Here is a 71,257-nt window from a genome sequence, read left to right as displayed (position 1 = left end):
CCAGTTCGAAAAATTCGCAACATCCCAAAGACACCCCCCCCCCTGTATGCACTGCCAGCGTCTGTCGTTGCACGAATGGCCCACAGCACCGTAAATCATCTCTGGCGATAGCTTAGCTTTTCGTGATAAGGGAATGTGTCAGACTGGCTTTGCTAGAAATTGTGGAGGTGGTGTAGTAGGTGGGGGGTAGGGCTTAGATATGTGGATAATAGAGTAAGGTAGTTGATATAGAAGTAAGTGACACTTCCCCTCGAGACGATGCTCATGTCCAGACTACCCTCTTTCCTCCCCACTTCATTCTGGCCTCACGACTACCTTTTGAAACAACTATGGCGTTGGCCAGTTGTCGCTAGAGAAAGCTGTTTTGCCTGCCTTGTGATATGAACAGTAGTCAACCTCCAAGCAGGCGAAACAGGAACCTGAGTTTGAGCTTGCGTATGCTCATGACAACAACAGCAATCATAACGTGGCCATTTAAAATGAAAAATACCATCTCCCTCACCCTTACTGGACAGGACAATGAAAAACGTCAATATCATGCCATAATCTGACAACACTCAAACCCCCTTCAATACCTCCTGGAAAGCTTCGCAGGGTTCACTTGCGCTTTGAAAAAAGTACATGATCAGATGACGCAATGATAGGCAGCTCGAAAAACTTCAATAAATTAACTGTCCAGTACAAACGCCCAGTGATTAAAGAAAGACGGTGAAGACCGCGCGAACACCTTGAGGTAACATCGTTCCACCGCATACATAAACCCCAACATGTCCTGATCAGAATTACCCTTTTCAATCACCCACTGACTTTTCTCTTTTCCGGATTGAATACGATAGGTAGCACTCGGTTGTAGCATTGTCCCGCATGCATGCATATGGAAAACTTTGGAAATGTTGAAATACTAGGTATGTACCAAGCATGTAGGTATGACATATGTACTCGGTGTGCGTGCCATGCAAGCAAGATTCTGATCACTAACACCATCTACTGTAGAAAGATGTGTACTACATTATCGGACCAATCTTTAGCAGATTTCAACATGATAAATCGACCATAGGGTTACATTTAAATTTCTTTGCGATAATATAACGGCATAAATCTGTAATAAAGATAGACATAAAACGACGTATCATTACTGTACTGACAGCGAACGATGGGGTGCCGAGGGTGCTTAGGTATGTTAGACAAGTTAATCGAACAGACCTTTCGATATCTGTTTGTGGATTTAACTTTACGGTTTGACCCATTGGTTTGAGGGGTAATGGGAATAGTGGATGGATATCCCACTTTTACACAGACAAGCTTCAAAAGTGGGAGTGGACACTTAACGTGACATTGTCCACTTTGAGAGACATATACGATCGCAAAACAACTAGAGTGGTCTATTCAGGCTATGCATTCAGCTCACGCCTAGAGATGCGGGATTGTTGGTCGAAAATCTAACGAGTGGTCGCACAGTCCAAGGACCCTTGAGCCAAGAAATCATAGGACGCGGGGATACCTCCGTAAAAAAGAGCGCGAATCTAAGACACCCATCTTTCGGTCTCCAGAATATGATTAAGTGCGAAATCGAAAAGTTGAGAAAGACATGGCTGACGAATTATTCCTGTGGAAATTACAGCAGGGTTACATCTCACTAGGTAGACGGGATGACGCTTATCCTGATTCTAAACCCATGTCTATGCAGCTACCAGGTATAAAGCTACCAGGTATAAATCTATAGCTAGAAGCAAGGAAGATCATTTCGGTTTCTCGTTGCCAAATTTCATAAAATTAGATGATAAAAACTAAACAATATTTTCTTTAAATCTATGCTTGGATGCTTGGATGCTTGAGTGCTTCGATGCTTCCGGCTCTACGCCATCTAGTCATGCGAAAGTGCAGATGCCCAAGATCTGCCTTGTTGTTTCCCATTTCTGAACTGTGTGCGTGCGTGTTCTGTTTCCCCATGCTTGCGCCTATGCTAGGCAAATGCAATGCCAGTATATCGTACATATGCGTAATTCGACAATTGAAGAGATTATCGACAACAAATTCCATTCGAACTCTCCAACTGCATAGCTTTCTCATCTATACCAACATCTGTTTCAAGGTGTTTTGGCTCTATTCTGGGCATTAGCATCCTGAACATATTTCTCTCCGCTTAGCCTGAACTGTTCTGCCGGTTGCTCTCGTGTCATCACAATACCGTCCTGGCTTCCCACCTCCGCAAACCTCGAAGAATCCCCATTCTCCCTGATGGTACTTGCTGAATGCGGCCATGCTAGGACCCCAGCTGGAGGCCCTGTGTAAGAAGGTGCTGAATTGGGCCTTCCATCATCTGCAGCATTTCCTCCTCCGCCCCTGGTATTCGCATGATGATGATGAAAAAGATTTGCAAAATTTTGTTTTCTTCGCCTTTCTTCCTTCTTTCGAGCTTTCTTTTCATCTCTCAACTGTAGCTCTTCAGCGGAAAGATCTTGTTCACCGTTTACCTGTTCATAGTTCAGATGTTTGATAACCTTGTAGAAGCCCGCTGCGAGAACTGCCCCCATGAAAGGTCCTAACCCTGTACGAAAAAGTTAGTTCGGTAAAGAGAGGAGATCATCTGTGAGTAGTGTAATAGTGCGCCAAATAGATTCACGCAGCTAGGGTAAGGACCCAGCAGTGTACATGAAACCGGCGCAGAACTAAGCCGTGAATGAGAAAACCCACAGTAAATCCAATGATAACCCCTAAATCCTCCGATAACTTCTGCGCCAAATGCTCTAGCTGGATTCAAAGCACCACCTGTCCAAGCAACGCCCATCAACTCCGCAACAAAGAGCGAGAGTCCTATCCCCACAGGTGCCACGAAGGTGACTTTAGTTTTCTCGGCTGCTAACATGAGAATGGTAAACACTAGCTCGATAGTGAAGAACATCTCAAGGAAGAGTCCTTGGGCAATGGAAGTACCGGACGCCAGTGCACAACTAAAGAGTACAGCGTCTCCTGGAAGAAGGCCTCGAACCGCGGCGGCAGCAGTGATAGAGGCAAGAACCTGGGCTATGAATATGAAAATAGATCTAGATGTTTGACATAAGTGAGTGTGTGATCGTCTAAAGCTTGCTAATGAACATATGGTACAAGATAGGTGGATCAATCAACACTGCCACCAGGATTCTAGACGAGAGGACCCCTAAATCGTTGATGTTTAGTCAGGAACTTACCTGACAGGACCCACCACACCTACAAGGCAAAGAGCTAATGTGACCTGCATATATCAGTTAGTAAGATTCCTCCACCAAAGTAGTAAAATCGGCTCCATCAAGGACCCGAATTCCAGAAAACTCTATGCTCGGGCCTATTGCTGATACTCGGTGGCAATGTTGCATAGAACTGTGGAACTGGATGTCCAGACCAAAGTGGATATACATACAGCCGGGTTAAAAAGCCCTCCACTAACACGAAAGAAGATCCAGACGTTGACGGTGAGACTGAAGCCGAAAATCAAAGCAATGTAAAGCAATTGATTTATATCAGGACTTGCAACTATCGATGCGTTTCCTTGAGATGTCTGATTGGCGGTTTGTGTTCCGCCATAAGCGAAAAAGAGGAAGAGAAATGTTCCGACGAATTCGCCCAGGAAAGCGACGAAATGATTTTTTAGACCACCATTAACTTCGTTATTGGCAGCCATCTTGAGGCCCGTAAATCTTGCTTGTGGGTAATTGAGATGAAATGTAATACTGGAGCAAATGGGAGCGAAACAATTTCTGGGGTTTTAGGACTGAAGATTTAAGAATTTGGAAAGCAGAAAGGGAAATGATTGAAGATGTCACCAGAAATTCAAAAAGTACTAGCAAGAAACCTGATTTATTATTCACTTGTAGAGAACAATGACATGTATACTTTCACTTTGACTTAATGTACGCTGGTTACAAAGTTAAAAATGTGCTTTGAACTTGATGCAACAGAGGCTGGAAATCGAGATATCTGCTCAGAAGGAAAAATGTTTGCGAGAGAGGAGAAGAAAGGACGTGAGCAACAAAACTTTGTTGCTTTTCTGTCTATTTCCCACGAACTCCATATTAACTCCCATATCACTATAATACAGTCCTACGGCGATCTCATCCGTCAGTGGATTGATAACGGAAGCGGACGATGTGAGAAATGGTATCGACTTCAAAGCGATTAAAAAGATAATCGCGATCCCTTCGAAAAACACGATTTTAAGTCGATTTGTTTTTGGTATTTCCTAGGCCCATACCTTGTGCTGGGTCCGGCGATTGCAATGTGTGGAATTTGCTCATGATACTAACCAGCAATTTGAAATGATGCGTAGCCCAAGACCCTTTCGAAAGCTAAATACAGTAGCGTTCAAGAACCAAGAGAAAAGGAACGTAGATTTCCAAATCTTCAGCGTGATTGGGAATTACCCGATTAGGTTATGAAACCCCGAAGTTGAATTGAACAAGCACGATGAGGAATAGTCTTCATGCGAGCATGGAACTCATACGCAACCAGTATTTTGGTAAAGCGTTTTTATTGATTGGAAGAAAGTAGACATTATAAGTTCAATAAAGGCTAAATGAAAATTAGAGAGCCTGTCTCGCCTAATTTTATTAAACTTGTCCAATAACAGCTAAATGATCAGAATTACTAGTTATAGCTTCGAGGATAATTAATCAATACCTATCTAAATACTAAACACTTTGCAATTTACAGCTATAATTATTGGGAAGAAAGAAAAAACAAGTAGAAACTAACAATCAGTGAAAATTAATGGCCTGAGCTTTGCTTTTTCAGATGATAGGCCGAGCTCCTTGTAGGCTTGGAATTCCTAACCGATATTATGAATTCCAAAATTAACTCTGGAATTGGAGCATTAATTGTAGTCATAGGGCTCAATGGCCATTCTCTTCAGCTGATTGGGGGTTAAGTATGAAGAATTGCCCGTTCGAGAACGAAAGTGAGGTTGGGGTATGAGCATCTAATTGAATAGTCCAGCCAATTGTACACTGTGCATGCTTTCGTCAAGCTCGGGAAGAACGACCCTCAGTAACGGGGAGAAAAATACCTTGACAACGGAAAGAGTTCGTCGATGTGGCATACCTTTTACGGCCCTGTTGTACTACATCTGTTACCCAACTTTCAATTTGACACCCGTGAGTATACCAATGTCATTGTATCAGTTCCGATAGAGCCACAAAAGTTAGATATTTTATGAAACGTCTTCACTTCACGCCTTGCCACATGGCTAGTGGGCATTAAAACATGCGAGTTTCTGGAGGAAGTTCTGAGCACGTTTCTTGGACTTTCACAATTCACCTAGTATTAGATACACATCAATTAAAAAAAGGGGATATGAAGTTATCATATAAAGCCCCATTCGTATCCCGTAGTGACTTGGAAAACGAGATTACGTAAATGATGACTTGGAAGAGATATTGACTAATTGTAGATCTTGATATCTTCAGATTTCTGCACTAAATACCAAGCACGCTCGAGGCACATTAAGTCCCCCTCCCCGCAGCATTATAGAGAGAGTCGATCCTACTATGTTTCGTAACAAGAAAAGATAAGCTGGTGAAGATCATGAGATTCATGAGAGTCCTTTTGGAACAAAAGCAGAAAATATCTATTCTTTTGCACAAGGTGGTCATTATAATTGGCGAGGAAAGAGCGGAAGTGTCTCCGTCGTAAAAAGCTTTGGAAAATAATCTTCACCCTGTCTTGACCCTGTTAACCAATGTAAGGCACAACCGCATATGTTGTGCGACAGTAGTTGCTTAGCCGGGTATCACTGAGTATTCGGGATTCGGACCCTATTGAACTCGTAAACATTGATACGCATCGGTATTTTGTGGCTTGAACTTGCATCGGCCTCATACATCTTCGGAGGTTCATACGTACTGTGTACCAATCTAATCCAAGATAGATGGCCCCCAGAAGAAAGATAAACCTTATTTTGAAGAGGAGGGACCCTTCCAGCCCTCCTCAACCAATCATTCTCTTGGTGAGGCAAAACGTCGGCAAAAGAAAAGATACATGTACAATGATGACAAAATGGCATGGATTCTTCAACCCGCCACTTACAACTCTAGAATCTCTTGTAGGGTTGATGAAAACATTGCGAGAATTTTGTGCAAGAGAATTCTAGACTAATCCATAGTCAGAAAGAAGGTAATCGGTGATAAAGAATCATTTTTTATTTGTTTGGAGTGTTCACCGCAACAGAACTAGACGCTAGGTACATAACACCCCTCTTCGAAAGATCTACAAAATCGAAAACTTACCCACTTACCTACTTTGTCAATCAATCCACCAACACTTTACCTATACGAGCAATCAAGAAAACACCCCCCCTGATCCTTGGGATATCCGATGTATAATGCGGATTTTAGAGAAACCAAACTAGTACCGTTCTTTTGAGAGACCATGAATTGACATGGAACTAATTTTCATCTAGCTTCAATTATCAAGACTATTTCTGTACCAAAGCAACTGCAGACTGAATGTAAATGTGTATATATTCGAAAAGCTCTCTCGCACTTACCGAAAATCTTCCCCCTTCCGATCTTTCCTACTACATCCGTTCTCCCAATTTTGCTTTTCTACTGCTAGACAAACTTATAAAACTATTCTTGGGCCCCCTCATTTACAACTATACATATGTGATCCATCCGCCCCGCAACTCTACCAGGGAAATTATCCAGACTCTCAGAGCTCGAGTGTCAATATATTGGCTCCATCTTCGTCGGGGATTTTAAGCACGAACCATTTCGCGATACCCTTCTTCGAAATCCAAAACTCAGAAGCACCTTCCTTATATATACACTTGTACATCTCATCATTTTGGTTCGAGACCGAGATACATAAGTGCACGACTGGGGAAAGTACTTGGGGTACATTTATATTTGTGGACCATTATCTTCTACATCCTACCACATCTTTCAGTCTTCCAATATATCTACCATCTCTTATACAACAAAAGTAGCCTTATCCAATACCAAAGCCAATATGAAGGAAGATAGATCTTCACCCTCCGTTGTCACCAAATCGGAATTCAAGACAATGAATGGAGTAACTAAAGCTCAATGTATGTAAACATTTTCATGAATCAGTTCAATCCGTCCTCAATCACCTCATATCTAACATAAATCATTAGCTACTAAGAGCCGAAGAAGCGTAGCAAACATGAACGAGACTGCTCTAGCGAAGAAGAGAGAAAATGACCGCAACGCTCAAAGAAACATCAGAGAGAAGGCAAGGAAGGAAAAGACTGAAATGGAACAGAAAATCCAAAAGCTAGAGAGCCAGCAAAGAGGTTTCGATGAGTTGGTAAAACGGAACGAGAAGCTGAGAGCGTTATTATTAAAGCATGATATCGATCCTGATACGGAAGAAGTACTCTCACCTCGCCAAACACAACCCCTAGAGAACATTGCACCAGAAAAGCGAAGTCTAGGGTCATCACAAGGCTTCCCTGCTGAAGGTATGTTGGAAGGAATGGAAATGGATCGCTCTACAACCGGATACCAATTTCCCATCGTTTCTCAGCCAAGTTTACAACAAGCACCTGGACTTCTACCTATATACAACCCAATGGAATCAAATCAACTTCTAGATTCCCCTGAGCTCACAGGGTCTCCCGCATCATTATATTCGCATCATTCGGCATCTCGAACCGGTTCACCACAAAACACAGGAGCCGTCTCACCACCATATCCAAGTCATCAATCCATGACTCCTCTGCAACATATGTCTCAACCCATGTATCCTCTCTCGATGCCTATTCAATCCATGGGATCTATTCCACAAATGTCGCCACCTCATGATATATCACTCCAGCAAAATCCTGGGTTCCAAAACACATATACACAAGACTGGACGTTTCCTGGGTCAGCTGGTCCAATCTGGGACCAAACCGTCGCATTCAGACCTATGTCGACTTACGCTGTACCTATGACTATGGGTATGTCATAGCTTTCGAATCGCAAGAAACAATCCGTTGACGAGCACTATCCTTAGAAAGAAAAGATTCATCGACGGTACAGAATGCACACTCTCAGGAAACACACAGTGAAGGAAGGCGTTAGGAATGGGATCTGGGATTTTTTTAAAATACATGTGGACGTACAGCGGCATTGACGGAGTTACATGTGTTAAATTGGCTGCTTTATACCCAGTTCTAGGATACACAACAGGACTAGATTTGTTTTGATTGTGTGCTTTTTTTCTTTCCCTTTTTTTTCTATTTGGACATTGCAGTTTGCAGGTACCAGGGTCACAACATGGAGTGGAAGGGTAGGGCAGACTTAGATTCCTCATTGAATTTGGATCGTCTTCATTTGTACATTTATTTAGTTTTCTAGAGATAAATACATATCTTCTCTATTTTTGAAATTTTATCATTTACTTGACGGGAATGGTGATATCTTGACAATGAAACTCCCCCTGGTACCAATACATGACAAACCGTTCCGTTTTAACATTAAATTACCCCGCCAATCTTCACAAGACATCCAAAGGGCCTTGGTCATTTTCCAAACAACATCAACTCAGTCACTACACACAAATGAGATATTCAATACAGCAAACACCTTACTCATTCAATATAGCGGCCTCTGAAAATTTCAATTGTCTATCAAACCCCGATCACACCATATCACATCAGACTCCGGTGGAAACATTCGGAAGAGCCAAATTTACCCCTCCAACGAAAAGATCTGCAATCCGAAGTATAACCACCCTATCTAAACAGAATTCTTGAGACTTAGTAGGTGTTAGACTACCAAGGGATCGGTACAATGTGCTAAATCACACTACTATTGGATTGCAGAGGGTTAGGGCTGGCGTAGGCTTGATGCGATATCTGTGCGGAATGTTCCCAATCGCGTGGGTAAACTAACATTGAAACCGGGTTCTCGAAATTCAACTGTGTTTACATTTTTGGAGGCGACAAATGCCCAGGTATGAATCGCCATCTCTCTCCTTCTGCATACCAGTACACCGTGTTTCCATTTTCAATTTCTGGTATCTAAATGTTACAAACCTGACGGTGTCTACCCATGCATTCAAACACCATCGTCGATGGAGTGCAGAGGGAAAAAGTATAATATAGTACTAACGTCAATTCCATATCTTATTTCCGACATTCATCCATTTGGTTCTCGTCAAATACTTCTAGAAAATTAAACTTCTTTCATCTAGTCGACGCAGGGATCAAAAGGGGCTTGATCGGTTAGTATAAATGGTATCTTGAGGGTACTACCGCGTCGCCCATACACTACCGGTTGATAACAGTGGTTAATTATTATTTTGAGTTTTGCAGAGTCGAAGGAAAACGTGGCTTTGCGGTGTAGGATCTAAGAGATAAGTTCTGAGAGGGGAAGAACATTTCCGGGATCCGGGTGATTTGCGGGCTTGGGATGGAGGAGAAGGGTGGGCAGAGAAAGGGTGGGCAGAGAAAGGGTGGGCAGAGAAAGGGGAGGGGTTCTCAAAACTGGCCCAGTGCGTAGGGTTTTTCCATATTGCGCGATGAAGACTTGAAACTTAGTGGTGGTTGGCAGACTAAGAGACTAATTCCCTATTAGAAGGTAGATCGGCTATTCATGTGACGAATCGAAGCTTACGATCTTACGAGTAATGAGCAACGAGTGCGGAAATGGTACCACAGCGATGGGTTTGTAGCCACGATTAATGGGTGAGGCGGTGCTTGAGAGAGGATTGTTGGGTTTTACATTTTGACTACGGAGATTTTAAAACACATTGGATTACAGTGTAATAAGTATCTTCAATATCGACAGTGAGAACGAAATCAAACTTTACAACATTATCACCACGCACCGTAGAAATCTAACACTCACCCTAGCTGAGAAATCAACACAGTATCAATAATCAATGCAAATAAACTCATAATTATTAGTAAAGGCAACACCCGGAGCGGAATTAACAAGTAACTCTGTAAGGCTTTCCACATGGGAATTCTATCAACTATTTTAGTTTCCGACAATATCTGATCGCATCGACAATAATCCTTCTTACATTATCGACGATGGTTTCAGTGCTGGTGACTCGTTTGTTCATTATCATTATCGAGACTGAAAGAGTATGTATCTAAGCCTTAGAAGCTAGCTCCCATCTGTATAGCCTGAATTAGATAAGAGAAAGTATGATTCGAAGTCCTAACTTTTTTCCGCGAAAAAGAATTCTTGGAGAATATCCAGAACGAAAAAGTAATCACACTAGCAGCAATAAACAGGGAAAAAACAAATAGTATTTCGGTTTATCGAAAGGTCTAGAAGATACAAGTAATATCGGGCGGGCTGGGACTAGCAGCTGAAAATTTTGTTCCGCCTTCATCATCATGTTCCCTCTCAAAAGTACCGTAAAAGCCGAAGCGAAAGCCATCCGATCCGATCCGACTATGTCAAACCCCATTGCGAAGCCATCAAAAATGTCAAAAATTAAGACGAGTAATGGGTTGAAACTTTAAATGGCCAAGAGAGAAGGTAGGCCGAGTCAGGGGTCCTTCTTTCAAATTTTCTCTCACTTAGCGAGTACACTGTGTACCATCACCGAGAGCCCTATGGGCTATGGTTCACAAAGGACCAAGTCACTTGAACTTAACGCCTAGATCTTGGTACTCAGACTCTAGACACCAGATCTGTAATAGGATAACAAGGAGGAGCTTTGACTGAAATTAGAGGGTTTGTGCCGTTTAGTCTTTACAGTAGTGGTGTGTCTAGTAAGTAGTGTTATGGCAGAGCGAAATTGGTGACAGACAGAGATCGACAATATCAAATAATAGACACAGACCCAAGAACCAACACTAAGGATTGTGGCGTCGGCGGAAACGACGGGTAGAGTCAGCTACCTACATACTTCTAGTCATCTAGACATTTTGAGTAGATCTCATATAGATGAGTCGATAAAACGACAGGAGATGAAGAAATTTTTTACAAAACAGATACTACTCTTTTGGGAAATGAATGGCTTGGCCAGGAGAGTAAAGATGACGATGTGGCGTTTCTGGGGAAGATTTCAGGGACGCGTTAAAGAAGGATCGACTTCTGCTATCCGTCTTCTTCATCCTGGAAAGAATCTCTGTGTTGCAGCAAACCTGGATCAACTAACGAATTACAGCCAGTTCTTTTTATTTTCTTTTTCTTTTTCTCAAACTCGATAGATATAAACTAAGAACTTCGTAAATAAAGATCGACAAAAACCGCAATCATCGCTCTTTCAAGGAAAAACTTCCTACCGTTAATGTATGATCGACAAAAAAAATCGAAATTTGTGATTTAGACCCCCCGGTAGTGCTTTTACTGTGCAGCCCCGTATGAACCCTGCGGCTCATCTCAACTCGAGCGGAACTATCTCCACTCGACCAATCTTTTTGTTTCAGTATAGTATGGGGTAAAAAAAACACAGGGGTATAACTCGTCTGAAAGGATCGACCGATTGAGTGATTTTCCCTTTGATCCCACCTGCCGCAATATTGCAAGTGCGCTAGGCCTATGGATTCGGAACGGGACGGGCTCAAAGGGATGAGGTAGGAGGAGGATAAATGGTGCGACATAAAGACTTGTAGCAGGGCGAGCCGTTTAGTTTTGGAAGGTGCAGATCTCGGAGATTTGTATGGATACGGTGTGTGTCACGAACCCTCGGATATCGGATGGGCAAATGGAAGGTGGTGATGACGGAGCTGACTACCCATCAAGGTAATTTTGAAGATATTTAGAGATGACACTTGGGAGTACCGGGAACGGGGTGGAGAACGGTACCTAGATAGTTCGAGGAGGCGGATATGCAGAGACGGGGTTGCATACCCCTTTGGGTAATTCCGAAGATCCTAGGGAGGTTGGTCGAGATCTGTGTTTTATGAACAAGAGATCTAAGGAGCTTGGATCGTGAGTTATGAGAGATGTTTCATGAACCTCCGGTGCTAAGAGGGTTGGTAAATATCTCATCTTTTGTCTATCTACCTACCGAGTCTATCTACCTAGTATGTGGTACCTACCGAGGAATGTACCGATATGACTTCACTGGTGTGGCGAACGGTAGTTCTAATTCTCTCAAGGTTTACAAAGAGGTGCAAAGAGACGCAAAGAGGTGCGGAAACGGGGCTGATTGCTTCTTTAGGCAATATTGAGATACACGAGCACTTTGTATCGTGATCATGTACTAGACGGCCAGACCGAGACAGACCTCACCATGGGGTTCCCAACGCGGTATGGTGATGTAAGACGGCCATGCATGGAGTTCTAAACACAGCATGGTAATGTAAGATTACCATGCGTGGAGTTCCAGACAAACAAAACATGGTAAATGTAAGATTACCATGCGTGGAGTTCCAGACAAACAAAACATGGTGAATGCAAGATTACAACGCGGCTGATTGGATATTCAATGATTGGTGAATATATCCGCCAGTCAATTCTGATTGGATTTTAGGATATCTACGTTTCAAAAAGCCTCTGGGTCTAGAGGGTGGGTGTTATAGTTAACATTTTACTCCCTTGTTATATCACCTGTCTAATATTGTTGATACCGTTGATAATGGTGTTGATAATGATGTAATTATATTGATACCGGCACCCTCCCACTGGGCGTATCTTACATCTCGCTGTACATCAACAAAGGCGTCACCAAAATGCGGGACCGACGGGGTGTGTAGATCATTGTACTTCTACCTTCATCCACATCTAGACCATCTTCGAAATAAATGATTCATCTACGGAGTCCAATGAAGACTGACGAAAGACAAATGTGATAAGAATAGAACGAATCACATGGTTTAACTCACCAGGTATAGTAAGTACCAAGATAAGTGCTTGTGAGAACTGGGGTATACGGTTAGAAGATGAGATTGTGGATACTACAACACACACAGCACATCAAGTGTATGCGCCGAGGTGGATATCAGTCCTACACATACATCTATGGTGTTATCTTATTTATGGAGTCGATTTCTCCACGCGTGCGTCGATGTTTCTGGTTATTTGCTTTTGCTTCTGTGCTTGGGTGGATCGCTCTTGGTATTTCTGCCTCCTGTACAATGGACACTGTACGGATGACAGTCTGTGTTCCGAGATCTCAGATATGGATCTTGCATGAAATGACTACGGAGATAGCTCCGTTCATGTGTATCAAACACGGGTTTGTGTGGATATCGATCTAGATATGGATCTATCAAGAGACAGCTGAAGTCTGTGTGTGCAGTATGTATGAAGCTTGGATACCTACTAGGTATCTGTCTTTCGACGAGGTATCCAAATATGAATATTTTCATCGATATCAGACGAAATTACATGGTTGTATAGTAACTTCGTTTGCTTTACATGGTACTTATATTCATATCAATTTCATCATACATTTCGAAAGATGGGGTATACGTCTAGTAGTATGAGATGAGCCCTGCCATTATTGAAATGGGAGGTAAGCTTTCTTTTGAATCAAACACTCATCCCCACCCTACTTGGTCGGCGATCAGAAAGTAGAATATTCTGTTATTGTTTGAGAAATGTTAGTTAGTTTGAGTTTTTTATTTTGACATATATTTCGACGTATTGATATATATTTTTGTATACTAGGTATATTTCTCTAGCTATCTAGCTGTCTAGTCTTAAAGATGAAGTATTTCTGCATTGGTCTCGTATACTAGTATATCAATAAAATCACCAACAGATAGATGACTATGGGTACAATCTATCACTATCTGGTCCTCATTATTTCAGAATATAGTGGATACCCGTTTTAAAATCCAAAAGATTAAAAAAGAGCATTTCATACGACGATATAACATAAATCTCAAGACCTAGCTGGATGCAAGACAAGTAACCCCAGGAGAAATCCCCCTCCCCCTCCTGCTACCACCAATCTTCACTTATCTACTTGAGTTCTTGTATCCTTATATGATACAAGGTTGAACCATCTATAATTTTATCTGTATCTGTGTCTATGAATCCATAACCACCTCCTGTCTACCAGATCTAGTCCCTTGACTTCATCTCCATCCACCTCAAACTCTTATCTCCCCTATACATACATATGTTCCTTCAAATCCCGTCACCCGCCTCTTTTCGGGATATACGTTCCTTACCTTCTCAATATATATTACATCATTAAAGAATTTCACCCCTCCTTTACATATCCTACCATCTCGAGATATATACACCATTCAACCATTCCACTCTTTCTTGATAATACTACTATCTCAACATCACACTATAACAAGAATCACAATTCCTTCTATCTCCTCTACTACTTGATTGTTTATTCATTACTCCCCTTCCTCAAAACCATATCCATTTCTATCTGTTCTTCCTCCTTGGACATCTATCCATCTTACATCCATCCACCGCCTATCCACTCTCATTCTATCCCCCATCCCAACACTCTCACTCTATATCACATTATATCATCCCTCCATCCCTCCATCCCACTATCTCTAATCTTTCATACCATCACCCCTTCCTTCAAACCCCTTTAAAAACACCTCCTCCAAAAACACCCCTTCTTCCTTTCCTTCTTTATTAAATACCTATCTATATCCCTATACATTCTATCATTTCTCCTCTTAACTATCTCGCTTCATTGTTTAATCATTTATTCTTTCGCAATATATTATCTTCTCATTTATTCTACTTCATTATTCAATTCCCTTTATTCAGCTATCTCTCCCCTCTTTCAAACATAATATCCTCTCATTCATTCTACTATTCCTTTCTTTATTTTATTGTCCATCTCACCATCTAATTATCTCCTCTCTCTTCTCTCTAAACATAATACCTCATCATCTACTCTTCTATTCATTCCTTTCTCTTCTCTTCTCTTCTCTATATAAACCGTACATAGTTACTAATTACAAGATGTATAAAATATAATTCAATCATTTTAATTTAATATTTCTAATATATACATTAATTATTTCGATATATTCTACGTTCTTATATCCTTATATCCTGATACTTATTCCTTCTAATTTTCTTTAATTATTTGATATTTTTATTTTGTATAAGATATAAATCATTAAGTAGGTATTCACAAGATACTCATAAATTATATATTATATATTAGAACAAAAGTATAGATAAAGAGAGATATAATTAGTAAATTAAGGAATATAGATAAAAACATAAATAGAGAGATAAATAGATATATATATATATATCATACATGCGCATATCATATATACACTTCAAATCTATACAATAAATACTAGATAAAACACACATATTCTTCCCAATATTCTATTTCTCCTCTATTCCTCTATTCCACCTTTCACTTTCCCCCTTCTCTACCTCCACTCTTCCTCCTCCCCTCTTCCTCCTCCACTCTTCCTCCTCCCCTCTTCCTCTCAGTCCTTCTGGATTCCCGCCTTTCATTTTCTCCCCAAACTTTTCCCTTCCCTCACTTTATTTCTTCTCTTTCTCCTCTCTTCTTCCTCTTCCTTTACCCCTCTCATTCTTTCTGCCTTTTTTTCATATCGCCTTCTTCATTCGCATTTATTTTCCTCCACTTTTTCCAGCTCTCTTTTACTGCGTCCCTCATCCCCGTCCCCTATCTCTACCCCTCATTTCCTACCCCCCAAAAATTCCCCAAATACCACCCTCTATCTCTCTATAGATAGCATAACATACCAGCCCACTTCAATCTTCCCACACCACACCATACCCTCTCCAATCTTCCCATACCAGCTTCAATCTTCTCATACCAGCCAGCCAGCTTCAATCTCCTCACACTATCTCACTCACTCACTCACTTCCCTCCTAACTCTCACTCACTTCCCTCCCAACTCTCACTCACTTACTCCATTTACTCACTCCCCTTATAACTCCATCTCACTCACTCACTCCCCTTATAACTCTCTCTTCCTCATTCCCCTCATAATTTCCAAAATACAAAGATATAGAGATATAGAGATATAGAGACCCATTACTTCCAAGATTTAAGATCTAAGATCTAATACATCCATGAATGAGTTGAAGGGTTATTTACCTACCTACCTATCTATCTAGATACTTGTTGATATATACTATGTAATAGTGGTATGATATGTGAGATGATATGAGATGGTATCGTTGATAATAGTCATAATTGTGATAATGAGAGGTGAGTTTCCAAGTATATATATATATATACATACATATACTAGATGTATATACACATCAACGAATCTCAAAGTAGGAATAAATCACATTGTATAGAATCAAGGATAAGCAATATGAGATATTCATATGTTCGATTTTAAGAATATTTATTGTTATATCAACATAATTGGAAGAAATAGGTTGATTGCCCATTGGATCCCTTTCACTTCTCTGCCAAATAGCTTTTCCAGTCATGGAATCACATACTATCCACATTCAACCTCCTACATAATCACCATACCACTAGCAATCCAGAAGCCATCCTCACAATTCATGACCATTACTATGCGGGGCTTCATGACCATGTTTTAAAAACCTTTGAGCATTTCCATTTCCATTTCCATTCCCATCAATTGAATCATCTACAACTCGTTGTGCTCCTGTCCATCACCATCAGAATCAGCAAGAGCCGTCTTGACCGCCTCTGCGGCTTCGGAAATGGCACTTTTCACACCTCCTGTTGCTGCTTCGGTAGCTTTTTCGGTAGCTTTATCCGAAAGTGATGATGCGCTATCGGTGGCGCTATCGACTTTATCGGATGAGGAGGAGGTCTTTTCAATAATAGTTTCGGGTTTGGGGACACCGTCAATTCCCATGAGTTCGGTTTCGAAGACTAGTGGGGAGGAAATATTAGTTTTGTAAATTTGGTAATTGGGAATGTAGATAGAGGGATAAGGGTAGAGTGATTCAATAAAAGGTATTTTGTGAAGGGGATATCTGATATGAGAATAAGAATTTACTTACTCAATGTACTCTTGGCTGGAATTGGACCCATAGCTCTGTCACCATAACCAAACTCGGGAGGAATGGTAAGAACTCTCTTTTCACCAATACACATATCGAGAAGATTATCATCCCATCTACAAGATCAAAATTAGTATTTCCATCCATATCCTTCTAATAGCCATGACTCTCAGTAAGTAAAAAGTACATACCCTTTAATCACACTACCCTTTCCGACGACAAAACTCAAGGGAGATCCACGGTTGTAGGAAGCATCGAATTCTTTTCCAACCTTTCCATCTTCCTCAAGATTTCCTCGATAATGAACATGAATATTATCACCCTTTTGAGTCTTGCGCTCACATTCGACAGCTCTGGTTACATCAATCTTCACTTCGGCCGCGAGGACCGAGGAAGTGAGAGCAAGGAGGGAAATTGTTGAGAGACGCATATTGAAGGTGTTGTTGTATTGACAATTGATTAATTGATCAATTGATTGTGGATGGATTGAATTGAAATTTATGAAGGTATATTTGATTGAACAACAAAGAAGTATTGGACACGTTGAGGGTTAGGGATGTGAATGGGTGAATTTGGGGTGTAGCCTTGTCCCGCATGAAGCTCTCTCGGCTCAAGTGTGTGAGAGCCAATCAAAATGGATCAATGATGGATGACTAATGATGGATGAGTACATACAATCCCATTCGTACCTATCGATACAGAAATCACATGAGGATCCTCTCACACCACCACACTTATGGGATTTCTTTGAATTTTGGTCTTCCCCTCCCTCCATCTTTTTCTTCCCTTGAACAACATCATCGTTATTGTTACCTCGACTTCTCTTCACGATGAGATGGTTCGATTATTGATTTGTTTGTTTGCTTGTATGTTTGTTAATTTCCCACGAGAATTCCTACTATGATGTTCACCGAAAAGATACGAAAAGATACTCGACGCTCTTCACACCTCAACTCTTTATGCCTTGGTATATACGAGTACCTAGCTATATAGTATACCACATCTCATCACGAGTTATCCATCCATACCCAGGTACATATATACATATCCTTACACCGAGATTGAGACGGCAATGCCGATGCTATTCGTATGCGTAATTCGTTCAACCGTCAGACCGCCAGTCAACAGTCATACCAGAACCCCCAGACTCAATATTTGACTCATCGTCTTATCGATATCAAACGAAATACCTGGGTACCTAGGCAAAAGGGCAAAAACAAACCAAGAAACCTCACCTGTCACCTCAGCTGAAAACATGGAAGCCTCGAAAACAATCAACCCGAATTCATTCAAGGCAACAATAATCAATAATCAATCATCAATCATCATTCACGTCACCTTCTTGGAACCGTTTTCCCCATCTTCTCGTATCATATCGTATCATATGTACCGTTCTACCATCCAGAACTTTCCGCAAATTTCCATCCCTCTTGTTTGTCTTTCCTGCCTGTTTCAAAAAATGCCCGATGGAAAGCCACAAGGGAAAATGAGGGAGGGGCCCGAAGGAAAACGGATGGCTGTGCTCTCTCGTACTTCCAAGCTTCACCAGTGCCTCCACATGCTTTCTACCTTCTTTCTACATTCGATCAATTCTTCTGGGCTGTGTCAAACAAAGCAATGCATCATAGGAAATACCCCATTTCCACTTCCCGATCATCATGACTGCTCCGCCGACGGGGAGCCTTGAGCTTATTTCCTTTCATTTCCCTTTTCACTGTATTCCATATCCGAGCTTCAAGGCCGACGTCACCATCTAACCTCGATTCCTCTCATGGTACTTGGATGAAACTATTCACCGAACTGTCATTGTCCATTAGCTTGGTGACTCATTGGATTGAAATGTCCATTTTGAGTCAAATACCTCATTTAAAGGCAGCCACCCATTGGGTAGATGGTTCAAACTGTCTCCGTCCTCAACAGGTAGAGTGGGCAATGTCCTTGTTGGGCTTCTCTGTCAATGATTTTGCCTTCTTTTGGAAAGCTGCTGTGTACAACAGGTAACAATTGAATGATTTCATTAGTCAATTTCTCTGTTTCTCTTGCACCTATATAATAAGTATGATGTTTCTCTTTTTGTTTGCTTTTTCATTTGGTCAAGATTAACTATTAGTTTGATTATACGGAATTTGAAACAATACTACAATACTCCATTTTACGCCCTATACACCTCATACGCCCCATACGCCCTTCTACGATACAACAAAATCAAACTTTCGCCTCGCACATCAAGTACATAAAGATTCCGAAAGTACCTATCCGAAGAACCTCAAATGTCATACACTGACTCTCGTGGATACACATACACACAAAGAACTACCATCATACATCATCGGGAATCTTCCCCAAGAGATTCGCAACACTCGTACGAAACTCGTTCATCTGATTATTACACCGGATCAAACTCAAATATGTCAGGACGTTCTTCAAGCAGTGGACAAGGTTATGGATCTAGAGGAAGTGGTGGAGAACAAAGTGTGAAATATAGAGATTCTGCTGCAGGTATGTAGATATCTTATCCATTTTTCTCTCATTATATACAACATGTAACTAACATATTTCTCCCAATTTAGATAAGAAATATATTGAAGGAAAAACATCAAGAAGTGGACACAACCATGTCATCAATCATGGAGATAGTCATAAACACTATGATCCTGCAGAACCGAGGGCAGGTGAAGGCAGAGAGAGTGATTATAATTCAGCACGTTATGAGAGACATGAAAGAGAGAAATTGCGAACATCGGTATCTCGTCGTTGAGTAGAATAAGGTGCATAAGTGGCGATTTGGAGTGAGGCGGAAAAATGAGGCTAAGCGACGCCACAGTGAAGGCTACAAGGCGGATTATTTTAGGGGGTGTCGGGTTGGTAAGATGATGTGGGGGTTCCATTATGGTTTGTACCTTTGGTATTGATGGGGATACTGTTTCTTCAATTGGTATGTGTATGGATATGGGAATAGGCATAGATGGCGTTGAGAGAGATTTGAATGGATATAGTTCTTGGTTGGGATTGCGGGGTATTTGTAGGAGTTTGGGGTGGGATATATGGGATGGGATAAGATGGTTTACACTCAAGTAGTTGTTTATTTAGGGATGGAATGGAGAATCGGAGGACAGAGATGTTTATCTATTGGGCATATCAACAATTATAATAAGTCTACATCATCTGATTTGTGTTATGTGCATCCTTTTGTGTTGGAAAACAACTGGCATGTTCACATGATGATATCTGGATAAAAAAATATCATGCATGCTTATGATCAGAATCATACAAAGCATATCTACTGGTAGCTACACCAAACCGGGTATGGACATTGATCGAATGGTTCATGCTATGCTATGCCAGGTTGTGATATATTGCGTTATGTTGTGCTATGTTATGTTGTGTGTGTATATATGTATATGTATATGTGTATGTGTATGTGTATGTGTTTTTTCAGGCTAACTGAGGTTATGTAATTCTGAGTAATTCTGGGTAATTCTGGGTGTTTAGGTTTGATTTGACAGGAGTTGGAATTGGAATTGGATTTGGAATTGGAATTGTATATGTATAAGTGTGAGTATAAATATGAGTATAAATATGAGTGTAAGTATGAGTGTAAGTATAAATGTAAGGCAATGAGGAAGCAGATCGCTTAGCAAACGCAGGCGCAATTGGGCCTATGGACCAGACAATCGATAAGCTACCAACAATCAGTGGGGTCCGAACGATCGTTCGTCAGAAGTGTTTATATGCAGAATCTATTTGGTAGGAAGAAATGAACTTCTTTCTTTTCACTAGCTATAAGAAATAGTCTTCTAGATATAGTATAAAGGAGCTAAAGGAACTAATTCTATCAAGAATAGTTTTTATATCAATTAATAGTTATAAAAACAAATCATAGCGATTACACTGCTTACTATCAGCGATTTGATTATCAAAACAACAAGCTGGATTGTTTATACAATAATATTAAGAAATTATATCACTTTTTTAAATACACTATAAACAATCTAAAGTATTCAGACTAGCCCTTTACCCCTATAGAAATACAATCTAACAAATAGGCAATCATATATATCAAGAAACTCTTATATATACCTAGCAAACTCACTCAGCTAATCACTAATTTAGAATTCTATACTCAGATTTATTCTAATTACTAAAGAACCTTTAAAAAACAATAATCTTTTCAACAAAGCTTACTACCTATCCCTTATAAACTCATCACTCAACTAATTATTCAAATATATTATACCTCTAAAAACCACAAACTCAATATATAACACAAAAGCCCTACTATTTGACTAAACAAATAACAACTCATTTTCGTTTCTTCTTCTCTACTATAGAAATCGAAGTCTACAATAAGCCTATTCATTCGAAAACCAAGCTTTACCTCAATAACAATCCGAATCAAATATTTCCTTTTAGAAACAAAAGCGGATCGTATCCGCAAAGAAGCGAATAGCCTCTAGTATTGAAGTTAAATTGCTAAATTCGGTTGTGACGATTATGCTGTTCAAATAGTTCCTTATCTTAGTATATTTAAATACCCTTAGGGAGGTTCAAAAACAGATGTTAATTAATATAAATAAATAAATAAAATAAGTATAAATGTAAATATGAATATAAATATGAATATAATATAAGTATAATATAAGTATAAATATAAGTATAAATATAAGTATAAATATAAGTATAAATATAAGTATAAATATAAGTATAAATATAAGTATAAATATAAATATAAATATAAATATAAATATAAATATAAATATAAATATAAATATAATATAAATATAAATATAAATATAAATATAAATATAAATATAAATATAAATATAAATATAAATATAAATATAAATATAAATATAAATATAAATATAAATATAAGTGTGAGTATAAATGTGAGTATAAATGTGAGTGTGAGTGTTTAGTTTGTGTGATAAGGATGCGGATGTATCTCAAGCTAGTTGTGGGGTATAAAGCTAGTTGTGTAAAGGGACTGGGACTGGGACTGCAACTGGAGATTTGTAGGGGAGGGGAGGACAAGAAAATGGGTTCGTGGGTTGATTTGTGTGATGGAATTTGTGGGATGTAGGGAGATGGGGATAGGGAAGGGGAAAGGAAAGGAAAGGGGAATGGTGTGAGTGTAGGTGTACGGCATACTTGGTAGATTTTACGGGAGAGGGGGAATAGTGTGGGTGAAGAAGGGATGAAAGCTAAGGATGGGCATGTAATTGAATGTTATTAAACGGGTGTGTGTAGGTATGCGTAAGTGATGATGTATATATAAGTGAACATGAATATTGAATTGGAAATTGTAAGGAATTTGATAATATAGGAATACTTTCCATGCTTGCGATACCTAAATTTAAGAAAGAAAGAAAAGCGGAGCACCAGCGTAAGTTTAAAAATGCCAAAATGAAGGGAAGGATATAATGAATGTGGCGTGCTCGTTCTCTTGTGCTTGTCCGTTCCTTCGCGTTCGGAAGGTTGCATGGAGATGGATGGATGGAGGGATGGATGGTTGGGTGGGACAGGAAAGGAAGGGTAGGGTAGGATAGGAAGGGTAAGATAGGACAGCATAGTGTAAGTTGTAACACGAATGGAAAGTTGGGGAAATAAGGGTCTTGTGAATGAGGTGATGTGGTGTGGTGTGGGATTTATTGGTTTGATGGAGGGTGGAATGGGAGGGGGGGTCTCGGGTAATTGCATAAGGGGTGTGGGGATGGGGGATGGGGATATATGGGGTGATGGGTGGGATGATTATATCGATGATGGGAATTTATGGATTTATGGACCAGCAAAATTGTGTACTATGGGAAGTTTTTGGACAGGTGATTTGGTGGGTAGTGAACTATTGTGGAGAGACCGAAGTTAGGTAGTCGTTGTGCTTTGTATGATTTTATGGATGAGTGGGTGGGTGAGGGTTTGTGCTACTTACTTTACAACTCAAAAGGGGGAGAAGAGGTAGACGTAAAGGAGTGGTTCTGAATAGTTGGTATTAGGCTCAATGAAGAAAGTGTTGAAAACTATAGGTCCTGTTGAACTGTGGAAGCTTTTCAGTCTTGATTGATTGCGAGGGATTGGCATCTGCAAAGATGTTTAGATTACTTAGGTGTAGTTGTACAATACAAAAGTCATGTTTCACGGCGCTGTGTGTGGATGAAGATTCGCGGAAATCGAATGGTGAGATGATGTTGGCGATGGTGGAAAGTATGATGATGATTGTTATTGCTATTTGTGAAAACTTTAAACAATAATCAAACTAAGAATAAGAAACTTGAGTAAGAGAATACGGTTGAGATAATACTTCATTTCTCGGTAGTTTGAGCTGGCATTTTTCTCAACTTCAGTATTTTCTACTGCTCTCTTCTGATCGACTTGTTGTATGATCTGCTGGGTGTTATGATATCAAAAAGGAACTCTTTATATTAACCACTAGTAGACAAACCTAGATTCACGAGGCTGATTGAGTTAATAATATAATATAATGGAGACAACAGGAAATCTGGCGTGATACTATTTAAGGAACCTGAAGAGTAGTCTAGAATCATATCATCATTACAACCCCACTAATCACGAAAGAGATGCTGGATCTCATGGAGATATTCGTACATCTGATTAACTCTGTCGTGGACATTCTGTTGTTAGGATACTGAGCTGAGGGTGAGGTGATGTGAGATTTGGTGAATGGAATTGCAATGTGTGTGGGAGGAATGAGGAATGAGGAATGATAGTGAAAGTCGAATGGGATGGAATGAAGTGAGTTAAGATGGAACAAATGGCAGTGAAAAACCTTGATGAGTTGGGTGTGAAGTATACTTATACCAAATCAGATGAAACAGCTTGGAGTAAAATTGGAGAAATGAGCATACCTAATAGTTATATCAAATTTAGAGCTTTCAAGAATTCCTTCCACGTTTCATGCATATCTAGAGAATTATTGGAATGACTCTAGCTGATTTCCCTTTGGGTCATGTATCTGCTGATTTGCTTTCCGATAGGTTGGAGGGACGTCTAAATGGGTATCTTATATACTCTTGACACCGTTAGCGAGTACTATAAATCTCCGCGCTGGTTCATATATCGGTTAGCTTACAGGACCTGTGAATGATACTATCCAAATCCTGGTATCTGTATCATGAGGAATTGGAATTAAACGAAGAGGAGTATATATACCCAGGTCTTTGAGACTGGAAGGATCTTTGTCCGATCTACTCAAATAATAGCAAATGTAGCAGGAAGGACTCAAACTATGAATTTCGGAATTGAAGTTGAATGTTATCTCACATTGGCCCTTTCAAAATATGAGATTTGCGGCTCGTGCTTTTCGACTTGATTCTTAGTTGATGAAAGACTAGTCCGTAATAGCTCTCGTTGTTGTTTGTTAAAATGCATGAGTTTTCATATAAGATAAGAAAAAAGTGAATGACAACAAAAAAGCAAAAGCGACGATTAGACCTCAAATTCTCGTCGAAAAAGAGTAAAGATTGGAACTGGAACCCTGATCGGCTATTTTCGAATTACATTCAACTTTCGCTTTCTTTAGGGGGGGCATGGAGGTTCTCCCATAGACGAATAGCCCCGGTCCTCGCTCCCAATTTCTTTGTATTTTTCTGAATGCTTGATAATAAGAAATTATCTGGACGTTTCTTTATATATGTATACCTAGGTAGGTACTCACATACCGAGCACTAACCCCAAAGAAAATTTTCAGTAGTGAATCGAGGTTGTAATAGAAATTCTTTTGAATCTGCAGATACTTCTATTGAACCCAATGATGTGCATGAGGTTCCCACTCTCCAGTTTGACGAGAGTCGATAAAAGTATGGGATTTACTAACTCTAACTCTTACCCTCACTTAGATGATTAGCTAGATCATCAAAAAATAGAACGTGGCAGGTAACAGCTGTATGCTAGAAGTGAATAACACATTCAGCTACAATTTGATCCAGATTCGAGTACATAAAGAGTACTTTCTGCACTAGGTAAGAATATCATCATTACACATACAGTATTCAGGATAATATCAGATGTTTCTCCAATTGCGTGGAATCACGGCGTTTGAATAATTTGTAAGCGTAGATTGTTAGGGGATCAAAGGTGTTGAGTACTAATTCAATAACAGTGTATTTACTTTTCGCCGTAGAATAAATTCTCGTCGGAAATATCTAGGAGAATATGTCGATATTTGACAATGAATAAGAGTGAGAAATGACAACAGGAAGTAAGTTTTTAAGATGAAAGTCCCAAGTTAAGATGTAAAATGAAATTCATGGTTGGATGTGGTTAGATAGTTCCCATTCCTCGATTTTTATACCTCAATGTTAATCATAGACAGCTGAACCACACTCCTTGCCGCATCCATCAGAATAGTTCTGAAGTGGCACTTAACGCATTATAATGCGGCTTAGAAGCTTTATATATTCGAGCTGGAGGAAATTATCTCAGTCGATTCACTTCAGGTTCTATGGAATCAGATCTTCGATGTGTAGATGGCCCGTGGTCATTCTCAGTGACACTACCCTCTTTCAGCTACTTCATTTTAATAGTTATAAATGACCTTGATTTGTTCGTATAATTTCCTATTCCTTAATGAGGTATCAAACCTGGAAAGCCGCGGAGATTTTATGGCTGTCCAATATAAGAGTTTCCTCCCGCACATTGTTGCTCCTTCAGCAACCTCAAAGCAACAACAATTTTCACAACAGGTAGTCCCCAGCTTGTTTGTAACATTTTTTTTTGGCATGGAATGGTTTTGGACTCCAAAACGTACGATGAAGTAATCGGAAGCACTGGGATGAATCTCCCTTGAGGTGATAACAAAGTATGATGCAAGTAAAAGATGACAGTGCTATGGCAAGTGTTCGGACGACAGTAAAAGAGAAACTTGCCGCCTCTCCAACCTGAAACCAGTCATCCAGATCGTAGCAGCAGATGTCCTTTCCCGTAACACTCTATCCCGACACATCGGAACATTTGCTATATTTCGCGTAGCTCGACAAATTGTTTGCTCAGAAAGTTCGCCCAGAGTGCATGCGCTCTTATATAAACATTGGGTTGGCTAAAAAATTCTTCGACTGCCCGATACTTCAGTGGTGCATATTGGAGATCCACAAAGATCTCGAGCTTGGCACTGTCTGTGATCATAGAGTGAATAGAAATATTGAAGTGAGCATGCATTTCTTATGATAAATTACCTATATAAAGCACTGTCTTAACGCGCATTCTTGTACCCCAGGCTGGTTGAATAATCAGAAAAGAGTTGACCAGGTCGCATCCGAAAGTAGGTTGAGATAACATCCTCTTGTTCGTGGTGTATCATGTTCTATCAATGAATCTTATGGATCAAATGTCCTCGGTAAAATATACTGTTCTCTCATATATTTGCAATTTTTGTCATGATTTCGGTTGTTTTTGTTGTTATTTCTTATATGTTCTCTTATGTGTTTGCAGCTGCCGTTATGATTATCATTTTCTTGCTGTTAATTCCTATACCGTCAAGGAGTCATTAACAGCGAACACGACTGCCATCTATACGCAAGTAAATCCACTTAACCTGCTCGAACGTGCTCGCAGAGTATGTGTCTTGTGTAAAACAGATCATGAACAGATTAACTGGTGTGATTTTTTGCGAGACCTACCCGGGTAGAGTTCGCCTGTAGAGCGTTATGGGGGAGCATTGATGGTAAATAGATCTCTTTTATAGTTCTTGAGGAATTCTGCATACAGCAGATCCTATTGGGTTAGTTTTTGAGTCAGATTAAAATTCACTTGCTTATAGTGAGTCTCTGTAAGAACCAGGAATGTACGAGGATTGAATAATATAAACTCTTTCCCAAGGCTCTCTGCATTCAGTACTTTTCAGGTTGACTTTGATTGATGCAATGATATGTTCCTGCAACATCTCTACCTTTAGATTCTTCCAGCTTCGAAAGCTGACTGCGACCATCATTTGAGAGGGTGTGGAAGAGAGTACTTCTTTACAGAAATTCTGTACATTTATGAACTCTGATACTACTTTCAAAAAGGCACTTCGTTGTCAGTCTAGTTATCTCTGAATATTATTTCTTCTTCTTACACCTTGAAGTAACAATTGTAATAAGCCCGATGAACGCAGAAACACTATTGGTTTTACTCAAGCAATGATGTGAGCAAGAACACTATGTTCTCTGCTTCAGGCCATCTGGGGTATCTATCTTAATTCTCTTTCAGCTTCTGGTGGCCCTTAAATAATGAGCTCGAGATTCAGAGCGTGATAGTAGGGGTTATCTATTGGCATAGTTCAAAATAGTGAATATATTGAGTTTCAAAGTTTTCTGTGAAAATTACTCAAAGGCTTGGAAATCCATCGTTTGCACTAGAAGGGCACCAAGATGTTCACAGAGTTCTGGTTAATGTATCAGGAGTTTCAATGATTAATCCTGTGCAAATGCTAGAGTACAAGATGATTGTGCATCGTTATAGCATAACTAACATCAGGGGATCGAAGTTGTTTCATCATCGCCATAAATCATAGCCTCTTTCTCTCATCGACAGTAAAATGTGATGCTTTCCTGAGATCTCTTGACATGACGATTCCGAGTTCCTAAAACGCGATATTTGCAGACGCCGGACCTTGATCTCATGGACAGAGCCTCGAGTCTGATATCATGATCTCTCAGTCTTGCTACGATAGAGGTATCTATACTCAGGTTTGTTTCAGAACATACTATTGAGACTGTAACCTACGAAACCCATCCGAATGATACGCTCCCACACTCTCAAGAGAGTTGATTCAAATGATAGTTCTAGATCATCGTAATTCATTTGAACTTTGAAGCGTCGGTTATTCCAATCCTTTGATGCCCAATAGTGGATTGTTCGAATTCTTCTTGATCTAACATTATAAGTATAAATCAGTCCTTAGGGAAATTGACATATATTCCATGTTCATATTAAGATAATAAAAGCTGTAATTCCCATGACAGTGGAACTATACTTCCTTGATTCGGAATATCTAAGGCCATAACCAGCACTCATAGTCTCAAACTAGTACTCAAGCTCTGGCTACGGACACGTATACGTCAACCACAAAAAGAAATCTGAACCTACAAAAATTTTCTTCAAAAAAAATCAAGGGACTTCAGAATTCTGAAACTCAGCTGCTCCACTCACTGAGGAATTTGAAAAGGGGCAAAAACATGGATCCTAGCGTTCGTGAATTGCGAGGATTCATCCACAACCCTAAAAATGAGGAAGAACTCCTACACAACCGTCGAATGTATGAAGAGTTCGTATTTAAATATGAGATCCATCTCGCAAACGTAGAGAATTCTCACACCTTTGTGAGCTACTATGGTCGCATTCAAGCTGGCGACATTAGAGACGTATCCAATAAATGTACCAGCATCTTCTTTCTCAAAGGCAGAACCGCAAACAAATCAGCCATACCATCCGTCCACCGATATATATCAGAACAATGGTTCGAAGGAGATATTCATAACAAAGATATCACTTTTCAGCGCTTTTTTGCCAAGATAGTGGTTATGTCGCCGTCGCATAAAATCAATAAATGCCTTGAACTCCATAACAATTTCTGCAGACAATTTGATGGCTGCTCAAAGAATTATATCTTCAGCCAAAAAAGTAAAGGGGAAATCAAAGTCGCTCAACTAAGGAGCCACGACCCAGTACTAGCAACAGAAGATCACAATGATCCAAAAGACTATAGAATCACATCCTTGTTCCGAAGTGTGATTGTCATTATAAGAGATTGCAAAGAAGGTGTGCCGACCGCCGAAAGAAAAGTCTTATTGGTGAAAACTGGAATCAAGAATGGACTTGCTCTATCCTTAAACTTTGAGGGAGTTGAACAAGTCGAGGATGATGATCCTGATTTCATACCACCAATCAATAGCATCACAACAACATTAAAAGAAGCGGTAGCATTCATCATGCGAGTTAACAAGGCGTTTGAGAATATATTTCCATCATCAAATGAACGGAACACTGGAACATTCATCACAGACTCTGAAAAGTCAGTGTCCTTGACGACGGCAGAGGAAATGGGATTTAAAGGAAGGGAAGTCCTGGGACCAAGCACTAATTGGATCAATCTAAACTCCGGTAATGTTCCTCACAATTGCTACGGAAATCTCTGCAATGCGTCGTACTGTGAGATGAGAGGTGGATTTTATGATGAGGAGTCAGAAGTGAGAAGTCAGCAAGAATCAAAGGCGTCTATATCTGGTCCGAGCAGTCAACTAGCCATAAGTCAAACTCCTAGCTTCAGCAATAGTCCGAGCTTTGGCACTCGAATGAAGGTCGCTGATATCGCCGACACTTTATTTTCAATCTCGCATGATGTCCCGTCAACTGCCAGATGAAAGTGTATATGAATAGATGTGCAGATCTCGATATCTTCAATTATTGGGCCTGTAGTTGGGATATCGAAGGATTTCACTGGCACGCGCACTCTCCAATCCTGGACCGTCAAACATCATCATGGAAACGAATCGAAGTCTCCACAGACGTATATCAATCGAGGCTGCAAGTACTGAAGTGATAATTTGTAATAAAAGATGAAGCGGGCATACAGTGGTCGAGTTTCAGGAGGCTATAGCGGCTACAAAGCAGCTGTTCTGATGGAAGAGAATGGCAAGAATTGATATAAAGACAATTTTGTTACTATATTCGTATAGAGGTTGGAAATTTGAAGCAGCAAAGGAGTCAATGTTGGGAAGCTGGCTGTACTTACGGACACATCTATTGTATTGCGGCGATTTGACACCCACGTAGATCCTGATGGTTAGGGTTCTAATGAAGGGAAGTCTTTATCAGGGAAAGATATTTGGCTATAGCAGTCAGTTTATTAAAGTAATATTCACAAAATTTCTTGATTACCTATTGAACTTATATGTGTGAATTTGGCAATCGGGAAAATCGATAAACTTATGTCTCGGCGAGAGAGGAGAAGTACAGCTTAGGTTTATTTCCAAGAAATAGAGTATGACAACACTGAAGCTACATCGGTCAACGTGGGAGGCATTGAGAAAGGGAGAGTGGTCGAATATTGGCACGTATTGACTGATATCCAGATAATGATCGGTTCATAGATAAAAAGTCAAATGCTTGGATTTGGGCTTCGAACAGTAGTAGAACTTCACATATAAATTTGCCACATCTTCCCGATTTCTAACAGCTTTATGAAATGGATATTCTATGAAGGACCTGGAAACTTGCTATGACTCCGCATGAAAATCTAAACCATTTCATTGATTACTTCTAGTTCTATTATCCAAGAGATGATAGGTAATGAACGCTTTTGGCACCAGACATTGATTATTGCCGAAAGTGCATCTATACAACCGCTAGAGATGACCGAGAATCATACGTCGACTTATATAATCATATGTGTGTGACCGTATTGATATAGATGATCAAGTATACGTTTCCCTCCTGATTTGCAGCAGATCTATCCCCATTCATGATATTGGCAGAAACCCAAATGCAAGAGTCATTACAGTTCCCTTACTTCAACGGTCTGGACTCTGGATAGTTTATTTAACCACACTTTCAACAACACACCAAAGGAGAGCAATGAAGACTTAACGTTAGATGTAACTACATTTGAATGTACTACCAAATTATTGATTTTTACAGACGTGCAACATATTTTATCACTCTTCCAATCATTGGCGGATTGGGATCTGAATTGACCTAGCTTTTGTAATGATCTGGGTAGCAGACCGTATGACTGTGATCTATAATTTAGCTTTCATAAAAATGATTTACACTACGTGCAAAAAGCTGGCAACTCTCCAATTATATTCCATAGAAATCTGATCTACTCATACCCCTTCTGGAATTGAGAATGCTGGTAGCTCTAGAACAATCTTTCGCTCTTAGAGACTTTCCCCAGTGGATTTTTTTTCTCAGAAACCTCCATTTAGTGATTCTCCTATGAAAGCCATTTCCCGTTCTAATATAGCTACTTTAAATAGACCATCGGTTGAATGGCTTATCTTCATTGGGTTCCATTCTGGATAGTATACCAAACTATTCATCTAGCGGAGCATAGAATGTACTTCTGATTGTATGCCGCCTAAAGCAATTGATTGTTCACAAATCTATGATATAGTCTACCCGAGTCGATTCCAGATATGCAACATTCTGTATGGTTTACTCCTCCTCCAATCATTAATTCTTAAAAAATTTATACTAAAACTTTATCTAACAGCATCAATACAATCAACCGAAAGCATCATTGCTAGTCCTAAAATAAGGGAGATCTAGCATTTAATTCCCATGGGGACCATCTATAGTCTACCCGGTCGAGTTCCAGACGTGCAACATTCTGCAAATCTCACATTGTCCCCCAATGATATACTTCTGAGAACTGCTACCATAAATCCGTCTCATATATTGTATTCTAGGTTCCGGAACCTTAATCTTGGATTTGCAAAGTGAGGTATCCAGCACTGAGTTTGCTACGTGATCTTCCACTTATGTTGAATGGTCTACCCGAAGAATTTTCAGACATGCAACATTTCGTGGGGGTTTGAACTTGTTTTCAGATCATCTGACATAGTATAGCCGCATCATTTTCAGACGTGCAACACTCTGCAAAGATCGATTTCTTCTAGATCAGCTGACCCCCAAGGTTCTTGTCATATTCTTTGTGCAATTCTAGAAGTACAGCATGTAGTCAACCGCAAAATTCAGGCGTTGATAAACAGGCACGCAGTTACTTGACACTCTTCCACAACCATCTGATGTCCAAATTCTGTTCTAAATACTCTCGTTTATTCTAGGGCTGTAACATATATTGAACCGCACATTTCGACCCTTCATATTCAGACATGCAACAAAGATCAAGCTTCATACATCTCTCATCACCCATTCGTCGACAGATCTGATAGTTCAACGCACATCTTAAATTCATATTCTTTGATGTGCAACTAAGCGAAAGGATGTCGTTTAGATTTCGCATACACAAGGCCCCGAAACTCTGTTCTTCTGCCCGCTACAGTTTGGCTTTTATGTTTCGGAGCGTAGCGAAAGAAGCTTATGCGTCGGTTTTTACGGAATTTTTATATAGTGTATATTGATTATGTTTTTATACCCAGAAATCCAATTTGTGTATAGTTATATAATCTGTATATAGATAATTATATGATATCTTTTATTACGGGTTTCAATTGTATAAAGAATTGGAAAGAAAAACAAAAAACAAAGAATAAGCTTTATTTTCAATCTTTCTATATCAAAAGCTTATTAGACACCTAATTTAGCGATATTGAAGCTAGATATTCAAAGATAATCCAGCAAAATACACTCTTTTATTGGGCGCCCCGAAACACTGGCGAGCTACCTCGCCCCAAATTTTGAGAAGGTTCGCATATAGATGAATCATATGTAGAGTCCGAGATCGACAAAGAAACACCAGAAACTCATACATCAACAAGGAGTTTGCAATTTGAGTAAAATGTGCTGGATTAGTTTTACCAACTTTTCAGACTCGGTATTTTCAGACATGCAACAATATCGACACACACCCATTTTAGATATTCTCATTCGTTAGAAATGATGTAAAAGTCCGAGCTACTACAATTAGTACTATTTTTCAGGTAGGTTCACAGTTATGGCACTTTCTAATCATTTATCTTCGGACATTTAGGTTTTCATCCATTGTGACTTATTTTTTGAGTTTCGACGATTTTATATAATATCCATACCTTCAATGCTAGAGTGGCCATAATCGAGGAAATTCTGGGATTGAGTTTTAACGGTGGTGTACAATAACACAATAACACGTAAGACGCTCCAGGCATTCAGATCTATGTTGTCTCTCGCCACATACGAAGGGATGTCAGTTTTAACTCACAAACTAAGGCACTCTTCGAATTTTATTAATGATCGATAGTGGTAGCTGGAGAGGCGATGTCTCTCACTGTACGCAGACGTAAAAATATAAAATTCAGTAGACGTTGTCAACAGAACTTTCGCTGACGCTACCTCGCCTATTATTCCACGGTAATGCCAAACCATCAAATAAACTAATCAATTTCAACAATAAGGACCATGTGAATCTAGTGGCTTAGATTAGTAGAAAGTGATTGTTTGAATACGTAGCCATTCATTTATAGAATTAACTTGAACCTGCCGTCAATCACAAAGCTGGATAACATAATAGCCAAGAGACTCATACAGCCGCACCTGTTTGCATTGCTCTTCAACTTCGCCAAGCTCAAATTCGTTTAATATAATGGTGAATCAACCTAATCGGGCGACTAATGCTAGACTAGACTAGATTACAATAAGCGAGATCAACCACACAGAAGAAAAGAAAAATTGTCAAGTCTCGAAAGTACCTCGAAAGTAGGGAAATTTTGAGCTGGGGGGTTAATAAAATCAATAGGAGTCTTCTGATTTACTGAATTTGATTGAGGCAAGTACTTACAGTCACAATCGATGTCGTTGTATATTTCCGGAGTATAAGTATTATCTATCATTTACCGTTAATCAATCCAAATCTCCGAGCTCGAAAACCGAAGTGCCTGTAGCTTGCCATTATATATCATTTGTGTGGAGTTTTGGCCGTTTTTAATTTGGCTGCTTGAGTTTAGGACTAGAAGAACTGAATCACAGATCTGCATAGAAGTCAATATATTAGTGTCTCATGACCGTTTGTTAGATTGTTGAGATGATTTCACAACTGTCGGGCCGTGCCGAGATTCAGACCCTGCAACAAATAGAGGTCATCTGATCTTCGCAAGAGCTCCGATGGTTTGCCGACAGCCTTATAGCTTAACTAGCTAGAAGGTGGTTTTGTTGCAGGTCTGAATTCAGGGCACGCGAATATTCCTGAGCTATCACCGCGAACTAACCAAATATTGCTTCGGGTTTTCTGTATGTGGCAGGTTTGTATCAAGGGTGCACACGATTTCAGGGACTATATCACCATAGTTCTCGGGAGAATCCTGTGCCCTGAATTCAGATCCGCAACAAAATAAATATCAGATGACTTTTCCGTCATCTCACCGCAATGAACCCGAATACCCTGAACTCAGATGTGCAACAAAGATAAATATCTTAGTCTTGCCCTTAGATGCTTGGTGTGAAAGCATAGCGCACATACCTACCCCGTATTTAACCCCACAACAAGAGTTGTGCCCTGAATCTAAACTTGGAATGGTCATATTGACCTGAATTCCGACTTGCAACAAAGCCATGTGTCACGAGGTCCTCGCTAAATTATAGGAGCTAATCGAGCGAGTTTCCGGAGTACCCTTCCGCGGGCGAAATAGAAGTGCAACAGTAGCCTGTATGAATTTTCTAATTGATCTCATTCGTTCAGAGCCTTTTGTCTAAAGCAAAAGTTCTAGAAGGATCTGTGAGACTCGCCACATTGGAGCGACTTTTTATCTCTTATTGGATGATTGTTGTCTCTTGTGGCAGTTGAATGCTCAGACTTGCAACAGAATGCGAATTTATTAATACAGCCTCTGCTTTAATTACGTATGGTATCCACGTGGTATTCCTTCAAAATACTTTCTTCGTGGGATTTTCTACGTGGTACTTGCATGCCCTGAATATAGAAGTGCAACATAACACAACGCTGGGTTATTCGCCCAACAAGGTGGAGGAAACAAGGTCTAGTGCCTCATTAGCGCGCATCTCACCCCATTCGAATGACTTTGTCGAGATTTCCTCTAAAGGAAATTCTCTGCGAATATTCTATCACCTTATTTATGGAGAGGAGCTAATCAGACTGCTGATAGAGGACTAATCAAGTTTTTGGTTAACAACGCTTACTAAATCTTCGAAAATCTTGTTGACCGAAAGCATATTTTTAAGATATGCAACAGTCATTCAAATGTCGAAAAGCCTATACTATTATGAGAGCGGAAGGAAGATAATGTTTAAAGTCCTTCGGCAAAAGGTTAAATCCAACAAGAAGAACTTAAGAATAAATTGCTGAAAGTATGTTCATGAGATGTTTAACAGACCCTTTTGGAAGCTGAACCTGCATAATACAACTGGGGTGAGATCAAGGTGAACACAATACCAAGATGTAAACCTCTAATAAGGTTAGAAAGAAGTTGTATACAATTTTCTTCACATTCAATCTGTTCTCCTTATTGACTACTTTAATTGAGCCAGCTCAGAAACAGATATTGAATGTATACAACAGCAGATGATCAAAGTGCTCGGAACATATTTAAATCATCCTCGTAGAGAAGCTAAAGTAGAAAGACTCTCTTGATGAAAAGTGTATTATTGAGGTATGCAACATATCGTATAAAGGGTTCTACATTGCTCAATGCAATTGGCAACCTGGGCACTGAGTTTGGATGGTGTCAAATTATCTTGGAGTATATTTTTATGATATGCAACAAATAAATCAGTAGCCTGCATGATTCGACAGTCAAGAGACTGCTAGTCCTAAGTGGCGTTCCTCTTAATCAAGATACATTTATGTAAAATTGATAGGCACCTCGAAACTATACCAGTTAGGAGTCATTTAGTACTGTTTGGTTGGAACTTGGCCATGCAATCTTTCAGTCATACAACAAACACTAGTAAAAGTGTCGATGATGATGGTATCATTTGAAGTCCATGCAGTAGTATCAATCTGCAGGTTTTGGTGCACATAACAAATTTCCCCCTTACTGTAGATACCAATTTATGAAGTTACCAAGAGCGTATACTTCAGACAAGCAACAGAAGTTTCGGAGAGCCCGAGAAGGCTTCATGATTGGCGAGCTCAAACCCCTCTTATCGGGCTGGAACAAAGTAGTTGTGAATTTTATTTAAGTGACATACAAGGAAAGCTCCAGAAGATTCTAGATTTGAATGATAGTGATTTAGTATGAGCACTAGTGCTATGCTTGAGCGCCGATGAAACTGTAAGTCTTTCTCCTAATATAGAAAAAAGATTCACAGATATTAATGATGTATTGCAGAGCACCAGTTTCCTAATTGGTAGTATAAAGAGCTAGCTCTACCTTTCTAGACTTAAAGTTCGTATTGACTAGGTATACTAGACACTTTACTGATTAGTGGTAGAGTGATTCTCTATATAACCACTAATTGTTGCTCTTCCATGAAACCTTCCGCCAAACTTTGTGATAAGCCTTACTTTTCATTAGCCAAGAGTCCAAGAACAACAGTCTGAATACAAATCCCTCATTCTAAAGCACAGAACACGAAGAGCCAGTTGTCGATAATCAATCAGTTTTGACATAAAATCAATGATCAACTATCACATTGCGTTGCATTGATGATCTTGGGCAAAGGCTTAGAGAGTCAGTTGAATCTAAGGAAAAATATCAATTATCTGGTTGATCTCAATGCTCTCTACACAATATCTATCCAACAATACCCGGTGACCTAGATTTCAAGAGCAACCCGCTTAATGGCCATTTCTACCGATGTAGAATAAACAGCCCTCAAAACTACTTCCTCACGTAGGTCGTAGTTGTGAAGTACAGCACTGGACTACTTGGAAAGCACACTAAGCTTTCAAAAGCCAACAATCCTTTCTCGTTCTAGACTAATTCTCCTGCTGAATCATAAATAGGCCATTCGAAACCTGCTTCTAGTAACACAAACGTGGCAAATCCATCTAATTATAGAGCATGCAGGTACGGGATATGATCAAAAATACTCCGTAATCTCGAATGACGTGCAGCAAGGCGTAAACTTCAAAAGAAGAGGCTTCGCTGCTAAAACGATTAGAATATAATTTATCGATGAGAGGCCACTTTTCATATTCTACCGGTGCAAAGGGGAGAGGGCAAGTACTTCAATGGTTAAATGTCTCGTCAACTCACATGAAGCATCTAATTGAGATGAGATCAGATGAGATGATCAATTTACAGATAATTCGACTTCATAGGGAGTCTTCCATCAGGACAAGAGAATCATACTCAGACAGTAACAAAAGTCAAAATGATGGAGAAACTTCACTAAAGTAGTTTGTAAAGTAGGAGATTCACCAATTCGGAGAATTCTCCCCGCTACATCGGAGGAAGGGAGTAGAGTTGCCATAGTTCTACCGTTTCCACTCATCATATGCGTCATACATAAGATCGATTTTTGTTCAAAACATCAATGCGATGTCGAGTACTATACACGTGCACCATAATTTGAAAGGAATGGTCAGCGACTTGAATGTTATATTTTCGTGAAGAGGGCTGTCGAGGTATTAATTTACCTCGTCGGATTTGAACTCACTATGGCGTAATCTATCACCCGAACAGACAAAGCTATCCAATCTCAATGAATTGAATACACTCATCGAACTTTTACTCAGTGACTTCCACAAATACATCATCTTTGAAATCAATAATCTAAATTCCAAGAATAATACCTTAATTAACTTTCCCAAGGACGTCAAATCAACCTTAAAAAGAGCCAAAATGTGGGGGGAAATGATAACCAATGTGCCAAGGAGATCATTAAATATAATTCTACGATATCCCTTCCCGTATCTGTACTGCAACCAGCAGCCAGCTGGACTAGAAAATCCGGCTCTCGAGCAAGCTTGATAGGTATCTACCTAGTAGGTAAAGACGAGATCTTGCCTGCTTCGAACCGATTAAAAAAAAATATCACGAGCACAATTCATATTTCTTTTGAAATCAGGAGTCCCTCGCTTCTCTCCGATTCGATGATAAGAACTTTCACATATCAATCATCCCCAATTTCGAAAGCCTCAACACGATTGTGCAAAAATAAAACTTGGACGAGATCGGCCAAGACCAAAGTTGCGATAGGTTCATAAGCTGGTGTCAAGTTTTGTTAAGTAGCCTCGGCCCTCGTAGCTCATCTCACCATGATTTTGATTCGCGTGTTACGTGGCTAGTGATGTGGGGGCGGGGTAAGACGGAAACCAATTCATCTGGAATCTCGCAACGAGGAAATTTATTCTCTTTTGCAAAGTGCCGATATGAGAAGATATGGATTGTAAATACTGACCTCGAAGCTCCCAAAGTCAAGGAAAAAATGAGTTGTTCTAGAAGAATGTAGATTTGGTACTTCCCGATACCCCTTAATTCTCTCTAACAGCTTCTCTTATCCATTCATCCAACACTCCAGCAATAATATCGCTATTATTCTCCATAAACTGCATATGGCCATTCCCATGTATTTCAGCCACTTGGGGATCCTTCTCGTCACCTAGTTTCATCCACTGCACTTCCACGCCCGCTTGCTTTAGGTATTCCACCGTACATCCGTCGTAAACCCTATGAAAGCTCGCCTCTGCCGATTCCACCAGGACTTTAATCCCCTTCAGATTTTTGAGCTTTCTTGCTGGCTCTCTTTGTAACCAACATTCTTTTAACTCGTTATCTCCAGCTTTTTGGTTTGTGACTAGAATTTTCTCTAATACTTCTCCAATCTGGAATTCCGGTTCATACTGCAACGGAATATCTGTAATTCCATAGTTTCTGGTAAACCCTTCTGGCGTCGTCGGAGGGAAAATTACATCTTGGAATGGAGGACCAGTCGGCTCGATCGCTACGATAGCTTTCACCAATTCGGGAACATTGTCTGCGATGACCCAGGGCATAAGACCACCTTGCGAGTGACTCAGCAGAACTGCAGGGCCTATGCGATTGAGGAGTGCCGCTCCTGCTTTTTGCATGTTGATTTCTTGAACTACTGTGTCGGATTGAAATTGGACGGTAGATGTATAGAAAGCGTCGAAGATGGGATCTCCTATTGAGCCATTCTATTTTGCTCAAAGAGTTTGATTAGCGATTTTTCGCTCGCTCAAAGATCCGGTGTTAGATAGGTTAAAAAGAGCGATACAAGAAGAAGCAACATACACCAGGCCACTGAGTATGCAACGCTGCTTGAGGCCACAAGTTATATATCTCCGTCGCCGTGAACCTCTGCATTGTTCTCTCCGCAGTATAAGTCACCAATGTTGTATTACCGTTTGGATTCCAGGCGCTTCTACCTCTCGCAGGTTGGTCTACAATGTATATCTCATAGCCATGGGATAAGAAATAGGTTGCCCATCCTGGTGCTCCATCGGGTTTGTTGAGCCAGTTCTATTTCAGTTCGCTTTTTAGTGCGTGCGCATGTGATCTATGATGCTGAACGAAGGGCACTTACGGTACCAGTCATGCTTTGACCATGTATAAACACAACAGGATAAGGTTGTTCAATTCTACTTGGAACGAGATGTTCCACATACATCTGATTCACAAACAATGTATTATTGGTTGAGGTAGTAACATATTCACCACCAACATAAAAGTAGTCTCTTGAAGCAAAAGCCTCATTAGCTTGAGGTTCACGATGATGTTGATATGTTGGAGCGGATAGCACATTCCAAGGAGCTAGACATATCAGGGAAGAAACAAATTGGAAGGATAGATAGTGCATGGTAACTTATGGACGAAATTCAGAGTTTCCAGTATCTGAAGAATTCCACGGAATGAAATTTTGTGATTAAGGATAAATTCATGGTGCTGAAGGAAAACATTTGCTTATAAAATCATACTGCATGTAGCTGTGCACTAGATCTGCACATATCATTGGTTAAATAGGAGCGCATAGGATAAATCAGAATCGGTCGAGGAGATTATCATATTATATGTCCCTAGAACTTACATGCATATCTCTTACGGAACGAGATCACCAAGACATTGCTGCAGGAGCTACCCCACATTCCCCGGCACAGGTCAAACATCAAGACCAATTTTACTTCAATTGAAGGTTACAATTGGCTGTTGTTCTCGACGTGGTTGTGTAAGAATATTCGATACTCTGCATATTGTGGCGAGCATAAGGCAATTACTGATCAAACCGCCTCCCAGTGATCGATAGTTAATAGCAGAAAAGGTGTTGATGTCTAGCCACAGAATTCAGTATACCCGAAGTCCAAAATCATGGTGTGAAAGGCAGATACAACGGGATGGCATTACGTGTGATTTTTTGCAAACATTTGGATTCTGGGTCTGAATTGCACACCCTTAAACGAGGGGTAAATGGAAATCAAGGCCAAAGCAATGTAAGAAGTAGTCTTGCGGCTTAAAACTAAACAAGTTATTGCTGGAGGCCCCATGGCTTGCTTCATTGTAGGGGCTACAAGTTGCGACAGTCAAAACAATAAGGAAGAAAATTCGAAAAACCAAGAAAGAGGAAATAAACAGGGCATAATAGAGCCAGAGACATCATGAACACAGCTTATGCAAAACCGGCACTCCATATGACAGCAGGAGATAATAAGCCCAACACTTTTGCTTTTACCCAGTATCAAAGCTGTTGAGATGCAACCGAATGTGAACTCCCACAAAAAGGCATGCAATGGAGCACAACATAAACTTTTCCCCCCGATTTAGAAACCACAAAGCACCGTTTCCTGATTGTATGATTTTTTAAGATAAAAAAAGGTAAAAAAAAAGAAAAAAACATACAACAGCAGGGATTCGCTGGTGGTCACCCACCCAACTACTAATCTGCCGATCTGAGGCTTGTGTATGGCAGAGCGGACGGGATGCCCAATTCTCCTCAGTCTATGGTCGTATGTGACAGAAAATAGCGTTTTGGATAATATGTACAGTAATAAGTAATTGACATTACTGCTGCTAAAACAATTTGGTTTTGGCATTTCTCCCGCCCAAGGCAAAAATATCATCACCTATTGCCATTTGAGAAAGTGTGAGTGACTGAGAGAGTGATATCTGCTGAAGAAAGAGCGTGTCCGTTGGAAGGGAAATAAGGTAGAATGTCACTAATATAAGCTATCAGGGATCTTTGAGGGTCCGCTCAACTCAAGAAGTTTTCGAAATCCAAAAATCGTAGAGGAAACTGGATTTAGACTTCAGGTGGTTTTTTCCAAGCACGATTGAGCTTTGAATGTAGACTCGCGTTGACTGTACGATTAGATGGTAAGTTAGAGCAGTTATTCGAGTAAAAAGAGGAAAGTGCTGCAAAATTGTGTTGAGTGATACTGGAAAGTCGAGCAACTGATTCGTGGGACTATGACGAAAACGAAGATTTCTATGATCGATTTTATTCTATGTGCCAATTATTCATCCAGTTTCGATGTAGCCCTCCACACGTTGCGACAAAATAATCATACATTCTTGTACATAAGCCGAGGGTATCAATAATCGTCCAACGCCTGCCCGACTTGCTGCCTTGTCCCCATTAACAACGCCATGTAAAATAAGATAACTCCTTAACCTCGATGGTAGTATGTTGGACGCCGTGTGCTCGTGCTCTTCTGTAAGCAACTGTTTGATTATCAAGGTTGTACTGGCTCCGGCGCAGTTGCATTGTCGGTCCATTCGAATTCTGCATATTCAATCAACATTCTGCGATAATCCCGTCAATCCTAAAAGAATCTTACTCTGTCTGCACATAGGACACTGCCCCTTGGATGAATCTTGTTTGATCCATTCTACGATACAATGCTGAGTCTTTGTCAACACATGTTCTGTCAATCAATGGAATCTGTAACTGACCATATGGAAATTGTGTCCGCACTTCCCTGATACTATTTTGACTGATTAATTGCGCCATTCAAGCATAACCTGGAAGGAATTGAAGTGGCATACGTAAACTGCAATCGTCTCCGGGGTATTTGCAAGTAGGACATGTCCCATCGAAATGTACCTGGCAAATACCACAGACATCGTCTTCGTCAAGATCCCACCTCCAAGTCGCAACCGCATTCCATGTTCTGATCTTTACTTTCATCTTCTTAGTCTTTGGCGCCGGTTCTGCGACTATTTTCGGAGCTCGAGTATTGGTATAAAAGCAACTTCAAACGTTGTGAACGCTGAAGGCCGTGGACGCGATAGCTTGATTCAAATCAACAAATAATGCGGGGGAGCAACGGCAAGCGGTCATATCACGTGTTAAGGTTTTGGAAGCTCTGATAAGCTTCTGGGCGGTTGATAAGGTTACACCACAATAATCTCCAACAACCAAACAACTACAAATCAAGGAAAGATTCCAACACACATATATTCCAATAAATTCCAATCTTTGTTAATAATAATTTGAAAGCTCATTGTTCAGATCTAAAAGCTTCGAATACTTCAAGCATCTCCAAACTCCAGCTTTGAATAGGAACTTTTGAAAGCTTGCTCAAGTCAATGGTAAATTCTTATTAATCTGCGATAACATCATATCTGCCATAATGGCAGCATCTGTGCTCTATCGACGAGCTCCAACTTTGAGCTCTTTCTCACGACAACCTCTCACTTCTACATTTTCTAGATACATCACCATGACTTCCCATCGATCATTCTCGTCATATCTTGTCACTCCCTCCGAATTATCCGAAGCTCTTAAAAAGAATCCCCCCTCCAAGATCTCCACATCTCCCCGCACCGTCGCCCTTTGCTCAACATGGTTCCTTCCTACCTCTCCTCTCAATGGTCTCCAAACCTTCCGCGAAAAGCGAATCCCCTCCAGTCGTTTTTTTGATATCGATAAAGTATGCGACAAACGTTCTCCGTATCCTCATATGCTTCCCGATGCGAAAACGTTCGCATCTGCTATGAGCGCGTTGGGAATCCGCAGAGATGATACAGTTGTTGTGTATGATTCTCATGAGCAAGGTTTACTCAGCGCGCCGAGAGTAGGATGGACATTAAAGGTTTTCGGACATCCAAGTGTACATGTTTTGAATAATTTCAAATTGTGGGTGGAAGAGGGGTATCCAACTGAAAGTGGGGAATTCTGGGATGTTGATACTTGCGCATATCCGATTCCACAACTGGATGAAAGTAAAGTTGCGGATTTCGAGGAGGTTAGTGAAATTATTAAAGATACTGGTAAAGAAGGAGCGGAAGGTGTACAAATATTGGATGCGAGAAGTTATGGAAGGTGGACCGGAAAGGATCCCGAGCCTAGAGAAGGTTTGACCAGTGGTCATATGAAGGGTAGTATCAGTTTGCCCATGGGAGAACTATTGGATCCAACTACCAAGACTTTGTTACCCGCGGACCAATTGAGGAAGATATTTGAGAGCAAGGGTATTGATCCGACAAAGCCTATCGTCAGCAGCTGTGGTACAGGTGTTACAGCTACCATTATCGATGCTGCATTGGCAGAAGCATATGGAGAGTCGGGTGTACGAAAAGTATATGATGGAAGTTGGACGTGAGTTTCCCCGTGTCTCTTTCTGATTCATTAACTTCACTAACCTCAATAGTGAGTTCGCCCAAAGATCCAGTATTCCAGACGGATTAATCGTCAAGGATGAATAAGTTATTGCATTTCAGCGTTTGCGGAAAATATACCCACTCTACTCAAGGACTCTTTACAATGATTATATCTATGATACGCAAGTTTCAGCGAATGCAATTAGGTTACGGATTTTAGCTTTGCGAATAATAAGAAAGGCGCACGTGGGAATTTGATGTTAGGGAGGCATAGATGCATATGATGTTTAGCCGATGAAATATTGCAGAGGAAAATCAATGGACTATTCAAAAAGGTGCATCTTCCTCGCAGTGCCTACTTTGTGATTCCTTTTCCTATAAGAGCAGTGATAATAACTTCCCGGAACCAATCCCAGATGCGAAAAACTACAAAGCTGAAATCTGAACATGCCGGCTGGTGCTTCCTCACTCACTTGCTTTCACAAATAAGTTTTGTCGTAGCATCCAATAGGCCAGTGCTATCTATGTTCTTCACCGGTATCCCAACTGGGAGCTTGCTAGAGACTGTATTAAAGACGTAAGCTCAGGTATCTGCATTTTTTGTCAAGATAATGTGATAGACCATTAGCAGAAAGTTCTGAGGTCATTCCAGCTACGAAATGGGTGATATCTCATTTTCGCTGGAATACATGATTCGAATTATGGAAATGAGAGGGACGGCGGGATGTTCGATAGTCGTAAGTGATGGTTCTAGATCGATGTCACCAGGAGAAGTTTGAGGAAATTTTCAAGGCGGAAAGGCAGAGTTGGGTGGTGTAATGGTTTGGAGGGTGTGTGATTCACTACCAATCTCCTGTATATTTTGCAAGTGACTTTGCGAATGCCATGTACTTTGCTTCCACCAAGCGGTGATTTACATTCGCTCTATCTTTCACAAACAAGTGTCTATAAACTAACAGCACAGTGGTTGTTCATTCATTCAGGGCATGTCCTCGAAGGAACGATTGCCTTCAGCAAGGGAAAGAAAGTGGCCATCTCAGCAAAGACTTTAGATTGATATTTTTTGCAATCGAAAACCAGGAACAATATCTCCGTTGTTAGGCGGATATCATTAATTTTTCGACGGGATCGTTGCACTGTTGGGACGAAAGCCATCAGTTTCATCCCTGACAGCAACAACAATACTATAATCAACAATGAAAACATGTTTGATAGTTATTGTTACTCTCAAATCTCTAACCTAACACATCTAGAATATTTACACAAATTTCTAGCGAAATCGCTTCCTTGAACCCTTCTCGAAGAGAAACGCTCTCCCCTCAATTCATTCTTCAAATTAGAACTAAGATACAATATTTGAAGAATCCAAAATTCCGGACCTCAGACTTCTTAATTAGCCCATCCTTACATCATTACATCCCAAACCCAATATTACACCAATTCTCGTTCCTTCAGAACCTAATTCACTTTGTCGCTGTAAAATCCTAGCACCGAAATCACCGTTCAGTGAATCACGCATTTCACGCAGCAGGGTTTTCCTGGTACTCATGCCTTTGAAACTAGTGTATGCTGAGTGTGAGAATATATTTGCTGAAGAGTGGGATTAAATTCACTAGCAATATTAAGATTGAGGAGACTAGAAGCAAGCTCATGGTCACTTCTAAGTTCTTAATCATGTACCTAATCACGTTGGTATTCATTCACTCCCAATCGATAACCCCGCTTATACTCTCTTTCCCCCTTTTCAGCGCCGATACGATCTCCAATATTGGTCTTTAAAAGATCCATGCCACAGAAGTTTTCTGGAAACCGCATTCGATAAGCCAGCGCATAATCAACCATTTGTATTCCGAGTGAGCAATGCACTAGAAAGGTTTCCGAAGCTGATTACCGCAGATACAATGAGGACAAGCGATTCCCCTTTTTCATGGGTTCCAAGGTTGTGGAGATGTTTCAATCAATCTCATGTTATTGGTAGGTCCAACCTTTCTGAAATCTTCTAACTCGTATGTATCTGATAATTTTATTACACAATATTGCTTAACATTCTATCTCATACATGAGATCACAAGGTATCTAGTGACAGTAATAAGAGCAGAAGACAACAATCATACCTCATCATCACTTCCTCACAAAATTCATCCCGAAGCCTTCATTTTTCTGCTCCCTATCTCTGAATTAAATCCATATCTGCGGAAGCTGACAGGAAGTTTCTGCCCCGCAAGCCTGAATGGGTGCTTCCCTGGTGTTTCTGATATGGGTTGATATCTCACTTGGAGCTTCTCTTATATAGTAAAACTCCAAACTCTATAGGTTGCTTTAATTTATCGCGCCTCTTGCTATGAAAGTTAAAGACGATGGCGAATGAGGAATTCAATTGATGTTTCTCCCAGTTGAACATCTACCAATTCTTCAATCTCTCCATTGCGCAACTCCTATCTCCCTCGTATCTCATATCTCTCCACTTGTTTTTTTTTACCTATTACCTACTTATGTAAGAAGCTCCTCATCTCTGTCTTTTTTTCCCACAAAGCTAGAATCACAGTTACCAGGAGACATTGTGGTATCAAATCTCAATCCCTAATTAGCAGTCAAATCTAACGAATGCCCACTTAAGAATTCTAGGCGCAAGTTTTCTATACGTTGAAGTTTGAATATTTGCATGTGAAGCTGTATCGCTGGTTGTTATCATTTCAACTATTCCAGAAAAACGACAGCAATAACATTTTCATTGTCGATCTTCTGCACATATAGTTTGAGACGAGATTTGAGCGTAACGCGAGCAACGAACATTTACCCCGATCCCATTCTCTAATCTCATCGGCCTGTTTGTCTCAGAATCAAGATTCATCCCTGAGAAAATCCAAACCTTCGACAAACCTCAATTCCTCCCTCTGCTGTCGAGTATCGGATGGCTTCGGAAATAGCTGAAGGATGTATGATCTATCAATTGCAGTTCTTAAATATTCAGTTTCTCAAAACGATTTATCCACCGAGTGAATAACCTAATTTCCTCTCACTCCTTCCTTTTCTTCTTTACATTTTCTCTCTATACCCAAATGTAGATATTCACCCATCCTTCCAGTCCTTCTTCGCACCTTATCATTTCCCTTGCTATCTCATTCTCTTACCATTCACTCCCATACCCACTCCTTGACTCTCACCATTAACTCCACACCGTTTCCCGACTTTTCCGCCCCTTCCCACATATATAAACATCCTCCCTCTTCCCATCTTTCACGTTCCTAAGACACACAAGAAAGATTGCAGTCAAGGTATGAAACTTTTATGTTCTCATTGTCACCGCGAACTTGCTCTTTGAACAAATCTTGAAATGTCATACAGAGTCTAAACCTCTTGTTGAATTTGAACAATGAAAGTGTGCATCTGGTTTTTGTTGTCAGTATTTCGAATCTGGAATTTGGAATGTAAGCGAGAAGTCGATTTTTGCTGTCTCTTTCCATGATAACAAGTTACGAGCCTCTTCATCGACTTCCTCAGATCAGTTGTAGAAGTCAAATATGTATCATCCTTATTTCTTATCATTGTACAACTCTGAGCCTCATGGGATAGGCAGCTGAAGTTTTCCTTGGAAATGTGGATTTCTGAGCACTACGTCTGTTCCTCAAAAACATTCAATTGTTGTGTGACTGGTCATTTCAAGCTTGAACTATAGTGAAAATCTGGCTGCAGCTTTACCTTTATATCATTCATCGTTTCCTCTTGTTTCGCAAATTCATCTTCTTCTACCTCTATCCCTATCTCTTGGTCTTTCTTAAGTATATATATCTTCTCGTACCTCGCCTCCTCTCAGCCCAATCTTCATCTTTCAAATAAGAAGACTACTTTACACTTCTCAACACATTCCACAATGCTGAAAGTCGAGATATATCGTTGTTTATTCCCTCGCGCATATTCCGAATTCCTAATCATAGGTGGTTGACATACGTTTCCAAGTATAGTAAAATCCCCATCTGTATTCATTATATGGTTGTGTTATTCTGAGCAGGAGAAAAGAAAAGGAGTGCGCTAAGCGATAAATGACTTCCATTTCTAATTCTCGGACCAGATATTCCGAACCAAAGACTCACTCAGTAGAGCACAATCAATAGGAGAAGAAAAATAGAGTATACACATCCCCCTTAGTTTCCGTTGACCTCCTTTCTCCAACTACAATGCATGTACAGTTTTAGTCTTTAGATTCAATTCACTAGTTGATTCAAATATCGAGAATGTTTTCTTCTTTCTTATGTAAAGACTTAATAGTGATGGACATACCATACAATCATGACCAAGATCTGAAAATTCAAGCGAGGGTGAATGTCAATCTCATTATCTCCTCCCTCTTTTGTTTGAAACTTCCAATTCTCTCGCAACTTCTCGGATTTAGAGATTTACTCATCTTCCACGTCACTATCTCTATACTTCTTATTCACTACCACACCTAAATCCACGAGCTCTCTCATCCACATACCCCACTTCCTATAATCTCCATCCCATACATACCTACCAAGATATAAATAGGTTTCTCCTTCTCTAGACAATCACCTCTCCAAGCATTTTAGACAACGTTTTGCGAGGCACTGCTCATGGTTTTTGCTCAGAAGACAAGACAAGACGTCTCTGAATACTAGCTCCAAAGTATGAAGATTTCGATAATCAAGATAGGATTATGATCATAATGTGCTAATAACCTATATGTGTCTATCATCCCTCCATCGTAGGAAGCTTGAGACAAGACATCTATTTTTTTGTCGTCAAACGTAACCTTAACGAATATCAGGTAGCCCCAAAACAACAACAATAACCAAATAACCCCAACACCACCCCTCCCATTCAATCTTATCATTCTCCCTCCCACTTCCCAACACCAGCCATACGCGCGTATCTTTCCATTATCCTTGAATTTCTTCGTTTTCAGAAGTGATGCAGCTTCTGGGAAAGGGACGCCTTTGCCTTTTCAGCCATTAATAACCTTCTAACCCTGGGTAGATCTAGCGTGATCAAATAGAATATAATGGAAGTACTCCTGTGGAATTGATATTGGAGAGAATTCTCTCGTTCGAATATTCACTCATCTTCTCACTCATTTATTCACTCTATGCACTCTATACCTCCATCTTCTATCTAGTACCCTCCAGCTACCTCCCTTTTCTTACTCCTCCTAATTCATACCCAGATATATAAACCCCCTCGAACTCCCAATTACATGTTCGTTTGCACACTCACGAAATATTTCCACGATTCAGGTACTAGTGCGGACGCATGTTGGTTCTGAGTTTCATTATTAGAGGTAGGTATCATCTATGGAATACCTATAACTACCTACTGAGTATACTTGCTTTCTCGAATTTCGATGGTGAAAAGATGAGATGGGATGAGGTTAATTCTTACCATCATTAACAAAACATATTGCTAAACTCAACAATATACGCCGACTTGATGATGAGAATAGACAACTAATAGGTAAAAAGTATGAAAAACCTCTATCTACATTTTTAGATATTTCAAAGAATATCTAAGCTAGGATATAAGACAAAACATCAAGAGACAACGTAAGATTTCTCCCCAGCTGTCTCTTACTCTAAGTTGATTATCCATTCTAGCTCTACTAGGTATTCAAAGTAACCACGCAATTGATAATCATTGTACTTATAGATAGACAGATAGACACAAGCTCACCTAAATCTCACGTCTTTCCTCCGAATCAATTATACATTGACCTCCGGGGCTCCCATCAAATCATATCATATCAAACAAAGCTCGCCATCGTCGTCCTCTCATCCTCTCATCCTCTCCTTTTTTGTCTACCCTGTTCACTTTCTCATTCACTATCCTCTACTCACAGTGCCCCATTTGCTCTCCCATCCACTACTCCCACCCCCACCCCCCCTATCTCCCATTCCCCATCTCCCATCCCATCCCATCACTGCCCATCCCCAAATCCCTAGCCATCTTTCCCTCCTCTGCCTCCCTCCCTCATCCCCTCCTCCCCCCACCCCAATCACAAACCCCACACCCATTCCAAATCCCTCACCCCTCACCCCCCATTCCACATCCCGCATCCCGCATCCCCTATCCTACCACCCCCCATCTCCCACCCGCCTATTCCAGCCTCAATCAAAACATCCATCACATCATCACACCATCACCACACCACATCACATCACAATAATCAGATTAACAATCCACAACTCAAAACTCAAAACTCATTTGTATATATCCACATCCCATCCACATCCATAATACACACACTAGATTCCTCGCTTCCCAGATTCCTAGATTCCTAGATCTAGATTCCTTGTCCAGTACATCCCGTCTCCTAAGTTAAATCTCTGCTTTAACTTCAATCTTAACTTCAATCTTAACTTCAATCTTAACTTCAATCTTAACTTCAATCTTAACTTCAATCTTAACTTCAATCTTAACTTCAATCTTAATCTCCACTCCAATTCTCATCTAATCTCCACCTAATGCCAACGCCTTTCACTTACACACTCATCCCATCCAAAAAAAAAAAACTCATTCATTGAACAAGACAAATGCTTAGGAGAAAGGATTCTATTCTATTCTATTCTACCTATCTCTTCAGTTCAGGTATCTCATTCAGGTAATTTCATTCCATTCCCATTCCCACATCATCATAATAATCCATGGTATCATCGCAAAGTCCCTCTTATTCCAATTCATCATCACAATTTACCCTACTTTCTGACTCCCGTTGTATCCCATTGTATCCCGTCCATCTTAAACTGCCAACGCGAAACCATTGGTATCAAAACAAAACATTCAAACAAATATGTATGTATACCGGTGTACCAGAGCCCTCAAAATCTCTGTACAACCTTTCATGAAAACATAAACTCCTCATCCATGATATATGTAAAAGAGACCGAGACCAAACACCATCGCTAAACCAACCGGAAATAAAAAAGATGCTCTGGTGATCTACTCATCTTTCCCATCACTCATTATTTCTTATCCAATCCCTAACCTGAATGCACATCCAAACACTTGAGGTTATCATTCCTCAAATCTATTTCCCCCATCTCGCCCCAAACCTTTCAATATAGTTCTTTCTAACTGTCCACATTCTCGCTCTCTTCCCAAAGATATACATCGGTACACTTGCAGCCATTAAAATCAACTGAATAACCCCCAACCAAATAAATACATTCTTACTTCCATCCCTCTCTAACCACTCTGTAAAGAACAATGAAAAAACCAATCCATGAAAGATGTTCTTCGAAAAGTTCAATGTCACCAATGCTTCACCAGCATACTGTCTGTAAGAATCCACACAAAACGTAATCGCCGTTGTCGAGCCTAATGAACAACCAAAAGATATTATTCCGAAGAAGATAGTTGGAACTATCCAATTATCATGTTTTTGAGCAGACCAACCGAAACCCATCAGCCCAATAACTGTGGTTAATGCGACTGGAGCTGCCATTATAAGTCTGTATTCCGGTTCGTAGAGACCTCCATTTCTTCTGGACATAGCCTGGACAATGACATCGCTTACTTTTCCCGCTACCGCTGTACCTAGTACTCCACCTATGAAAGGAGAGAGATATATTAATCCAGTTGATAAAGCGGAGAAATTATATGTATGTTTATCTCTATAGATAACAGCGACGGATTCGGATAGAACGATAAGCCAACCAATTGAACAAGCATAAACAATTGAAGACCATAGGACAGCCGGATATGTAAAGAGAATAAAAGGACGACAGGCTACTATAAGCCATCTATCTTTACCCAAACGACCATTCCAAACTTTGAGTTGTTGTACAAAAGTTTGTTTGGGGGCTTCTCGAAGTTCTCGTGTATATTGTGGTCCAAGAGATGGTTCACGAACTGAAACTCCTTCTTCAGCATCTCGAAGAGTTGCATTCGAAAGATTTCTCTCGATTGGACGACCACGATCGACATGATTTCCTCCGGTCTTTTCGATATTACTATAGTAAGGTGAATTGAAGTCGTGTAAAGTAGCTACACCTGTTGTCGAAGATTCTTCTGGATGTACAGAGTCGTGATCACGAGTAGCTGGTCGAGTCGTACTAGGATCAAATGAAACACGGACTGCAGAACTTTGTTAGCTTAATGTCTCAATTCTATGAGAAGATCAGGTCTTACCATCACGGTCCAAGTGACTCGGTCTGGTTCGAGGACTTGTAGGTCTAGTGATAGCATCTTTATCTTCTTCCTTATCGTCTTCATCAATTTTCGTAGAAGTAGAATCTGAATGCATGTCATCCGGAACAAAACCAACATGCATACTTCGAGTGGGTTCAGCTGTTCTCATTTGCTGAATTTGTGAAGATCGGGCTGTTTGTTGTTGTTGATCACCTTCAGTTCCATCCAGTTGATGAGCTGTAGCAACATGTACTTTGGATGACGAATGCCTGAGACCTCCAAATGTATGAATCATTTGTGATATGTTAGAACCTTTTCTGCTGTGACTTCTCGAACTTGATCTTTTAGGTCTTGGTGTTCGATCCCAGAATGTTTCTGGAACAAAGAAGAAAAGTAGTATCCAACAAAATCCACCGATTATAGTAACAATCCAAAATACCCATCTCCAACTAAGTGTTTGAATAATGACAGCACTAACAAGTGGTACCAAATTCTTTCCACCGAGCAGCAATAAGGTATAAATTCCGATTCGATAAGCACGTTCGTGTAGAAAGAAAATCTCTGCAATTGTAGCAGATGGTAAACATTCGACTGGACTAAGTGCAATACCTTGAACGATTCTGGCAATGAGCAGGGAAATATACGATGGCGAAAGAGCGCACCATATACAAGAAAGGATGAAAAGAATTGCTCCACCAAGATAAACTGGACGTTTTCCGTATAAAATTGCTGTTGGAGAAGCAATTACTGAACCAACGCCAAGACCCATCATATACAATCCAGTAGTAAGTGCAACATCGGCGGTTGTAACATCGTACGTATTCGCAACATTTGTAAATCCGGCAGCTAAAATTGGTGTCATACCACCTCCCAACATACAATATAATCCGAGGGAAAGTAATGCTGCATCTCTTCTCCACATTGGCCAATTAAGAGGATCATTACTTGATTCTTCTGGTTGCGGATCCAAGACAGTTGACCCATCTTTGGTCAATTTCTTTTCCGACCGAGTTGAAGCTGCATGACTTCTATCATATGGAGTTTGAGGTGGAAGTGTAGATGTTGAAGTTCTAGCTGGGGCATTTCGTAAACCTAATGGTTCATTTCGTTTGCCTGTGAGAAGGAGAATCGAACCTGGAGAATAGTTTGTTAGATATTATGCGCACCGAGGGGTTGGCTGGACATCTTACCAGGAACTTCATGGGTATCTGGTACATTCAAAATTCCCATGCTCCATTTCGAAGGTCGAGGTACATCTGAGTCATTCAAATCTCCATCTTCCTTTTCATGTGTGGGAGTATCCGCAGCATGATCCCGAGCGGAAAATGAGTGTGGTTCAGAAGGTCTTTCCCGTGGAGAGATTTCGGCATGTGAGTCGTCGCCCATTTTGATGGTCGTAACTGATAGAGAAGGAAGGATTTCTATATCATATCCAGAATGTGGTGGTTCTTAGGAATCGATCGAAGAAAACAATTGGGGGCAAACGGGTTTCACCAGCCTTATGACGAGGCTGGTTGGAATTCACTAAGGTGTCGGTGTACTCGGACCAAACCAATTTGTAGTAAACAGATATTTGGAATGAGCAATGAAACCAAACACCCCCTCGGATATGATTATAGGTATTTTGCTTTATAGGACAATAGAGAAGAATGTAAGAAAGGTGTAGGTGGGTAGGTGGGTAGGTAGGTAGGTAGATAAAGTATGGAGGGGCAATGAGGGAGTCAGAATGTCAGAAAGCCGACTTCCCTCACATGCATATATAATAATACGAGTATGGGAAATGAAGATCTTTTTGGGAAATCGGAGAATTTCTCAAGCAACTATATACTTGTACAAATGAGATCCAAGCGATAAGGAAAAAGGAAAGAGCTTGGAAGAAATTAATATAAGAGATATACTTTATACTTGACCTAGTTACCTTGATGGTCAGGATGAGATGGTAAGGATGAGGGAAGAGGGATGAGGGGTTGGATGATCAAGAAATCGTTTACTCGTTTAATCGTTTAATCATTTTTCTAACCCCTTCATTTTTATTTAATTAGACGGTGTAGTGTTTGATTTTGGTTTTTGTGTTAAAGACTATCAACTATTTACTGTTTAGTATCTAGTACTTGATATCTACTCTATCTATTATTTAATAACAATATCTACTGTCTATTATTTACTAACAAAATCTACTATCTACTATCTACTATTTACTGCCAGTATCTACCATCTACTCCTACTATCTACTACTCACTCAAACATGTGTCTAGGTATCCAACATTCAATGACGACAAAATCACAACTTCAGCTCAAGTATTGAAGATTCATTCCGGTTAGTACAAGATCACTACATGATTAGTCTACCAACTATCGTCGAAAACATCATGTTGTGGCAGAAAAGAGGACCCTGAATTGTCAAAAGAAAGGTCATATGGGGTAAATAGAGCGCCACAGAGACCATCAATAGTAAAAAATGATGGAGACACAATGGCGGTGGAGTAGTAAGGTTAAGGATTCTAAGACACAACTCTCTAGGTATTCTGATAAAGAGGTAAAAGATAAGCGCCGCTCGAATTTAGAAAGTGGGAAAAGGATTTTGAGTGGTTGAAGATGTGAGGATGTTGTGCGCATGTTGGCTTGACTCCAGTTGTACTGTACACGATGACCAAATTCCAAGGTAGATGATGAATATACGGGGTTTTCTACTCAACTTGAAGTTAATGTTGTGATGTTGATGTTTGTGGTTGGAGATGATGATGGGGTTGTGGATAATGATGAGTTAGCGACGTTGCCACACGTACATGCAACCATGTAGGAGCTATTCTATACAAGGTTAAAAAAAGCAAACGGAGCTTATACAAAGATCTCTTTAGATCTTAAGCCTCATTCCTTCTTCAAGCCTCCCATTAAACCCTTGTATAGCTCACCTCACACAGTGTCACTATATCATCTTGCATCCATTTGGCATCCTACTTGCAGGGGGGATATCAACTAGGTATTCAATCATCTTGGTTACACCGTGCATCTTTGTCCCAACTCCCAAGTATTTGGCAGATAACGCGCGCTTCCCGATATTTACGCCTTTGTTGGCCAAGAAAGTCTTGTGAGTTATGAGTTGTGGGTTGGGAAGGCTACGATATTAACAAAATTACCTATTTCGTCTCGTCCGTACTTGATCTTGCCCAACCCAATAATGGGGTTATCCGAGGTTTAATCAATCTCTACGCATAACTGTTTTTCATCTCATCATTTCGTGAAGGACACACCTACCTACTACTACCTAGTAATCGATATGTTCAAGAAATGGAACTACATGTGGAAGTACAAAAGAGGACTTCTCTTCAAGTAATGCCTATCTTCAAATGCGCGATTTACTTGATTCATTCTGCATTATCGTCTGTACATGTACAATCACTGTACACAGTACAAACAATACTCCCATCTCGATTTACCACCCAAGTGCTCACTATCTACCTATCTATCTATTCTCATTTTCTTCCAACCCCTCTTCCAACCCCTCTTCCAAATCTTCTAATTCAAATCCTCAATGCATAGATAGAGTGGAACATAACTTCACAGTGGAGAATCCAACGTCCAAACCCCCAGCTGATCACAAGTCATCTGTTCTCCATCCATCATGCACAAGCCTGACAACCAGCTTCCTCCTTGTTTTTTTTTACTTTTTCGCTCACAGGCAGGATCCATTCTTATCCCCAATCTGACATCAATGCATACCCAGGTAAGACACGCCTGCCTCTCTATGCCGCACGTTTTCTGAAACCATCGTATTTGTGATACCCCAGATTTCCAATCATTGCCTTTCGGACAATACCGAGTCGAAATTTCCGGGGTAATACTACTCGTCTATCCTATGCGAGTGGGTATGGAGTAAGACTTGCCTCGAGCTTGCTTACTTTGATAAGATGTTCGTCTATTGTCTGATACTTTATTTGAGAAATATGCCAACGTAGAGTGGTTTGCAGTTTACGTTGGAGGTTTCAGCTCACATGCATTGCAGATACTGTAGGTATTTCACACGCACATTGCGTATGTCTCTATCGATGTTAGTAACTCTTTCTTCCGATGCTTTTTTGATTTATATGTAACATGAGGTCGAGTGATCAAAGTTTGTTCCAAGTTGTAGTCTTCCAATTTAGATGAAATGGTTTCTAACCGAGATATTTAGCAACTCGATAGATCGGTTTCTTGCATGAGAATAGTCCTGACTTTTTGAGCAACCAATAACGATTTTATTTCGAATCATGTCTCCCTTGATTCTTCAGTTGCACTGCTTAAAATACAACTTTGATATCTATAGTTTTGATAATTCGAGAGCTAGTAACTTTCCGAATGGTCCTATTGCATACAACTAAATCCCACGTTCATTCTAATCCTCGCCCCTCCAAACCGACAACCATCTCATTTCAACACTCTCATCACTTCATCCGTTCCACTACCTCTCTCTCCGTCGGAATGAAAATTATAAACTACAACCTCAATAGTTTCCGAACCTCGATGCTTACAGCTTTGAGCGATGGCCGAAGCTTCACATTACCTGATCTTCACCTCTTCTTCCCATCGACAACTAGCCCTTTAATACACACAATCATTCCAGAATCTTCCCATCCATCTATCATTCCCATTCAAAGCCTGAAAACCCCAATATAAACAAGTCACCAGAACATCTCACTATCTGATCTCCATCATCCACATCTCACGAACAACTATTCCCTAAAATCATACACACACACACTATCATCTGCTCCTCCTCCTCCTCCTCCTCCATCCATTCCCATCTCTCAATCCACGATCTGCGGTCTGTAAATCGATGAGTTGAATACGAATAATTCACGGGAAGAAGTTACATACATACACCATATTCATCTTTCCAGATCCTTTAGCCCGACGACTGATCAGTTTTCTTTAACACACACACCCATACTCTTCTTCAATCATCCCACCACACTTCAATTTCCTAACCCACGATGCCAGTTTGAAAAACTATCAGCAAAGCTTCGATAGCTGTCGGAAATACCTACCTACTCAAAGCAAGCTTATCATCCGCACCTCCAAATTATAAGAAATCCCTCGATCGAATCCCACTCATGTACTAACTCACATCCATTTCCATCACTTACCGATCAGCTACATAGCTATCATATCATATCGTATCGTATCAAATCATTCCCGATCACCATTTGAAATATCTCGTAACGAACCCTCTAGAAACCACAACTCATCCTGCATTCTCAGCTCTATACTAAACTCCATCCATATCTTTCTCCATCTCCCGATTCCCCAAGTTCCCAAACTTCCAATCCCATAAGTTTACTTCACTCACACATTCTTCTCGCGCTTTCTATTCTTATGCACCCCTTCCCCCTTTAAGTCCAAAAATCAAGGGTACTTCGCATCTTATCCTTCTCTCTCTGTTATACCACGAACTTCCCAACCCAAAAGTCATTTGATGTGAACCCCCTCTTGTTCTCATTCCACATACATACATATAAAAAAGCGTAGTCCAAACAATACAAAATCAGAATGTACGCTCATTCACAACCGTTGATAATTCAGATCCCACATGCAAACAAATGGACAAATAAATATGACTTCTAAAATGTGAAATTTAACATATTCTTGAACCTACTGCCTCGCTGAGATATCAATATATAAAAAGGATATCTCAAAGTCAAGCGAACCCAGTCCTGGTCCTAGTAGCTAACCATAAACTCCTGACACTAAAATTCCCTTTCCCTTTCCATTTCCCAGAGTCCAGGCTTCCAGAAACTCCTCGAACACAAAATAATCTCCAACCCTACGCTTCCTCCCCCACCCCCAACATCCCTCTTAATCCTCCCTCCACACCCCTCCACCACCTCCCTCTCTCCTCCAAATCATCTCCCGCGCCTCCAGCCCCCTCTTCCTTCCTCCTCTTCGCCTCTTTTGCAGCCGCTACACTCGTCATCCTCTTTCCTTCTAGCGGTATCAACTCCGCATTTAACCTCTCCGCTTCTTTAGTTTTTCTCGGAACAAGTACTTGCAGTTGTTCCAACTGTCTATCCAATTCTCTCCTTTCCTTTTCTCTTTCCTCTACCAATTCCCTCGTTTTATCTAATCCTAATTTAAGATTTGGATTTCCTGGCCCTTCACCACTCGATCCATTCTCTTCCTTTAAAACCCTAATACTTTCCTCTAGTCCCTCAATCTTCTTCGGTAATTCCTCCAATTGTCTCGTTTGCAGTTGGATATGTTCGTATTTCTTACACAACTCTCTCCCTCTTTTCTCCAATTCTTCAACCAGTTCTGCGACTTCGACTTTTTGGGCTTTGAGAGAGGTTTTGGAAATGAGCAGAGAAGCTTCTAAATCGATATTTTCTTGATGTTCGACTACCAAAGGGGGATCTCCAACGATAGCACGAATGAATTTTTCTTTGGTGACTTGTTCGAGATATGAAAAGCGAAGTTTGGAGAAAAGTTCCTGGTGGGAATTGTTAGTATATGCTTGGGGCTCATATTATATCTCCATGATAGATAGCTTCTCTGTTCTGTGCTGTAATCGCTTCTTCAATTATTCTGCCTCCACGGCAGTGGCCCCCGGAGGACCAGCGGAGAGTCATTTGTCTATCAATGTATGATAGTTCAAACATCTACCTTCGTATCCCTCGTCTACCAAATCTAAAGCTCCCAGATGACCAGTAGAGCACGTCATTAAAATTTAATGATTTATGGGGGCAAGCCCCCAAACCCCCATAGCTCGCTGCGCTCGAGATCTTTCAAATATCATAACCCAAGAAGAGAAAAGGAATGAAACAAAAGCCAGGAGAAAAAGAATATACCTTGTAATGCGCCAAATCGGCTTCTAAACTTGCAGGGGAAGGACTCTCAAGAGTATCTGCGGCAGAGGCATTGGATGTACGAGATCCAGATTTTAAAGGGGCGGAAACTGGTTCGGAAAGTTTGATGATACTTAGTTCGTGGGATTTCTGGAGTTTGTGGAGAGTGGTGAGGGTGCTTTGGGGTGAATGCGCCATGGCGAGAGGAGAAGGAGAGTTGTTGTTTGGTTGTTTTTGAGGGCCGTTGAGTCGAGACAGGTTTGGAAGAATGCCAAAGTCTTGTAGAATGTTGTAGAAATCTACCTTTATAGATGAATGTCTCTGCAGTTGCTGATTTAGTTTCTTTTGGAGATTTTTAATCGGAGGGGTGTCTGTCGCATCGCATTGTTTACTTTGAATTATTCTGCCATGCGGTGACAATACGATATAAATTCACACCCCTTTTCGGATATATTCTTTCGTTTCTCGTATCAATCACTAACAAATGTTCTTAATAGCCGATGGAGATGTCAATATATCATATCTTCGAAAATACGATAGCAACCACAAGGCTCCAACTTCAAGATCACCTAACTGTACATACTTCTTCACATTTTATACGTTTCAAAATATCTCAATTCACTTTTTTTTGGCTCATTATTTTGCTTCGGCTGCCTAGGTATCTTATATCTATAACATTACACTTGATAAATATTATAAGAATCACAATAATACCTACAATCCACATCTCACATTATCACCATCAATCCTACAACTTCAGCCTGACACCATATCATCGCACAATCCACCACGACATGGCAAACGATACCTACCTAACAGACGACTATGTCGCCTCCCTTCTTGCCGCCGACGCGAAATCCAGTTCTATCAAATATTCATCCATGGGTCTCTCAGCCTACGCCCCCTCATCCAAACCACCTCCCAATAAACCCAAACCCAATACTCGTTTTTTGCGAAATATTATCAGAGATACGGATAATCACAATAGCGCATTATTAGCCAAAGAAGCTGCGGAGGCAAAAGCTAGATTGGAGAGTTTATCAGGTGGAGCAAGACAGAGAAAGGTTGCGCCGACGGATATTAGGAGGAGGCAATTGGGGGATATCAAGGCAATTTTAGGAGGGCCGGTGAAGAGAAAACGGGAAGGAGAAGATGCAGGGCGGGGCAGTGGGAAGAGAGAAGATTCGTCGCGCACGGGAGAAAGTGCAAAGATTCGGAAAGTGAGGGATGAGGAAGATGGCGATCGCAGAAGGAATAGGAAAGATATCGATATTTCTGCGGAATTGATAAGTCATCGAAGGAGGGAATCGAGACGCGGTGAAGATCGAGGCACAGATGAGGAAGTTGATAGAGAGAAACGAAGATCTAAAGACAGGCGGAGAAAATATCAAGACGATAACTTGGAAGAAGATCATCAATCTCAACGAAGAGAACACAGACGAAGAAGAAGTACTTCCGAAGATCGAGAGCGCACAAGGGACGAGAGGAAAAGATATAGAGAGAGAGACAGATCAGGTTCACCTCGAGAACTTCGAAGTAAAGACTCGACTTATCGAGATCGATCACCCCGTCGCTCGCGAAAACGCTCCTTTTCACCACCTTCAGAAGATGAAGGAAAATCTTCCTCGAGATCGCATAAACATTCCTCATCCCGTTCCAAGCGCCACCCATCTCCAGACGCAGAATCATCCGACTCCGACCCTCTAGACTCAATAATTGGACCTCGTCCCGCCCACGAAAAACAACCTCTTCGAATCCGTGGTCGTGGCGCTATATCCCTCGGTTCTACATCAATGGATTCTCGATTCCACGCAGATTATGATCCGAAGAGTGATGTACAACTCGAAGATAACCTTGACAAGGCAGGAGGGGAAGGAGAAGATTGGGATCAAGCATTAGAAGCTCTACGCGATCGACAGAAATGGAAAATGCAGGGCGCGAATCGATTACGCGATGCGGGGTTTTCGGAAGAGGAAGTTAAGAAATGGGAGAGGGGAGGTGAGAAGAGGGAAGAAGATGTGAAGTGGAAGGGGAAGGGAGAGGGAAGGGAATGGGATAGAGGAAAGGTTGTGAGGGGTGATGGGACGGTGGGATTTGAAACTGGATGGGGGGAGGCGAAGATGGAGGGGGCTTTGGGATCTAGTATAGATGCGGAGTTTGGGAGATTGAAATAGAGGGGGAGTTGGAGAGATGGGGGGTTATTTCGTGCGTGGCAAATTCCATGGGTCGCTGTCGAGGAATTGGAAATGGAGATAGAAATGGAAATTTGAAATTGGGAAGGGAAGAGAAGAGAAATAGGAATTGAACACATGATCACGTCTGTTTTTGGAAAGGAAAAGGGTTTGGAATACTGGGATACTGGGAATTGAGGAATAGGGGATGGGAATTGGAATTGGAATTGGATAAGAATGAGAATCGATATAAGGTGATTTCTATAGATACTTAGATATTTCAAACAAACATGATAATACAAAAGAAATAAACTCAAATCCGTAACCTTTTCCTTCCCTTCTCATAGAGTAGAGTAGAGTATTGTTATTATAAACTTATGATTTATATATTCTATATCTATCTATCTATCTATCTATATCCATCTAGATAGTATTTAACTCTTAACTCTTAAGATAAATATTATCTCGTCTAACTATCTATCTTAATCCTATCTATTTTGATACTACTTTCATACTATCGATCGATAGATATTATAAGATAGATCTTACTAGATATAATCAAATAATATAATCAAGTGAATTAAAAAAAGATAGGATGAGAAATAATATATCTATTTAGATAGGTATTTAAATACTCTATAGATATCTAATAGATAATTAGAAAAATAATTGAATATCTAGATATATTTAGAAAGATAGTGAAATAGATAGATAGATATATAAATACTAGGAATATAGATACTAAACACTTATAAGATACAATAAATAAATATAGTAAAGAAAAACTCGAGTATAAGATATCTGTTTTCTCTTATTCTTTCTCTTATTCTTTCTCTTATTCTTTCTCTTATTCTTTCTATTTTACTCTAAGCAATAGAACTTTAAAAAGAGAAAATGAAATAAAAGAGATGAGGGAGATGAAGTAAAGTAAAATAAAATAAAATAAAGTATATCCTCAACATTATAATATTCCACTTAATAAACAAGTACCTACTAGATATATAATCATTCACAAGAAATGTATAAAATTATTCCTATAAAAGTACTAATAGAGAATATCCTCTCCTCTCATTTCATCCTATTCATCCCACCCATCCCATTTCATTCCCAACTCAATTCATCCCAACTCATCCCAACTAATTCAAACTAAAAAAATTCCATCTCCCATCCTGAAACTCCTCAAGAAACATAGATAGTATTCCACCCACGAACCAAAGCCAAAATCATATTCATACCCATAACATAACGTAACATCCATATCATAGATATTTAGGCACCCATCCCAATACGCCATTCATCCACCATAAAGACGCCATAACTACAGCCAACCTTAGAAATCCAACTCGCCTTGTAAACACATTAAGCACTGGTAAATACACGTACATACATCTGAAGGCTTATCCCATATCATAAGCCCGCACTCCGAGTCGGAAGATATAAAAGTATCTTTCAACTGAAGCGCGTTTGTTCGACGTAAGTCTCAAAATGCTCACCAACTTCATTACCATTGGAAGCAATGGCGTCTGATTATCATATGATTATCATATGATGAGTAGAGAATTGATAGTTATAATCAGAATGTTCCATATCCCGTATCGGTATAAGGATCATAATCAGGCCAAGTTCTCTTCACCCTCTTAATTAAATTTGCATTGAGTTTAACCCCTGTGAAATTACGTGGAAGTGTTTGGCCAGCTCTGTATTGATTCCAATGTTAGTACTTCTGAAATTGACATGCACATTGCATCGCATTGGAAACAAGGGTTAGGGTTAAGTTTAGGGTCAGGGTTAATCCACTTACAGTAACATATCAACCTTGATATTTCTCGCTTTATCCTTCAAACCAACCTGAGTGATGTTATCGCGTTCGAATTCACCGCGTTTTTCAATCTCTGACCACCACGGACCGAGATCACCAATGTAGTCAATAAGAAGTTGTGTATCTTCATCAGACCATGGGGTACGAGTTTGTGATACACTAAAACCATTCTTAATTGCTTTTGCTCTTACATTTTCTAGAGCGCTGGCTTGGGTAAATGAATGTGCGACAGTGCTTGGAGGATCTTCCAGAGGTAATTGCACACTACCTTCATTATCGTCTGGAACTTGAGGTGGTCGAGATAGCTCTTCCCTGTGTTGTATTTCCTGTTCTAGGTCTTCTTGATTTTGTTCGTCATCATCATTCTCAGGGGCTAAAATTGGTGATGGAGATCTGTTTTTACGAGGTGGAATCTGTGCTCGAGAGCTTTCACCAGCTTCGGTATGCGCTTCTTTGCTACGTTGAGTCTTGGGTTTAGGTAAATTTTTATCGGCTTCAAAGCCTTGGTCCTCGCTATGATTGTCATCATCTGACTGGACTTCGGGTGATGCGGAGGTTTCTCCTGAATTTTTTCTTCTGGGCGAATCTTGCACTCGAGAACTTTCACCTTCTTCGGTACGTGCTCGTTTGCTGGGCCGGGCTGAAGATTTAGGTGCAGCAATTCTACGCCCGGGTATCGTTTTTCTTTCGTCGGTTTCAAAGTCGTTATCTGAGTTATTGTCTTTATCATCCGACAAAATATTTGCGTCGCCGGCTTTACGCTTGTTGGTTTTTGGTTGGGATACTTGAGGTAATTCATCTTCCACTTGAAGGTTTGGAGGAGGGAATTTGCGCTTGTTATTTCTAGGGTGAGGTGGTTCCGGATCATCCGCCTGAGAATCTATAGGGAACCCTTGACTGTCCTCCTCCCAACCCACTTTTTGGGCATTCGAGTGCTTCCTATACATCCCACTACGCTTTGTAGTAGCCGTTATCAATGGACGACCTCGAGATCTCTGGGGTTGTTCAGGACTTTTATTTTCTTTGTTCTGGGAATCGCTGTATTTCTTGAAATATTGGGTAATTTGGGAGTCCTGTTTCTGCTGTTGTGGTTGTGACGAAGCTGGAAAGCTAGAACTGACTTCTATATCACCACTTTTCCGACTTCCTGCCATCTTTCTGAGACCGACAAGCTTCGTTATAGCACTCGGGTTGTCATGAAAGCTAAGAAATTGTTAGCGAGATTTTGTTTGAACTATTGGAATGTAAAGACAAGTCTTGTATAAAAGGTGAAGAAATTCTTACTCTTTTCGTTTTTTGGGTGCGGATGCTTGACGGTCCCTTTCCGAGATTGTACTATCGTCATGTTCTAATACTTCCGGCTCGTAGTCTGCACGAATCTCGGGTTCGGAGTCGGGTTGGCCACTTTTAACGGTTTCTTCTTCGGCATCCGATGGAATATCTTTAACAACTTCTTCAAATGGCACCATCACATTATCAATACCACCTCTGTTGTCTACGATCATACCTACCTCAAGCCAGCGCTTTTCGCCATAATCGACAAGGTCATTGAAGAATTTGGATCTTGGAAATGATTTATTCAAGCGCTCAAAGTCGACATACCTACCCGAGTCCTTTGCTTGGTCTGGAGGCAAAAACATGCTGTGGATAATGTCCACCCTCTCGCTGGTTTTGATGTCTTTTTTCTTTAAACCACCCTCAAAGCAAGAATTTAGGAGTTCAGTAGCATTGAAATTCAGGCCGGGTTCTAACTGACGAGCTGTAAGTTCAAAAAGCTGGGTTCGTATCTCTAACATAATAGCGTGAGTTTCGTTGATCAATCTACTGCTTTCCGATCCGAGATCCGTAGGCGCTGCAAACTTAGACACGAATGGGCGAGGAAACATTTTCTCTAGAGATTGAAGAAATAACATCAAATCTTGTTGCGAAACTTCATTATCCTCACGAAGTTGAATAACTTGGCCCAGAAGAGTTGCAAGATTCGCTGATTGAAGAATTGCAGCAAAAGGAGTAGTCCAATCACCGAGATCACTTGAGCCGAGACTTGCAGCATTTAATGCCCCAGAGACCTTTTCCAAAACGATATCAACCTCAATAAACTCCTCTCTTCCATATGGCTCTTTATAAACCTCAAGTCCATTAGAAAGGGATTCCAAAGCTTTAAGATGACGACCCATTTCTTTAGGGCGAATGTCTTTTTTGGTAGATTTGCTGATAATGCTTTGAGCCGTATTGTAAAGATCCGGGAGGGTCTCAATAGCCGACCTGGAATGGATTATTTGCATGACCCGTTTTGTATGTGATGTTGTACGCGTATCGTCTGAGAACTCGCTGTGGTCTTCATCTTCTGAATCGTATTCCTGACCACTTGCGACCTTGGTTGTGTCAAGATCCTCCTCCTCTTGGTCTGCCACCTTGGTAGCTTCAGGATCCTCCTCCTCATCGGCCTGTTCACCAGCTTCAGGATCCTCCTCATCGTCGGCTTGTTCACCAGCTTCAGGATCCTCGTCCACCTTGGCCTGTTCAGCATCTTCCTCCTCGGATGAGACTTCTCTGTCTTCTGCAACCATCGACAATTCTATATTTCGTAAGCAACAATTAACAAATATAATGTAAAGGATGCTAACCTCTGCGAACGAGTGCTTGTTTGCGAGCAGCTCTGCGACCACCCCTAGAATCCTGTTGCTCATTTTTATCACCCGTACTCTCAATACTTTCTTGACGAGGTCTATGAGCATCCAAGTCTACACTTTGGCTACGAGTTGTTCGCGTGGTTCTTCGAATCGGACTTGCGGGTTTGGTTGGTGGTGAAGATGGGAGGTCTCGCGACACCGACCGCGCAGATGTTCGAGCCATCTCGAATATCCTGATACGACGATCAAAGGATTAACCGTACCCAAAGGAGTGTGGCGCAATAGGATTTATATCTTATCGTGAATGTTGCGATGGTGTTTGTTAGTGTAGATGTGTGGAGTTGATATTGTTGTGTGGATGAATTGACGCGTTTTGTGTTGTGTTGCTGGGTGGAGATTGTGGGTGAAGGTTGCAGTAGGAAGTGGGGGAACGACGTTGGACCTGAAAATTGAGGCTACAGAGTCGCGCAATCACGTGCTAGACATTCTTCTAGCCTTTTTGCCGTGGACTGTTCAAAAGCAATGTTAACCTTGGAAAGGTGTAAAGGTGTACATTGGGTAGGGATAAGAATTCGACAGATAGTTCTCAGACAAACCACTTCAATATCGAAAGAATGAGAACAAAAAGAATATCAAAGCAAGTTTCAAAGGAATCATAGATACCTAGATGTGTACCATGTCAATCCAAGTTCTGTAGAGTATTGCTTTGTTAATTTCTAAGAAGTCAAATACGAGAGAGAGAGAGAGAGGAGAGAGAGAGAGAGAGATAGTAAGGTACCTGGATAGTACAATTTCGACGAATATAGGAAGCTTTTCCATTATTTGATCCAGTCAATTCCACTCTCCAATTCTACGTACATCTACCTGCATTCTACCTGCATTCGTGCTTCCAAAGAATGGTCTAGACGAACCAATATGTGTAGAATGCAGATAGAGTTCTTACCCTTACCTCTTCAATGTCAATCATGACTTCTTGATTGGGACCTTGGATCAGGGGAGGGGGGATAACTGGCTAAACATCTGAGTATCTTCTCCTGAGAACCTTCAACTTATCTAGATGTTGTATTTGGAGTGTTGCTTTAATTGTATACATTTGTTGATCGACCTGAGCATTTGTCACGTGTGATATGAATAATTACATGTAACATATTCTCTCCCATTCGCATATAGTTCAGGGGTTCACCGGTATCCATCTTAGATCTTCCTTACCAAACGCCTCAACTCAACGCCTCAACGCCTCAACGCCTCAACGCCTCATATTCTCCCCTATCCATCTACGGAGAAGTCCAGTGCCCAGTCACGTGCCCAGTGCAGGTGTGAGATGAACCTTGAGACTTTATGGGTCCAGAAGAATCCTCCGAAGCCACCCAACAGGTATCCCTTGGTCTTGCACTTCCCAAAACCGCTAAAATGTTAGAAAACGATATCTATTTATAAATATTGCTCCTCATACCAATCAATTGAACCAATCATCATTCAAGCTGACTACAAAAGCATCAGCCACAAGGAAAAAGCGGATACCTTTTCCTTCAGGTTTCCTCTTTCGGTGCTCTGAACAAATATTATCGTATCCATGGGTTGCCGGATTACCTTGATACATCCCATCGTACGAATTCGACTATTACTACTACTATCTGAAACCTTCTTCTTCTTCTTAATACACCTTTTTATTTTTCATCCCAGACCTCTCGTTGAAATTTCAATTCAAGGTACGACTTGATCAATCTCCCAAGAATCATTAACTATTGAACTTACATTTAAGACCTACTAGACACGTCATTGGTTCTCTTTCTCATACAATTCCCCCATTGACGCCTTACGCACCCTCACATCCAACAACACCTACTACCTAGTATCTATCCCCTGATTACACCTCTTCTACACCTCAACTACCTTCTGATTACATCTGCCAACTTCAATCAAAAAACATAATATTCAAGATGAGATTCCGGAGAAAGCAATCCCCTTTGCTTCTACTTTTATTGCCATCATTGGCTCTAGCTCTATCTCCTGCAGCACAAGATAATATAGCTGCCGTTTCGAAAGATACCGATGCGCAAACAGGAAAATTGGACAAGATTGATCCATCAGCAGCTGTTACAACTACCGTCGATAATAAACCATCATACGGACTTGGTACGAAAGATGCGCCCGTCGATGGTAAAGATGGAAAACCACATGCTGGGCCATTTGTAGATACCACCAAAAAGGATCCCAAGAAGGACTCTACAACAAGTGAAAAGGCAGATGCTAAGGATTCAAAAGATGCCAAAGCTACCAATTCTAAGCTTAGTGATGGAGAGTTGGTCCCACCTACAGCCAAAACAACCAAAGAGAAGCCAATGCTTGATGCCCATGGCAAAGAAATCCCCCAAAGCAACGATGGAGTTATGAACGATCCAGGTAGAGAGGCACCTAAACATGGCACAACTGGTACCGAGGGAGGTGTGAGTGAGAAAGATAAGACGCGAAAGGGTCAAGAAAGCCAAACGGGAGAGAAGGTTGAAAAGAAACCTGCATCACCTAAAGAAGCACCACCGATACCTCACGATACCGAACAAAAAATTCAAGGCGACACCAAAGATCCGCAGAAGAAAGATTCGACGATCAGAAAGGGTTCCGCTGATGATAAGGAGGCTGGCAGCACTGATAACTTTGGATTGGATAAACCTACAGATCTTCCAGACAAGACACACAATGATCCTCATCCAATTCCTAATTCTGCCAACAAGGATCATTTAGATGTTACAAAATCCGATTCAAAGGGCATTCCAAAGCTTGAATTAGAGGGAGAGGGCAATGATGGTCTTATTCAACCTTTACATTCATATCTTCTTTCACTTACAATGATTTTATTCTCTGAAATCGGAGACAAAACATTTTTAATTGCAGCATTGATGGCGATGAAGCACGATAGACTTCTCGTATTTTCCGCCGCCTTTTCCGCATTGATTGCTATGACAATCTTGTCCGCAGTATTAGGCCATGCAGTACCTACCTTGATTCCAAAACGATTCACCAATTTCCTAGCTGCAGGATTATTCTTGATTTTCGGAGGACGTTTATTGAAAGAAGGTTTAGCCATGAGTCCAGATGAGGGTGTAACTGAAGAAATGAAAGAAGTAGAAATGGAACTCGAAGAAAAAGAACATCTTGCAAAACAACAGGGAAGAAGACGTTCATCAGTTTCTCCATATGCTTTGGAAATGGGTCTTGGAGGAGGGCAAAGAGCAAGCACAAGAAAATCTAGATCAGGATCACGTCTTCCTTCTCCACCAAGAAGTCCTTCAACTTCTTCAGATCGATCCCCTTCTCCCAAGAGATCAACATTCAAAAGTGCAGCAGGAGGCTTGAATAACCTTCTTTCGTTATTACTTAGTCCAGCATGGGTTCAAACTTTTGTAATGACTTTCCTCGGAGAATGGGGTGATAGAAGTCAAATTGCCACCATTGCTATGGCGGCTGGTCAGGATTATTGGTGGGTAACTGGAGGAGCAGTTAGTGGACATGCAGTCTGTACTGGTGTAGCTGTTATTGGTGGGAGAGCTATTGCTGGCAAGGTTAGCTTGAGAGTTGGTAAGTTTCTTCTTTTTGCATTATGCTATCATAACTTAAACTAACTGTTTTGCAGTAACATTAGGAGGCGCAATTGCCTTTTTGATCTTCGGAGTTATCTATCTCGTCGAGGCTTTGTATTATGCTTAGGGTGAAAAACCGGAACCCTTTTTCTTTGAGTACTGGAGGACATCAAGATCCTATGTAACAAGATTCAATTCATTCGGTTCAATTTTACCACCTTCACTTCTTATCTTGGTCTTTCACTTCGGAACCTAAACTACCAATTAATACATTCCTTTTGCATGCCTCTTTATGCCATGAGGATGAAGCGATTTTTTCCTTTTTTTTCTTTTTCGGGGGTTGGTTGGGTTTTGGTCTAGGAAGCGAATGCACAAAAAAGGAGAAGGAGATGAATGGGAGAAAGTTACATTACATTACAATACTACTTCTACTTTGTTACTAATACATGAGGGATGGATTGATGGATGGATGGGTGGGGATGAATAGGTAAAAGGATGACCTGGTTCGTGATGGAGGGTATGGAAAAGAGATACCTAGTATGCATTGTCATTGTACTCTATTTCTATCAGCGACGTAATGGATGAGATGAGATGAGATGATATGGATTCTGGATGGATATGTCTAGATAATAGAATAGATATGATTATGGAGAGGATGGGAGAGGAGAGGACAGCGCGGAAATGAAAATTTCAATAAAAGGGATCTTATGCGTAGATGAACTGAACTGAACTGAACTGAACTGGATGATACTGTACTGTAATATATTATATTATATATGTATATATTATGTAGGTAATCAGATGATTGATTAGAGCGAGGAGGGAAGGGGAGGGAAGGGAAGGGAAGAGAAGAGAAGAGAGAGAAGAGAAAGAAAGAAAGAGAAAAGAGAATAGAAAGTTATTCTGTATATCTATTTAGGTATAGGTACTTGAGGAGGGTTTCTTGGGTGGTGGATGGGATGTTATGGGATGATGGATGTGATGGGTGTGATGGGTGTTGGATGTGTTGGATGTGATGGGTGTGATGAGTATTGGTATGATTAGTGTAATGGATGTTGGATGTGATGGGTGTAGTATAATGGACGTGATATAACGAGTGTGATAGATGTGATATGATATATGTGATGTAGTATAGTGAAAATATAGTATTATATTTTAGAATTTTATAGTGAGTAGGTATTTAGTATCTAGTATTTAATATTTAGTAGAGAGGGGGGGATGAATAGATGAATAGATGAATAAATACGAGAGGTGAGAGAGTTGGAATATGAGATTTATACCTCGGTTGAGTATATCATATTATACAAATTATCGTGGCGCTGAGTTAGTAGTTTATCTAGATAATATAAAAATATAATATAATAATATACGAGAAATTAGTACTCAATCTTAATATTACTCAATTAATATATTTCATATTCCTTTAGATATTGAATACTAGATAGATATTTAATATAATAAATAGATAGATATTATATCATATTATATTCTCTATTTCTATTTCTATAACTAATTTCATCTCTTTTCAAATTCCATACTTGAAATTGTAATAGAATATTTAAATGTATCTATTTGTTATCTATTTAATTTCTATATTATACTCGTTTATAGTATTCATATTCATATTCATGTCTTTATATATCCCACTAAATTAGGTTTAGCTCCGCGGGGAACGAAAATTATGTCATAGTGTCATAGCTACGAGTTTGTACCTAGGTAGCTATGAAGTAGAGTAGTAAAAATACTTGAAGCTTGATTGATTGATTGATGAAGCTTAATATCTATCTATTTATTTATTACTCTGTTCGATTGATATTTTGTTGATATATCTATTGTATTTATTTGTTATTGTATTTACCATCTAATTATACGAATTGAATCGAATCGCATATAGAATCTCGAGCTCGGGAATATATAGCTTGAGGAGGAATCGAGGAATCGAGGAATTTCTGGATTTTGGATTTTGGATGTATATTGTATCGAATTGAGGATCGAGAATCAAGAATCGCAAAGTCAAACTTCTAAACTTTCAAACACGCGATTGATAGAAACATCAATAAATTGTACTTATATCAACATATACATACCTACAACACGAAACGATACGATACGATATCACAATGACACCATCAAATCTCAAACACATACCACGTTCGCTTTCCAAGCGCTCGTCATCTATCTCTAGAGCTATATCTGTATCTCTATCTATCTCTCCATCTACATCTACATTCTCCCGCACAAACTCGCGGAGACCATTCGCCAGCACCGCTTCGAAGAAAGATCAGAATCGGATATATTCTGCGTATGTGATGTTTCCTCTTTCTCTTTCTCTTCCCATTCCCATTCCCATTCCCATAACAATAAAATCGAATAAAGTTACCCAAGCCCTAACCTCAAAATAGAGTCCGCTATCCCCACGACCTAGCTACATACATCAGTCTCAGCACTTCCAGCTCCAAACCCCTGTTGACGCTGTGGACCACAAGCTACTGCTCCACCTGCAAAACCATCTCTCCTCTGCTCCAGCAAATCCTCGAAGCGGGAGTGGGGGAACAGGAAGGCGGAGTGCTGTTTGCGGAAGTGGAATATGATGCGCCGGATGTTATGAGTGAGGGGTTGGGGGTGAGGTATATGGTGAGGAGTGTACCGAGGTCTAGTGGGGTTTGGAGGGGAGAGGTGATGGGTGGGGAGGGGGAGAGGTTGGGGAGTAGAGAAATTCAGGATTTGGGGAGGGAGGGGTTGGAGGAGTGGGTGAGGGGGGCGGCGAGGAGAGGGCGCGAGTGGAGAGAGGGCATCCGGGGGAGAGGGACTTTTTGGGGGGGTTGTGGAAGGGTTGGGGGAAATGAGGGGGGGTGTTTGTTTTGTTTTTTATGTATAAATAGATGGTTTGGTATTCGCTTTGTGGTTATATATATATTTATATCAGATATTCCCATATCATATCACATCATAAAATCAAATGGCTCCAAAATTCAAATACAGTATATATATATCCACAGCATCAACCGATCTATATAACATTACCCCTTCCCTCCCCTCCCTCCCTTAATCCTCCCATTTATTGAATAGAAAACATATATCTCATATCTCACACAAGCATATCACACATCTCACCCCCCCCTCCCC

At 40.5% G+C, this 71,257-nt stretch overlaps 14 protein-coding genes across 14 annotated transcripts; 7 read left to right on the top strand and 7 right to left on the bottom strand.

The window, feature by feature from the left end:
- Window positions 1–2,087: 2,087 nt before the first annotated feature.
- Window positions 2,088–3,658, bottom strand: EAF02_011730 (uncharacterized protein; the record flags this gene model as incomplete). Its single annotated transcript, XM_038907777.1, has 4 exons — window positions 2,088–2,548; window positions 2,695–3,044; window positions 3,189–3,232; window positions 3,398–3,658. The coding sequence occupies 4 exons, from the start codon at window positions 3,656–3,658 to the stop codon at window positions 2,088–2,090; spliced, it is 1,116 nt and encodes a 371-aa protein (XP_038752421.1).
- A 3,323-nt stretch (window positions 3,659–6,981) lies between these two features.
- Window positions 6,982–8,060, top strand: EAF02_011729 (uncharacterized protein; the record flags this gene model as incomplete). Its single annotated transcript, XM_038907776.1, has 3 exons — window positions 6,982–7,060; window positions 7,130–7,936; window positions 7,993–8,060. 3 exons carry the CDS (start codon window positions 6,982–6,984, stop codon window positions 8,058–8,060), a joined length of 954 nt encoding a protein of 317 aa, XP_038752420.1.
- Window positions 8,061–16,382: 8,322 nt separating this feature from the next.
- On the bottom strand, window positions 16,383–17,292 carry EAF02_011728 (uncharacterized protein; the record flags this gene model as incomplete). Its single annotated transcript, XM_038907775.1, has 3 exons — window positions 16,383–16,731; window positions 16,863–16,978; window positions 17,054–17,292. 3 exons carry the CDS (start codon window positions 17,290–17,292, stop codon window positions 16,481–16,483), a joined length of 606 nt encoding a protein of 201 aa, XP_038752419.1. The 3' UTR covers window positions 16,383–16,480.
- Window positions 17,293–17,447: 155 nt separating this feature from the next.
- Window positions 17,448–20,025, top strand: EAF02_011727 (uncharacterized protein). The gene is made up of 2 exons (XM_038907774.1): window positions 17,448–19,361; window positions 19,433–20,025. Exon 1 carries the CDS (start codon window positions 18,118–18,120, stop codon window positions 18,547–18,549), a length of 432 nt encoding a protein of 143 aa, XP_038752418.1. The 5' UTR covers window positions 17,448–18,117; the 3' UTR covers window positions 18,550–19,361; window positions 19,433–20,025.
- Window positions 20,026–28,033: 8,008 nt separating this feature from the next.
- On the top strand, window positions 28,034–29,218 carry EAF02_011726 (uncharacterized protein; the record flags this gene model as incomplete). Its single annotated transcript, XM_038907773.1, has 1 exon — window positions 28,034–29,218. The coding sequence occupies one exon, from the start codon at window positions 28,034–28,036 to the stop codon at window positions 29,216–29,218; it is 1,185 nt and encodes a 394-aa protein (XP_038752417.1).
- An 8,672-nt stretch (window positions 29,219–37,890) lies between these two features.
- EAF02_011725 (uncharacterized protein) lies at window positions 37,891–39,236 on the bottom strand (the record flags this gene model as incomplete). Its single annotated transcript, XM_038907772.1, has 3 exons — window positions 37,891–38,574; window positions 38,672–38,899; window positions 38,964–39,236. 3 exons carry the CDS (start codon window positions 39,234–39,236, stop codon window positions 37,891–37,893), a joined length of 1,185 nt encoding a protein of 394 aa, XP_038752416.1.
- A 1,867-nt stretch (window positions 39,237–41,103) lies between these two features.
- On the bottom strand, window positions 41,104–41,558 carry EAF02_011724 (uncharacterized protein; the record flags this gene model as incomplete). Its single annotated transcript, XM_038907771.1, has 4 exons — window positions 41,104–41,153; window positions 41,209–41,272; window positions 41,324–41,355; window positions 41,417–41,558. 4 exons carry the CDS (start codon window positions 41,556–41,558, stop codon window positions 41,104–41,106), a joined length of 288 nt encoding a protein of 95 aa, XP_038752415.1.
- A 445-nt stretch (window positions 41,559–42,003) lies between these two features.
- EAF02_011723 (uncharacterized protein) lies at window positions 42,004–43,078 on the top strand (the record flags this gene model as incomplete). The annotated part of the gene is made up of 2 exons (XM_038907770.1): window positions 42,004–42,971; window positions 43,024–43,078. The coding sequence occupies 2 exons, from the start codon at window positions 42,004–42,006 to the stop codon at window positions 43,076–43,078; spliced, it is 1,023 nt and encodes a 340-aa protein (XP_038752414.1).
- A 6,931-nt stretch (window positions 43,079–50,009) lies between these two features.
- EAF02_011722 (uncharacterized protein) lies at window positions 50,010–52,498 on the bottom strand (the record flags this gene model as incomplete). Its single annotated transcript, XM_038907769.1, has 3 exons — window positions 50,010–51,058; window positions 51,113–52,246; window positions 52,303–52,498. 3 exons carry the CDS (start codon window positions 52,496–52,498, stop codon window positions 50,010–50,012), a joined length of 2,379 nt encoding a protein of 792 aa, XP_038752413.1.
- Window positions 52,499–56,912: 4,414 nt separating this feature from the next.
- On the bottom strand, window positions 56,913–58,128 carry EAF02_011721 (uncharacterized protein; the record flags this gene model as incomplete). Its single annotated transcript, XM_038907768.1, has 2 exons — window positions 56,913–57,575; window positions 57,934–58,128. 2 exons carry the CDS (start codon window positions 58,126–58,128, stop codon window positions 56,913–56,915), a joined length of 858 nt encoding a protein of 285 aa, XP_038752412.1.
- Window positions 58,129–58,724: 596 nt separating this feature from the next.
- Window positions 58,725–60,104, top strand: EAF02_011720 (uncharacterized protein; the record flags this gene model as incomplete). Its single annotated transcript, XM_038907767.1, has 1 exon — window positions 58,725–60,104. One exon carries the CDS (start codon window positions 58,725–58,727, stop codon window positions 60,102–60,104), a length of 1,380 nt encoding a protein of 459 aa, XP_038752411.1.
- A 1,570-nt stretch (window positions 60,105–61,674) lies between these two features.
- EAF02_011719 (uncharacterized protein) lies at window positions 61,675–64,776 on the bottom strand (the record flags this gene model as incomplete). Its single annotated transcript, XM_038907766.1, has 4 exons — window positions 61,675–61,798; window positions 61,903–63,123; window positions 63,205–64,498; window positions 64,548–64,776. 4 exons carry the CDS (start codon window positions 64,774–64,776, stop codon window positions 61,675–61,677), a joined length of 2,868 nt encoding a protein of 955 aa, XP_038752410.1.
- Window positions 64,777–66,132: 1,356 nt separating this feature from the next.
- On the top strand, window positions 66,133–69,172 carry EAF02_011718 (uncharacterized protein). Its single transcript, XM_038907765.1, has 3 exons — window positions 66,133–66,262; window positions 66,325–68,129; window positions 68,185–69,172. The coding sequence occupies exons 2-3, from the start codon at window positions 66,494–66,496 to the stop codon at window positions 68,256–68,258; spliced, it is 1,710 nt and encodes a 569-aa protein (XP_038752409.1). The 5' UTR covers window positions 66,133–66,262; window positions 66,325–66,493; the 3' UTR covers window positions 68,259–69,172.
- A 619-nt stretch (window positions 69,173–69,791) lies between these two features.
- On the top strand, window positions 69,792–71,149 carry EAF02_011717 (uncharacterized protein; the record flags this gene model as incomplete). The annotated part of the gene is made up of 2 exons (XM_038907764.1): window positions 69,792–70,433; window positions 70,534–71,149. Exons 1-2 carry the CDS (start codon window positions 70,252–70,254, stop codon window positions 71,147–71,149), a joined length of 798 nt encoding a protein of 265 aa, XP_038752408.1. The 5' UTR covers window positions 69,792–70,251.
- Between the last annotated feature and the right edge of the window lie 108 nt (window positions 71,150–71,257).

Source organism: Botrytis sinoallii (genome assembly GCF_014898435.1).
Source record: "Botrytis sinoallii strain Bc 23 chromosome Unknown BSIN_035, whole genome shotgun sequence".
Lineage (NCBI taxonomy): Eukaryota > Fungi > Ascomycota > Leotiomycetes > Helotiales > Sclerotiniaceae > Botrytis > Botrytis sinoallii.
Note: the sequence above shows the minus strand (reverse complement) of the source record. Positions and strands in the feature narration are given on the sequence as shown.

Excerpts from the sequence above, each read along its gene's own strand:
- EAF02_011727 (XM_038907774.1), top strand. The coding sequence starts at position 18,118 with ATGGAAGCCTCGAAAACAATCAACCCGAATTCATTCAAGGCAACAATA.
- EAF02_011718 (XM_038907765.1), top strand. The coding sequence starts at position 66,494 with ATGAGATTCCGGAGAAAGCAATCCCCTTTGCTTCTACTTTTATTGCCA. Across the intron at positions 68,130-68,184 it reads CAAGGTTAGCTTGAGAGTTG|TAACATTAGGAGGCGCAATT; the intron begins GTAAGTTTCTTC and ends ACTGTTTTGCAG.